The sequence below is a fragment of the Mercenaria mercenaria genome, unplaced genomic scaffold (genome assembly GCF_021730395.1).
Source record: "Mercenaria mercenaria strain notata unplaced genomic scaffold, MADL_Memer_1 contig_2249, whole genome shotgun sequence".
Lineage (NCBI taxonomy): Eukaryota > Metazoa > Mollusca > Bivalvia > Venerida > Veneridae > Mercenaria > Mercenaria mercenaria.
The window spans coordinates 1,046-73,134 of NW_026460296.1; the positions used below are offsets into that span (position 1 = coordinate 1,046).

General features: G+C 33.8%; 4 protein-coding genes across 6 annotated transcripts; 1 reads left to right on the forward strand and 3 right to left on the reverse strand.

Annotated features, from left to right (window-relative positions):
* Window positions 1–2,446: 2,446 nt before the first annotated feature.
* Window positions 2,447–14,061, reverse strand: LOC128552297 (interferon-induced protein 44-like). Its single transcript, XM_053533331.1, has 4 exons — window positions 13,962–14,061; window positions 11,004–11,047; window positions 3,035–3,226; window positions 2,447–2,643 (listed from the first exon to the last, which is right to left on the reverse strand). The coding sequence occupies exons 1-4, from the start codon at window positions 13,969–13,971 to the stop codon at window positions 2,494–2,496; spliced, it is 396 nt and encodes a 131-aa protein (XP_053389306.1). The 5' UTR covers window positions 13,972–14,061; the 3' UTR covers window positions 2,447–2,493.
* Window positions 14,062–14,102: 41 nt separating this feature from the next.
* Window positions 14,103–31,589, forward strand: LOC128552296 (uncharacterized). 2 transcript variants are annotated; one of them, XM_053533329.1, is made up of 5 exons: window positions 14,103–14,251; window positions 14,539–14,667; window positions 21,511–21,591; window positions 24,632–24,869; window positions 27,660–31,589. In XM_053533329.1, the coding sequence occupies exons 2-5, from the start codon at window positions 14,584–14,586 to the stop codon at window positions 27,902–27,904; spliced, it is 648 nt and encodes a 215-aa protein (XP_053389304.1). In that variant the 5' UTR covers window positions 14,103–14,251; window positions 14,539–14,583; the 3' UTR covers window positions 27,905–31,589. The 2 variants fall into 2 exon arrangements, with proteins under 2 accessions (XP_053389304.1, XP_053389305.1); XM_053533330.1 differs by having other exon boundaries at window positions 14,106–14,274.
* A 1,538-nt stretch (window positions 31,590–33,127) lies between these two features.
* On the reverse strand, window positions 33,128–33,679 carry LOC128552300 (serine/arginine-rich splicing factor 4-like). Its single transcript, XM_053533334.1, has one exon. It carries the CDS (start codon window positions 33,677–33,679, stop codon window positions 33,128–33,130), a length of 552 nt encoding a protein of 183 aa, XP_053389309.1.
* A 16,639-nt stretch (window positions 33,680–50,318) lies between these two features.
* LOC128552298 (uncharacterized) lies at window positions 50,319–58,173 on the reverse strand. 2 transcript variants are annotated; one of them, XM_053533332.1, is made up of 6 exons: window positions 58,098–58,173; window positions 54,238–54,435; window positions 52,867–53,028; window positions 52,302–52,544; window positions 51,100–51,202; window positions 50,337–50,739 (listed from the first exon to the last, which is right to left on the reverse strand). In XM_053533332.1, exons 1-6 carry the CDS (start codon window positions 58,153–58,155, stop codon window positions 50,652–50,654), a joined length of 852 nt encoding a protein of 283 aa, XP_053389307.1. In that variant the 5' UTR covers window positions 58,156–58,173; the 3' UTR covers window positions 50,337–50,651. The 2 variants fall into 2 exon arrangements, with proteins under 2 accessions (XP_053389308.1, XP_053389307.1); XM_053533333.1 differs by lacking the exon at window positions 52,867–53,028 and having other exon boundaries at window positions 50,319–50,739.
* Between the last annotated feature and the right edge of the window lie 13,916 nt (window positions 58,174–72,089).

A 72,089-nucleotide genomic window follows, 5' to 3' on the forward strand; every position in this document is an offset into this window, starting at 1 on the left:
AGTCGTCGACCTTAACCACTCGGCCACGGAGGCCCCCTCGTCAGATAATAAGCTCTAGCTATAGATTGTTAAGTAAACAATTTAAGAAATTGAAATAAAGAGTAATAAGTCTGTATTGGACACACGGCATCTGTTTTCATGCTTAGGTACCTTGAAATCCGGCGAACTTTTGATATATTGGGTAACGGTTTAAAAACCAGTGTATTTTCGAATACCGAAATACTGAATATACGGATGTGACTTTTTTTGCTTTTTAGTTAGAAGATCGACGTCGATAAATACTTATACTTTTGATACGTGTGTACCTATTTTTTTACAATTTCTTATGAATACTAAAGCTATCACTAAAGGTGATGAATGTACCCCCCGCATGCACTGACACAGTACATTGCAACCTGATGCACACAAGATTGCATAATTATGTTGACTGAATGTATATAGACTGTATGTATACAGTGAAGTAAAAACTAGAGCTATCACTAAAGGTGATGAATGTACCCCCCGCATGCACTGACACAGTACATTGCAATTTGACGCACACAAGATTGCATAAGTATGTGGACTGTATGTATATAGACTGTATGTATACAGTATAGTAACAAAAAACAAAGTCCCATAACTATGCAGAATATTTATCTAAAAGAATGTAACATGCACCATGCACAACTAGGGTTGGTACTGATAACTTGTGTGAAGTTTCATTAAATTGTGTGTAAGGGTTTGGTAGATTAGGCACGCACAAGATTGCATATGCAGACTGTATGTACTTAGTATGTTAACAAGAAACAATGTCCCGTAACTCTGCAATTTTTGTCGCTGAAAGAACCTAACATGCCCCATGCACAACTACTGTTGTTACTGATCACTTGTGTTAAGTTTCCTTAAATTGTGTCAAGGGGATGAGGAGAGATGATGCGCACAAGATTGTGTCTATGTATATAGTATAGTAACAAACAAACAAAGTCCCATAACTCTGCAATTTTTTTTTCTGAAAGAACCTAACATGCACCATGCACAACTATTGTTGTTACTGATCACTTGTGTGAAGTTTCATTAAATTGTGTCAAGGGGATGAGGAGAGATGGTGCGCACAAGATTGTGTCTATGTATATAGTATAGTAACAAAAAACAAAGTCCCATAACTCTGCAAATGTTTTTTCTAAAAGAACCTAACATGCCCCATGCACAACTACTGTTGGTTCTGATCACTTGTGTGAAGTTTCATTAAATTGTATTAAGGGGATGAGGAGAGATGGTGCGCACAAGATTGTGTCTATGTATATAGTATAGTAACAAAAACACAAAGTCCCATAGCTCTGCAATTTTTTTTCTAAAAGAACCTAACATGCCCCATGCACAACTACTGTTGGTACGGATCACTTGTGTGAAGTTTCATTAAATTCTGTCAAGGGGATAAGGAGAGATGGTGCGCACAAGATTGCGTCTACGGACAGACGGACAGACAGACAACCTGAAACCAGTATACGCCCACCCCACCCCCCTTACAACTTTGTTGTCGGGGGATACAATAATCAGAAGCTAATAGATAATTCCCCATTAAAAAGTTTTGTCTGATCTAACAAACAATTATACCAAATTTGATTAAATCGCCAAACGGTTGTGAGTAACTTACACAATAGGTGTTAAACACTGCATATTGTTATAAAGATCGGTTATGTCAATTAGTAGAACTGACGTAAAAAGAAGTACTTTCCACAGGAATTTCATTGCTTTTAAAGTTTTATTTGTCCAGGGTTTTAAAAATCACCACAACTTGCATTGTTTTTCGTGGTTCTTTGTTATTCCAAAGTATGATTTATTGCTAATACATCTGGAAATAAATCTGTTATTTACACGTTAGCAACTTTAACTGTCTTACATGGTGTCCTCACAAAGTGATTGGTACTGTTATAGATACAGAAATTTGAACGGCTTGTTTTTGAGCCGGCTAATTAATGAGCTCGTTTTGCCTGTAGTGAAATGGTGGCTTATTTTCGAGACCGGCTTATTTTTAAAACCGAATTATTTTCTGGATTTCAGGTTATACGTTTTCCATGTTGATATTGAAAACGTTCACAGATATTCCACTGCAACCGAACGGAGTTGAACAATGGCTAAATGATAATATGATTTCCATGAATTAGAGACATTCAAAATGGACTTACTGAATATGCGACTTCGATCTATATGTCTGCCAGTATTTGGCAGAGATAAAATAAACACAATATGAGTGGAGTTAGAAAAGTGGATATCTTTAAGAATTCGTTTTTTTAATCATAGAGAATGCTGTCTGATATATTGTGAGAAAAGAATGATCTGTTCTAACCTATATGAAAAGTCATCTGATATGATCATGTAAATATTTTTTGTATGGTAAAATAATTAAGCAATTATCAAGCCTGGCTTAGCTTATCCATTTTAACTTACTATACTTATTTTGATAGTAACCGCCGAAAGATAATTATAATGAAACGTTTAGTGTTATATTTTTAATTATGATACCGTATACTCAGGCTTGACCTGACCGTCGACAATGGCGAGAGCATTTTCGATCAAAAATTTATTGTCATCTTTTTGAACAATGCCTTGAATGTCGGCGAGTGTGACGTTGTTCAGTTTCCCTTCGATTTCATATTTACGATACTGAAATAAAAGAAAAGAAAGGTATTTGCAAACTGATATGATACTTCCTTGCATTTTTAGTCCATTACATGATGCTACATACACATTACCTAAACTTCTGCTATAGTAGTTAGAGAGGAGAAGGCTTAATGTTTTGTTATTCAAGTCTGTGTAAAACAAGTGATCCTTGGTACTCGACTACTTTTGGCTTAAAGGTTATTATCAATATAAGTTTGATACACTTTTATTACACGATGCTAATATTACATATCTGTGCTTCAGATATTCTGGTTTAAGACAAAAATATTTTAAAAGCCTTTATAAATAAGTCTCCATTTGGATGTTATAATTTTAGAGAGGACCATCCAGTAACCAGTCTAGTATTATATAAAAACAAATAAATTGTTGTTACCACTGTTGTAACACACTTTGAAGCTCTTGCTGCACCGGCAATATTAGACTTTCTTCCTTTACTTATAGTTGAAATGGAATTGATAAAAGATGATTTGCCATGTCCCGTAGGTCCAAACAGCAGAATTACAGGGTTGTACTCGACACCAGCAGGTTTAATTGTTGCCACTTTTTTCAGAAGATCGTCGCTAAACTAAAATGGTGACATTAAAATCCTCATAAAATTGTATAAACAATCTTGTAAAAAGTATGTTTTAGTGCGATTACTGATATTGTGTTTAAGAGTTTTACTGCTACCTACAGCTTTTTAATAGTAAAGTCCAAATTGCCGTGTATGAAGGTACTTTTTAGCTCGTCCGAGTTTTGAAAAAAAAATCTACAAGATATTGTTGTCACTTGATCGTCGGCGTCGGTGTTCGCGTCGGTTGAAATTATTGTTTAAGTCCATCTTTTCTCAAAAATCAATAAGGACTGAAGCTTTGAAACTTCGCACACTTGCTTTACGTGACTGTGTAGGCAGGGAACCTTACTCTGATATAATGCTTTTTGTCAAAATGATGGTCTTTTTTTGTACTTAGAACATTTGGGTGTCTTGGTTAGAATTTTTGTTTAGGTCCACCTTTTCTCAAAAACAATAAAAGACACAGCGTTGAAACTTCGTACACTTGTTTATCATTATTAGTTGACTGTGTAGGCAAATCGGATATGCATTTTGTTAGAATTATGGCCCTTTGTGTACTTAAGAAAATATGAGTTTCTTGCTTTAGACTTTTGTTTAGGTCTGTGTTTCATCAGAAGTTATAAGTGGTAAAGCTTTGATACACATGTTTATCCTATTGGTTGACCATATGGGCTAAGAACTATAAATCTGTTATGCATTATGCCAAATTATGGCCCTTCTTTACATAGAAAATTTGAAGATCTATTTTCTTACATATTGTCCAGCATTTGCAGATGAGTGATGGCATCCATAAGCGGTGGTCTTGTTAGAACATTTGTTACTAGTTTTATTAAATATAAAAGTCAATTAAGCAAACAACTTTGCCGACCATCCGGTATTTTCCTGAATCAACAAAAGATAAGTTTTCACTTTTTGTTTTTGTCGACCAGTAAATTTAACGTGTTTATTGACATTTTAATGACCTTTCGGTGAAGGTTGTTAACATATTTTTTGGAATTTAAACAATAGGTAGACCTTATGGTCCGAGAGCTCACGGACTTTTATTGAAACAATTGAGGCCAAAAGAAGTTTATACATTTTTAGAAACAATATTTCATATCTTCCATGAAAACCCATTTCTTAAGTGTCAAAGCCGTGCCTATCTATATCTTGTTAAATTATGTTTGTGAGAGAGGAGGTAAAAATCACTTGTAAAAATATTAAATGACAGCAGTAAGAACTCATCAAAATGGAATGAAGGGCAAAGTTGATATTCAAGGTCAAAGGTCAAATCTATGTGAAAATCACAAAATGGCATATTTAAAATTCATTTAATTCTTAGAAAAATGTTTGTTTTCATAAGTCACTCATCTTTATCTATGTAATGTGTATATATCTTTTCATTAAAAATCAGGAATACAAATATTATTGCAAAAGGTTAAGATCAGCCCTGATAATTAAAGGTCAAAGTTCATTTTCATGCGCATATGTTAAAACTGTTTAAATTAATTCGTTTTAATGTTTGTATCTCAGTCGAAGTCAGCAGTGCAGATATGACCCCTAAGCCGCCCTAGGGTAAAGCTAATAGAGGTCAAATGTAAAACTTGTGTGTAAAAATGCATAAATAGCTTCCTGCTTGAAAAAAGATACCTTTTTACATTATTAGCAATTGCTCGTGATGTAGATAGATGTATATATATCCCACAATTTCAGTAATAAAATATAGTCTTTAATGAGCCAAGTTCAAATGTGATATTAAGATATCAAAGGTCATTTGCAAGTACATGTAAAAGAAAGAAAAGATAGCTCTTTACCGTTTCTCTTTGTTGATGATATCTTGTCGATACAAGTCAATGATATCAGTTCATTTTAATGTATAAAAGTTGGACAATGTCTGGTATGCACATACAATTTCAAAATATTCAAGTTCAATCATAATATCAAAGGTCAAAGGTCAAAAAGTGAGTAAAATGTTGCAATAGTATCACCTGTTTGCAATACTTTTTGTTCAAAAGTATTTGTTTGTCATTTTAGTAACTGATCGCTGTTCATTTTACGGCATATATGTCAGGCGATGTCATCGAAGAGAAAATATGTCAAGGTCAAACGTGGTATTGAACGTCAGGGGTCATTCTTTATATAAAGCACAAATTGAAGCATACTTACTCATAAATTTGTTCAAAAATAGCTTGTTGTTATTATGCATTGTTACCAACTTACTTTTATGTATACATGTTAACCAAGGTAATCACAGTAGGTCTCATCCCAATAAGCTAGAAGCAAACCTATTAATTATAAGGTCAAAGGTTTGTGTAAAAGTTCGCAAAAAGCATCAGTTTTCGCAATAACTTTTATTTATTGTTTTAGGGTATTTTTGTCATTAGTAAAACTGCTCATATTCATTTTGAATAGACATACAACTTCACTGTTGAAATGAAAATGAAAATCGGTCAAGGTGAAATCTGACATAAAAGGTCAAAGGTCATTTTCATGTATACATGTAAATTTAAAATACAGCATATTTATTTTTTTTTCTTTGGTAAAATTTGAACTGTCATTTCCTTCATTAAAAATACTTTTTTTCTTATGTATAATTTTTACGCGATGTCAGCAATGCAGATCTAGTTTCAAAAGCAGTGATTGGTAAAGCTTATATCAAAGGTAAAAGGTGAAGGAAAGATAAAAAAAATAGCATTTCTGCAATATTTTTCATTGTCTATCTGTTAAAAGATATCTTGTCGTTATAAGTTGATGTTAATTCATTTTAGTGTGAACCTTTACTTACTTACTTAGAGCGTTTCATCTTCTTATGGCCGTTTTATATTTTAAGATTTGATGCGGCAATGAAATGTACCGTATTCTGCAGGTCGCTGGCATTTCCCCAAAGCTTGCTCTCAAATGGGCCAAACTTTCTTTCGTGCTTCTTTCAGATAGGAACAGCTTTGCAGGATGTGGAATGGTTTTTGTTCTTCTAATCCACACTCACATTTAGCATCTCTGCAACAGCATATCTTTTCTTAGGACACTGTGTCCAGTGCGCAGACGGAGGATTGTTGTTTGGATGTGCCTGATTAGCTTCTGTAGGCTGTCATGATTGGGCAGGTAAGTAGCCTCCATTTATATTCTTCCAGTCTGACGCAACGCTCTTTTTCAGCAGAGTCTAAGCTTTTGTGTATGAAGTTGGAGGTTGGGAATGTATTTGATTGGCTTCCTTTGCAAGTTTGTCTGCAGTTTCATGCCTGGCTCTGCCCACATGTGCAGGAATCCATTGAAATGCTACATTATTGCTCTCAGACAGGAGATTGATGTTTTTTAGCTGTCTCGTTAAGATGTCTGATGGACTTGCTGAAATAGCCTGAAGAGTTGACTTGGAGTGTGTTAGGAAAACAATATTCTGTCCCTTTTCTCCTCGCTCATAAGGTTGAAGCGTTTCCTGCCGACTGGATAAGAGAGAGTGATGGAGTTGTCTGGAAATTTGATGTAGGCATCACTCCCAGCATTCTGAATTGATTTTCCACTGATCCATTGGTTAAATCTTGGATCCAAAAGTGTGCTAGATATCAGTCATTGATCATTTTTAGCGTTAGAGATTGTTGGTGAGCCTGATGTTGTTTTCCCTTTTCTTTTACTTCTGGCACCTCCAATCTGATCTTCGAAGCACAATGTCTAGGAACGCATTGATCGGATACTAGAGGCTCTGCTTCTGCGTCTATTGCTGTTGCTTTCCCTTTTTGTAGTTCTTTGACGATATGATTGGGACTCTGTTGTTTAGTCCGTTCTTGGTTCTGCTCTCAATTTTTCAGTGGAGTAGATGTGATAGTAGTATTTTTGCCTTATCTACCTGCACAAGGGCTTTTGTACTCTCGTCTTGTCTCTAATGGCTGTTTTTACCATTTCTTTTATCAGAGTTGTTTTCATTGCTCAGAGAATTATCCTCAGGTCAGAAGTTTGAACCTTGTCCTGTTTATCTTTACTGTTTGGGAAGCGGTTACCCATGAGGTGGATGCGTACTCTGCAACTGGCCGGTCTGTGAAGGCTTGCCGTAGGATCTTTCCATCGGCTCCCCAACTTGTTCCAGCCATTTTTTTATACTGTGAGTTTCTTGAAGACCCTCACCTTTGACCTTTAATGTCAGATAAGACCTTGACTAATTTTCCATTAATAAGAAAGAATGATATCATCTGTTACATATACCTTAAAATGAATAAATATCAGTTACTAGTTTTGACCAAAAAAAAAACAAAAAAAAAAACAAAAAACAACCCAAAAACAATACAGAAAAATCAGTGCAAAAACGCTGTTTTGCTTATTTTAACACAAATTTGACCCTTGACCTTTGATAATAGGTTTTGCTTTGACTTAAGATCTTGCTTGACATGTATACATTACTAAGTTGTACAGTGAATTATAACAAGCTATTTTTGAACGTAGTAATGAGTAAGTATACTACATTTTGATCTTTTATGCAAAAATGACCTCTGACCTTTAAACTAGGGTTGACCTTGACTTATCTTCTCTTTTATGATATCGTCTGACAAATATACAATAAAATTAACAACGATCTGATGCTTACACGACAAAACAAATAATTTTAAACAATAATAATAATTACAAACAGGTGATATTATTGCAAGATTTTACTCATATTTTTAACCTTTGACCTTTGATGTTATGGTTGACCTTGAATGTTTCGAAATTGTGTGTGCAATCCAGACATTGCCTAACATTTGTACATTAGAATGAACTGATATCATTGACTATTATCGGCAAGGTATTATCAACAAGGAAAAATGTTGAAAATCACCTTTGACCCTTAATATCACGTTTGAGCTTGACTAATTCCAGACTATATTTTATTACTGATATGTTAGGACATATATATATTTAACTAAATAACGGGTAATTACTAATAATTGAAAAAGGATCTGCTATTTTTCAAACAGGAAGTTATTTATGCTTTTTTTTCAGACTAATTTGACATTTGACCTCTGATAATAAGTTTATCCTGTTTTGGGTTACATATGAATTACTGCCTTTGCCTGACATACAAACATGAAAAAGAATTAACTTCAGCGACTAATTATGGGAAGATATATTAAACAGATTAGAAAAAAAAAAGATAAAGGTTACAGTTTTCACATTTTCGAACGAATATGAACTTTGACCTTCAATTATTAGGGCTGACCTTGATGTTTGCAATAATATTTCTGATTTTTTGCTATTATATACACATTGTCTGTGAGCTCTCGGACCATTATATGATTACAGGTTTGGCGATGATATTAAATATTTTTAAGAGTACCGGAAAAAAGGTTTTTCAGTGGATTAATAATCTCATTACTGAACGTATGCAAAGGTCTGACTAACAGTCATCCGTATGATCACAGCCTATTCATAGATAGAGATTTCGATCGTCAATGGAATCCTTGTAATGTGCCATATGTTTCAGTCATTCCTTGTTAACGGTTCGGTATCTAACGTTTTTTTTAAAGTGCATTCATCTCATTTCAAACACAAATGAATGCATTTGTATTAGATATGTCCGATATTACATTGAAAATAAAAGATAAGGTTGTATTCAACGATTTAAGACGAGATTAGAAAACAGACTTAAGAACTGCAGATACACACTATCCTGTAAATAAGAGAAACATGTCCACACAATGACATTTTAGACTGATTGATTCATTCTTATGAAACTAGGCTAGTAGGTAGCTTATAGAAAGAATAACTGGATATAAGTATATGCGGAGTTTTAAGAGTTAAGTTTTATGTCGTCATTTTTTGCCTCAATCAACACGTTTGTCCAACCGTCGGGTTAAGGTATTGGACCCCTAATAGTAATGTTTAAAAAATGGCATTTGCTTGGTATATTCTTAAAGTTGACCATGTTTCACACTGTGTTGCAAATTTTAAACAACTTTTACCGTGCCGTCTTTTGTAAATTTTGTGTAATTTATGGTATTTCCTCACGCTCCAGAAGAGACAAAATTCAGTGTGATGGCCACTATCTAAAACGTCTGCAGAGAATTCATTACAGCATTAATAAAATAAATGAAACATCAAACTATTGTTAAACAATTATAAAACACAAAATAAAACTTTAAAAATCATTTTTTTCTAGGGTGCCTCAAGCAAACAGATTTAATTAGACAGAATTCTAACTCCAACATTGAAAAATTAAGGTCGAATCCTGTGGGTCTGTTTTGAATTTTGCTCACTTTATTCAAAAATAACCTTGGGGCAATAGTAAAACCTACCTGCATTTCTTCCACAATATGTAATCTAAAGAATGAAGGCAAAATAGAGAACTTTTACCGCACGTAACTCAGTATATATTTTTAAAGATGTCTAACTCTACCCCTCCTGATTCAGAGGTAAACTCACTTTGAACAGCAAAAAATCGCTTATAAAATGAAAATTTTCCACTTTTGTACAATACATCCATAATTAGTCTTGAAAGAAGTAAAAACTTACTAGAAGAAAAGGAAAACATGGAAAAAAAATTTGGTCCTAGTGGGGTTTGAACCTACGTCCCCCCTGAAAATTGCAGTCAAAGTAGGTTTATGGTAGGAATTGAATACTCTTCAAAAAGGAGATACTCTATTACGGGTCCAATACCTTAAAATCACTAAAAGCGGTTCGACTGATAACTATAACAAATTACTTTTTGTTGAATTTAAAACATAAATTGACGACAAATATGTACGTACGTTTGTTGTGTCAAAAACTTATGGTTACTGTAGCAAAAAAAAAAACTACAATTTAATAAATATATTTAATTTTGCTCAGATCATTTCGATTTTGGTCTTGTTTGTAAAAGATAATATTCATTAATCTAAATAGACCGTCGTTGAAAATAAAACGTTCAGATTAAATGAAAAAACAACAACAAAAACAGGTCACAACTTAGTACGTTTTGAGGCACTACATAAGAATTGCTAACCTTCAATATCTATATGTATAAATGTAATAGTTAGAAAATAACTGACTACCAGGACTTAACAGTGATAGTGTGAAACTGTCATGCCTAGAAAATAATCTCTTCCATAGAGAAATCCCTTATATCAAATCATAGCCCGATTTCCGAGTTGTAATCAAGTGTAAGATAAAAAATATCTACTTAACAAATAATCAAAACCTTCGATTGGTTTATCGTCTAGTTTACCACGGCTCAGAGTTCAGATTCGTAGGAATGGAACCGGGAGGGCGTTAGCCTGAGTGGTTAAATACTGAAGCATTGAACGATGAATCGTGGTAAATTAAACGATAAATAACAAGAAGGCCTTGATTTTTTCATTCTGACATGCTCATTGACATATTTAATAAATATTATGCTGGACATCATTTACCCGAGGAGTAATGTATCGGTCGTCGTGCGGCAATTTGACGTCATAAATGACGTCATAATGCTCTCTTACCGGTCCTTGCGTCAACAGTTGTTTATCGCAGAATATACAAAACTTGATTTCCTTCTTTGTTTAATCGGTAATCAAATCGATTCATGTAAGAATTGAGAATAAATCATGCACATTCATTTTAAATGGTTAATCTGATAGCCAATATTTGGGCAGACAAGTGGTATATTTTTTTCAATGGAAATGATTCTTTGATAAGACATTATAAATGGGAGCATTTCGAAATTTCAGAAAATTATTTCATTCTACCTGACCAAAATGTGTATATGACTTAAATTAGATAAATCATCAAAGCGAGCTGGTAATTTCTTATAAAGTGATCTGAGATCTGACTTTAAGTTATGTGCTTTTTTGTAAGATTTGTACGGTAAACGAGAATAAAACATTCTTACCTTATCAGTCCATTGGAATTCAGTACCATGATATCGCCAAGCAGCTGAAAGACAAAAAATAGGACACCAACATGTGTTTTGTATCAACATTTACATATGTTTGGCATGAATATAATAATTCCTCACTGTCTTGTATTGGTACTAATATAAAATAGAAAACGTGGTACACCTCAGATTGCCCTGCACGGTAAAATGAAAATGTTTCAGGCTGTTCATGTACGACAGTTGAAATGTAAGCAGTTGTCCACGATCTCTAGTCCTGAGCAGATCTCAACGCTTGTACATGTTACATGTACAGAACTACTGTAGGGACATCTGCAGATGTATTCATACATAAGACACTATCAACTGAGTTTTCACAGATATACGTTTGTCCATCCAATCATAATGCGACAAATCATTTGGTTCATCATCAGGATCTGTTCGAATAGCACAAATTCAGACATTTTATATGGTCACAACCACAGCGTTTCATACCGTTTGTTTTCTATTCGATGAGGCCAACACTAAATTTGCAAAGAACCAATCAAATTTTAGAACAAATATGTTCTTAGCTGTAGCTATATCTGAAGGTCTTATTTTCTTATTTATGCATGAACTTGCAAAATTATTTTACAACCAAATTTGTAAAGGTAAGCAATTTCGCTTGCATTGTCATCCGCCACTCCCATTTCAATGTGTTCGACTTTTCGACTGGTTCACGAATAGAAGGAGCTTACTAAGCAGTTTAACGCAGAAGTGAAGTTTCTCCTTTTTATTTCATATGAGTTGATAAAGTTTTAATTCTTGAATTTTTTTTAAATTTATTGCTTTCTAGTACATGTAGTAACAAAGACGGCTTTTCTCAGCAATTTCTAATTTTCAATGTATGTCTATATTGGCAACAGAAAAATACCTGATCATTATGCTAAAAATCTTAATTACTGGTCTAATGATAATTGGTTTATATCGGACGCTAGTATTAACTTTTAATGAGAGATACTCAATACTTGCCGCAACATTATACGAACCGCCAAATTCATATGCGGATAAGTAGACAATAGTTTGTATCTTCTCGGTCGATACAGGATTTTCTTGCCGTGGCCAATATCAGATTTATGTGATTGATTAAATCGCGGGGAAGCGATACGTCAAATTGTAATTGGCACAGGCATTTCGGTCAATATTAGGAACAATTATGGCAGACAATTATTCTCAATCTTGATTTTTAAAGCTATGTAAGCACCCTTCATAACAGTTAATGGTGCTGTTCAAATTGAAAGATGGTCATGTTCAATACAAAAAAAAACACGGTTAGGGTTAATATTGAAAATATGATAAATGCGTTATACAAGATCTTCGCAATACGTTGAATTAACGGAAAAATAAAAGCGTCGTTTGTAAAAATGGCTTCCAACATATGTTTTTGAATAACTAGATATAGGAAGGCCTCCTTGTTGGCAGATTTTGTAACGGACATCTATTTCCTGAACCTTGTTGGGTTCTCACACCCGTTAAATTGAACAATCTCTTTTACTTTGGAACTGCGGCTAGCTTTTTCTTTTATCTATTCCATCAGTCATCTGACTTTAAAATGGTCTTCCGCTTGCATATAAAAACCATTCTTGCGTTTGAATGTTCAAACATTAAAAAATAAAGTCTAAAAAGAGATACAATTCCATACGTTTTCAAGACAGATCTGTTCACTTCAGCTATGCCATAGCGTTGTTTCAAGTTTCAACTTCGGTGAATTGTTATGTATTGTCTTAAAGACATTTTCAACAATTATTTTCTATTAACAGATATTTTTTATTATAAATATCTGCTTCAAGATATACTATTTATTTGGATGAACATTAGGGTATGTCACCATGCCCCTTTTGGTATGAACTAATTTGATTGTATTCAAAAGTGAAAATCAAAAACCGAACCTTTAAATCAAATTAAAGGCAAATTGAATTAATTTTCTTAAATTTTCCCTTGACGATATTACACATGATATAACTCATGCAAATAATTATACAAATTCTTAAACACATGTGAAAAACAAATCTAATTTTTATTTCGGAAAAAAGAACTTATCTCAAATATACTAAAATATGTAATCAGTTTTTTTTACCTTTTGATCATATTTATTTTGTTTCAATGGGTACTATTTCTTTAAATGTACATGTAGCTTATTTCATATACAACAGAAGCAGGAGTATCCATATTTTCTGAGATATTTAGATTAATTTCTCATATTTTGGCAAAACAAAACGAAATAAAACAACAAAAGAAACAACAACAAAAAACAAAAACAAGCAAACAAACAAACAAACAAACAAACAAAAGCAAAAACAAAAACAAACAAACAAGCAAAGAAACAAAAAAAAAACCCAAATAACAACAACAACAACAAAATATTTGTAACTTAAATCATTGTGACATGCAAACATCTTAAATAACAAAAACAGTAAAACCATACTTTTCTTTATTTTCTTTTTTAAGACTTCTTATTTATAAACAGTCATTTCTGTTTCTATTGCTTTTGTCTTCCCTTCGGCTAGAAATGGACGATAATTTCACCTTTCATCAACTAAAACCTTTAAACCTTCAACCACTACTTTAAGAAACTGAATTAGCATTGAGATGTGTAATGATTATTATTTTATTTCTGTACAGATAGACAGAGGGACAGACCGATAGACGGGCGCGAAAATTGACTCCAAAATAACTATTTCAAACTCATTTTTGGGATATAAATTTTATAAAATAAATCGTACTGCAATATATGAAAAATCTCTACTGTTACAGTAACAGATTTGACTGAAAATGGCCCTTTCCTTCAGTTTTCATAAATAACTTCAAATTTCAGTTTTGTCAAAAATAAATAAATAAATAAATAAATAAATAAATAAATAAATAAATAAAATTGTGTATGACATTTTGTCAAATTCTGTCATTGCAAAAAAGGTAAAATATCTATTTAGTACATACCATTTCCCATGATCTGTCCGTGTATTTGAGAAAATTGTATTTATTACTTTAGATCTGGTACTGTAACAAATGACTGCCGAATAGGTACGGTATTTGATACTATCAATACAATACTCTATTAAATCAAGCAGACCAATGCACGAGTTCAACCTTACAAACGGTGTTAACTTTGTGAATTGAAGCGTAATTAACTAATTTCTTAATGTTAGGAATAAGCATTTAAGTTGCAGCAAATTTAGCGAACATGGGAATAAAATGCAAGTGATATCTTTGGATGATTTCTTAAAGATGTTAGTATAACAAAATAAATTCAGTACGCATCTACAATTATTTCAGTATTTGGTGATTTAACTTTAGAATATTTTAGCGGAGAGGTGGAAAGTATTTAAGTAGACACATTTAAAACAGCAACTTGGTTGAAGTAGGGATTTAGTGAATTTGTTTGCTATTCTTTTTAACATTTCTTTTTTACAAAGCATTATGTGAATAATAGAAAACTAAAGAATGTTCGAAACACTTATTGGATACTTCCTACATTTCCTTTCTCGTAACTTATCTTTTTCAACAATTTTTTTAGAATCGACGAAGAGGTATAATTAAGCGCTGTCAAGGTGGAATTGGAATGCAGTCAACAGAATTACAAAAGAAAGAAGTTGATATTCTGAGACCCGTGTGGATAATTGGTATTGGTATATTTTCCATCTTGGTATGTTTCTTAATTTTTGTTTGTTTGTTTGATACATGTCAAAATGACGCAAAGAATATGACTTTACTAAAGAATAAAAATCGCGACCTCATCATTTACAAACAGTGTTGTTAAGCAGGAACGTTTTTTGTGTATTTTGTTCTCCATCGCCGAGTTTAGAAAAGTAGTCCGTAAGTAAATCTGTCTGGTCGGTCGCCCGCATAGCGCCATTCCGCCAGACAATAGTCGCTAGAGTGCAAACCGATATCTGATTTAACCACTGTTTCCCTATAAAACACTGCAATGGAGGACAAACCTCTCTCCCAGAAGTACTTGTTGAGGTCAAATTAGGTAGTGAATGTGCAGTATTTTATTACATAATGCTGCATACCTACTTCTATTAGATTAAGAAAGTAGATTCTCTCTATTAAGGGCACCCAACGGTCTGACCAAAAGTGGCCTTAGTAGTGGTCTGGTCTTAATAGAGAATTTGAGATTTCACGTGTTACTGACCGGTCAACAACCATTGTACTATGAGGTCATAATGTTGTTTCTAGATATAACCATGTAGTGTCATACTTAAATCCCTCATTTATATGTTTGACTTGGATGTGGAGTTTGATCTTAATCCATGTTTTGGGTTAATTATGTACATGTAGTGTCATAGACTCATAATTTTCTATATTCAATAAAGTCAGTTAGGCCTACAAACCAAAATAAAGAACAAAAATCCCCTGCATAACTGACACAATTATCATATCATTCAATACAATTAATTTCTTCTTTAAGATCAAAAAGGTTAAAATGATACTTACATGAGGATAACTGCTGCTAATTGCTCAACATTTAAAGTTTTCACAACAAAATTGACAAAATAATTTCAGCATTTCATCATGGATCTGTAAACGCTTGAATTTGAATTTGCTCTTACATTTGTTAAACAAGCGTACAGGCAATACCGATTAAGTGTACCTGATTGAAATACACATGTATTGATCGATGAACCTTGTTGTAAATTGCCCGAGGCAGGGGATCATTTATCCCGTGTTAAATAAACAAGGTCAATGTGTTAAATAAATAAGGATGTCTGGGTCCATCTTTTTATCTGCCTGTAGTTATGGTCAGTTAGACATAGAGAAAAAGCAATTTGTTCCACAAAAAGTGGCCACAATTCCGCATTAGCGACGTGCCCGCTGTACTTGTTAATATCTATAATGAATAAAGAACAAATTTATTTTGTACTTTGAAAAAGTGGCCGCAATTTTCGGCGTGCCCGTTGTTTTGGCGTGCCCGTTAGGTGGAAATCTACCGTAATACCTATATTTGACGAATTTTTAGAATAGACAGTAAACAAATGACATATATTTTTGCCATCACACATAAAAAACTAGATTATAGATTTAGTCATGATATTTTTCCGATCATCAGTAATTATTATATGCACATCCATGGCTCAATGGGGAGCGTTAAGTGAGTTTTATTGCCCTGATGTAATCTGAATTATATGAGCGAAAATTACCAGACATTTTTAATAGATTTTGACTTGCTGTCGTTGTCAACAGGCCTTATTATTTGAAAATAAGTGTGAATAATATATGAGCTGTCATCCAACTGATACACGTATTTATTGAATAAAGTAGTCTGATTTGTTTGCCAGACATTAAAGGGTTTTCAGTCTTTAAAGAAGGAATGGCATAAATGTTTTTCTTTTTTTTTCATGTAATAGAATTATTTCTTTTATCTCAGAAGAAAAATCAATTTGTTGAATTTTTTAAATGATTTACAAAATGTAGCTCCTTAATTTGATAGATGTGAAGAAAATATTAGGTTGTTTAAGACAGACTTCATTCGAACCTATGAAGGATGCTGCTTTTGAAATTTGAAACCTTGAAAACCTGTTTTAAATTGATGTCTCTAATTTCCAAAGATGCAGTGATTTACAGTCCTTACAGCTTCGAGAACAAACCGTAAATGCACCTAAATCATTATCAGAGTTCTTAGAACTGGTTTATTAAAGACAGATATACCTAGTCATGTAAAAAGGTCATTTTTTATACCTGCATTCAAAAGAGATAAATTTGTGGACCCATAAAGGGCTCTGACATACGTATTAAAGAAAACTGAGAAGTTTCGTTGTGAATCAGACGTGTTCTTTTTTGAAAATATTTTGGCAGTCAACAAACCTCATAAGCCATTTTCATCCAATACAATATCTAGATGGATAACTAGTACTATACAATACTGTTATAAAAAGTCCAATCAGTCAATGGGTTGTGTAACTGGACATTCTAACCATTCGTGGGAAATGTTTAAAGAAGCATCCTTTCAGCAAATTATGGAGTCAGCGGACTGGTCAAGAGAGACCACATTTGTAAAACACTGTTTGAAACAAGTTAATGTTAATTATCTCTCCCGGTGGTTTGCTCGGATTTGGAGCAGTGCTTTATTTAAACCAGTAGACTTGGGGATTGCAGTCATGTGTATAGGGGATATTACAGTAATAGTTGTATATTAAAACAGTGGGAAGACCATGGTATTTTATTATTGGATGTTCATATAAACAATACAATATAATTGAAAATTAACTAAGGTAAAAACTTACATTTATTTGTCGTTTTATTAGTATTCATATATATGATTCGAATGTTTTTAGGGTTGGAAACAGATTTCCCTCCTCTCATGGCATGGCATTGCTTTGGAATCTAGAAAATCCTTACGATAATGTCAGATAGGTTATTAATGAATTTGTATCCAAATTAGAATTTTATGAGTAAATAATACCTACCTGACATGCGTTTACCCACCCATCCTCCCCATTAGTATCTCGTTTCCAGCAACTTGTTTACGCCTACAAGGACACTGAAGCGTTGTGCTTCTAAAGGAAGTTTTCGTGACCGTGAAGGTCACTTTGTTTTACTTCCGGTTATAGAACGGGTTAAATGCTGTGCCGAACAGAATATATTTCTTACAGTAATGTCAGGTAGGTATTATTTGCTCATACAATTCTAATTTGAATAAAGATGTTCATTTTTTTCACAATTCTTTTGTGAAAGGGGTTTCGACACAAAATGTGAACTACTTGTAAGAATAAGATGCAGTTTATAAAAAAATGTCTTGCTTTAAATGTTCAGAGTTTCAGTTACATAAAAAAGTAAAAGCTGTAACAAAAAAGCTTGGTTTGAAAAAGTAAATGAAACACAATTGAAAACTAGCCTTCATGTAAAATTTCACAGGGAACAAATTTTGTAAAACAGGCACGTTGCAGTGTTTTAGTGCGTGTAACAATTGCTTGTTACTTAAAACAATAGACTTTTAACGTTTCGGAAAAACAGACCAAAAACTAACAACAATAACAAAGTAACAAATCAGATACATTAAAATTGTTGCGGAACCGTAAAATCCAAATGTAATACGCAAGGATTATCCAAATCCTGTCCTGGAGATATTAAATCAAATTATGATAATTCCAAATCTCAGACGGATAGTTTATCCAAAGAATATAAATTCTCTCTTTAAAGATAAATGTTTAAATCCACAATATAAATGTATATCCATTAAATATTTAATGTCCAATCTCGGACTGGTAATATTTTGGCATTAAGATATACAGGAAAGTTTTCAATCAGATCTTACTTTAGGTCTAACCAGCCTGACTACTTATCTTCCTATTAGACATTTGCGATTTAAAACGAAGCGGACTGTGAACTCCGATTGATTTTTTACGGGGAAAATTTCAACATTTTATTAAGTGTAGTAGGAAAAATGCGTAATTGGTGATATGCCTGGCTTATTACGCCACCACTATCGTTAGGGGATGTATATTTGGCTTCGTCTGTTCGTCCGTCTGTCTGTCAAAAGAAAATTTGCAATATACATATCGGTAAAAGTATTGAACGACCGTCAAGAAATTGTGTGGGAATGATATTATTTAAAATTAAGGGTGCGCACACAAGATTTTAGCACATTTTAGCATAAAGAGAGCTATTGTTGTAGCGCCGTGATCGTTGTTCTTCTTAGTCAGTCGTCATTCGTCGCTCACATTTTCACTGATAACACTCTAGAAGTTCCAGTCCCACCGTAATGAGACTTAGAATGTTGAAAATTTAGACAATATGTGACTAGGTCATATCATAAAACACATCGTTAACGCTCTAGATTCCATTTTTTTCTACTGGATCTAAGACCTGCTCAGAATGTTTATCTTAAAAACATCTACATCGATTTTGAAACTAGATTATCTGCGATCAAAAATTAATGTCATAAGGTGAAGTTATAGAAAAACATCGTTAACACACTAGAAGCCATGATTTATTTTCGTTCTTCATAAAACCTGGTTAGAATATTTGACTTTATAAAATCTGGAAATAGTATGGAATTGGATTATCTATGATTCAAGGGGTAAAACTCTGCTTTGTAGTGGTCTATAAGTTTCATGAAGATCCATCAATGGAGGACTATGTGTGCATTTTAAAATAATTAAAGGGCAGTAACTCTGGTTAGTAAAGAGATCCTGACAAAATTGCATGTGCACTACTGCCGAAAAGGCTCATGAAGATCCATCAAAAGGTTACTTTGATACCGTCAAAAATCCCTATTTTTCCCCAATTCAAGGGGAAAATATCTGTTTTTACAGGGTAAAAGAGGGCAGTACTACATGTGAGTCAAGATCATATGCTAATAAATAATTATGTGAGATTTGTTTATTCTAGCATAAAAAACTTATAATTATATTAAGCATTTTCATTTTTTTACCAAATGTAGGGGAAAAAAAACTCTGCTTTTACCAGGTAAAAGTATAATACTATGTGTGAGCAAAGGTCATATGCTAGTTGAAGGTTGTATGAGGCTTGGTGATTCTAGCTGAAATACTTTTTGAACCATAAACATTTTCATTTTCCCCCAAAACAAATCAAGCGGAAGATATCTACATTTGCTGTTTCAAGGCGGGTAATATTACGCGTGAGCAAAGGTCATATGCTAATTAGTAATTATGTGAGGTTTGGTTATTCCAGCTGAGATACTTGTTTTCTTCTTTTTTTTTCAAACAAATCAATGGGAAATGTCTGTTTTTACAGGGTCAAGGGGATCCTATGAATGAGCAAAGCTTTAAGGTTGTGCGCTTATTCATAAATGTTTGAGGTTTATGTCCCTTCAGCTTCGGCAGAGTATGATAAGACAGACCTTATCATTATGGGCATGTATTAGCGTCTGCACATAATGTTATTCAAATGAGACACGCCCCCCAACCCCGTCTTAAAATATCGATCGTCCTAAGTGTCCACAGTCCACTTCGTCTTAATTCACAAATGTCTATTTAAAGCATGCAGTAATTTTTGAATGGAATATAGCACTTGCCAAATTTACGCATTATTGCAGTTTGCGATTAAAATTATTTGATATACAGTTGGAGTGCGTACAGCTCGTTTAAATGGGTCAGCCGTGTTGATGTACTTACGGATATGTATTGCATTTTGTCATTGGAATATTTCTATAAAATACTTCTTCCCCTTCCGTTTGGATCCGTCCATGCTTACAAACACGTTTGTTTATTTTATGGACTGTATCCATATATCTTAATTATTCGGCCATGACATTGAGCGCGCGACATTATGTACTAACGATAGCATAGTCATTAGATTCTGCATAATATTCTTCAGTTATATCTACCTAATTTCACCCAAAATAACACCACCTTTTTCCGTCCATTATTTGCTCAGATATGAACAAGGCATATTAATACGTCTACTTTTTGTGTTTTGATTTGTAAACGTACTAGATGTAACAATACGTTTTTGAGCGTTAGTCTTTGGGACACCTCTAATTCTATAAATATGAGTCGGCATTTAGGTAGTAACCAGTGTCCAAGGGGATTTCCGTGGCCCAGTGGTTGAGGTCGTTGAAACAGAACCACTTGCCCTTTACCGATGTTGGTTCGAGCCTCTCTAGGGCATTGCATGGATTCTTCATGTGAGGAAGTCAACCATGCAGCGGGCTTACGGAAGGTCGGTGGTTCTACCCCGTAGCCAGCCCGTGATGAAATAATGCATGGAAAGGCACCTGGGGTCTTTTCCTACCATCAAAAGCAGACCATTCGCCATAGGAGCTATTGTGTCGGTGTGGCGGCTGTCTACCGGGCATGTGTTGCATAATTGGAATAGTTTTGAGTTTGAGTGTGACTATTGTTGATTTGATTTAGGATAATGACCATGCTGTATGTAAAAGCTGGTTCTTTCGGATGTTACTAGCTTTGTCTACATTCTTAAATTCTGAAATCGATTCATTAAAGATTTACGGCAAGTGACATGTTCTACATGTTTGTTCTTCCGAATTTACGATGTAGAAATATTTAAAAATGAATTTTAAGTGCTTAATTGGATTAATTAAAGAGTTATTACAAAAAGAAACAAACTTTGACACGGCCAGTGAAACCCGACAGCAGCCGACTTAACTTGACAGTTATTACCTTGATAAGGCTACAAAAATGTTATTATGGAAGAAACACTACGCTAATACCAGATATTCATCTATCATGATCCGATCAGTAATACATACACGTCCCTGGCAAAGCATTTCAAAAACAAAATTTATGTATTAACAGCACGTGAATTGCCATGTTTGTACACGATTTTTCTCCCGTAAATACATGGGCGGATCAAGTGAAAAAAATGTTTTTAGGTAAGAATGTTGTGTAAAACACATATGCAATTTTACAACGTAAACAATAAAATGAAAATATGGAAGTAAAAACATTGCGTTTCAGAATATCCGTATGAATACAAGTATGAGTCATAAACTATATGATTAGGTTGCTTTAGACACACGCTTATATTTTTCGAATATTAGAATATTGTATATATGTTTCAGTTGTTCAAAAACAGAAGACTTATATTGAAGCACATTATGCATTTCTTGCAAAAACTTGGGATAGCGACTGACCAATCAGCGGTAAGTTTAAATGACACTTTATGATGAATTGTGTGGTTGTATAATGTACACATACATTTTAAAGCATTTTAAACAAAAGGTTATCAATGACATACATATGTTATTTTATATAAGAAATATGTACATTGTCTTTTTTACAATAACACAAGTGAGACATTCTTTTCTACATTTATACGCTTAAGTTTTCTGACGTCTTTTAAAAACATGAATTATATATTTTCAGTTTTAATAGTCATATTTTTATATTTCTCTGTCTTCGAATCATATGTTGTTGAAATTGTAACACCTGACGTATTCAGATGTTTCTTATCATGAAAACAACGTCATAGTAATTACTCTGTTCTTGTTCGTATCCAGTCATAACACAGACTAGATTGTGTTACCTATATACATATGCACATATAATGTGCAGATCTATCTTCAAGGTTTAGGGCAGTGATATGTAGGTGTAAAGATCTGACACAAGACGCTATTTTGTCGGGCGAACAGTATCCATCAACATATTACGAAAGTCAATGTCATGCGCAGTAAAAAGCCAAATTTCAATATCGTTAGCTGACCTGTGCACAAGGTACTCAAAATGAGCGGTTGAATCTGCACTGTCCTTCTCGTCCTTGCATCTTACAAAATGTTTTACTAAACCACATTCAACTAGAATCTAGACGCGTAGACAATTTCAACTGAAGTCTCAAGAATGTTTCTTTGGCAAATCCCTTTCAAAGTTGTTATAACAATTGCATTCAATGTAGATCTCTGGTAGCCATTGCAACTGAAAGGAACATCCTCATTAACCGTCCTGTCAGAAACCATTACAAATAGATTCCTGCATTACTGAATGTGCCTTAAACAATTGTGTGTATTAACTAAGAAGATGTCCCTTGGCTTTCAGTGACGTGGATAGTTTTCTTTATATCGCTATTGTAAAAATAAAGTTTGTAAGATATTCTTATCTGAGAATGATGGTCAGATTTCAAACAAAAAAGAAATAGAATATTCATTGTGTGACCATCTGCTAGCATTATTCAAGCCTTGATGATTGAAAACTGTGGATGTCGCGGTTTGGTTAGTTTTTCTTTTTCATGTTTGTGTTTCATATGTTTGCATTTAGAGTTTAGTGGAATAAGAAGACACTTAGCATAAATGTTTCGTGGATGGGTCTCATAAAAAATTAATCAAATCGTTTTGCTAGGCTGTAGCTAGGGACCAGTTAATCTGAAAATAAAACAATATCCAAACGATATCTGCTTTTACACCACTAGTAAGATTTTATTTATTTTTTTAGCTCGTCTATTCGAAGAATAAGTAGAGCTATCCTACTCACCACGGCGTCGGCGTCACACATTTGTAAAGTTATTCGTACCAGTTCACATTTTGACAAAGTCTTTTGAGATAAAGCTTTGAAACTTTCAACACTTGTTTACCATCACCATGTCCAGTTATAGGCAAGAGCACATAACTCCATCAAGGACTTTTGCTGAATTATGGCCCCTTTTGACTTAGAAATCATTGGTAAGTTTTTCGTACCAGTTCATATTTTTACAAAGTCGTTTGAGATAAAGCTTTGAAACTTTCATCACTTGTTTACCTTCACCATGTCCAGTTATAGGCAAGAGGACATAACTTAATCAAGGATTTTGGCTGAATTATGGCCCCTTTCGACTTAGAAATCTTGGTTAAATTTTTCATACCAGTCCACATTTTGACAAAGTCTTTTGAGATAAAGCTTTGAAACTTTTAACACTTGTTTTCCATCACCATGTCCAGGTAAAGGCAAGAGTACACAACTCCATCAAGAATTTTGTCTGAATTATGGCCTCTTTTGACTTAAAAATCTTGGTTAAGTTTTTCGTACCAGTTCATATTTTGTGTAAAATGTGTTTGACATATGGCTTTGGAACTTTTATCACTTGTTCAGTATTATAGTCTCTATGTCTAGGCAAGAGTACATAACTCTGTCATCTATTTTGGCTGAATTAGGTCCTTTTTGGTCTTGGAATTTGGTTTTGTTTTCGTACAAGTCCATGTTTTGTCAAAATTATTTGACATATGACTTTTAAACTTTGAACACTTGTTTATCATCATGATTTCCATCTGTAGCCAAGAGTATATAATTCTGACAACTATTTTGAATTATGGCCCTTTTTGGACTTGGAAATCAGTTAAATTTTTCATACCTTTTCATATTTTGTTTAAACTGTTTGACTTTGAAACTTTAAAACTTTGAACACTTCATAAAATTCATGGTCACACATTGCCATTAAGTGCAAGACTTATCGAAATCACCAAATAAAGGAACATGGTTTGTCTAATCTATTTTTGTGTGTTTGTTGGGTGCGGGAAGGGGGTAGGGGTTGACGCTTTACTACATTTGTTAACGTCTTGGTATTTTTGTCATTGCAATGACTCGACTGAATATTTAGTAATACTCAGGTTGTTCACAGTATTTTCAAATCTGGTCCAAAATGCTATCGGTGTTTCTTTAAAATTCTCTTCAGTGAAATAAAATATTTCAGAAGATCCTTTGGGAGCATAGATTGGAACTAAGCAGAATAATGCCAGACTAGGTTTGAATAATCTGTTCGTCAGAGGAAATCTGTTCAACAAATGTACACCTCTCACGGAGAAAACATATTTCTATCAATATAAAAACACAGATTTGTTTCCATTTAGGGTTACATCGTCCTGTGAAATAACCGTAAACGTCAGGTGGTCAGGAAGATTCAGATAATATTGTTCTAAATTTATTATCACATTTTAATTTTATTAAACTTTGAGGGAATCTAGAATTAAGGCTATGTGGTAAAGTAAATATCTATAGTCAAAACTGGTACACGCTGCGATGATTATGCTGTGCAAGCGGCATTTTAGCCATGATTCCATAACCGTTATGACAAAAGTTTGTATACTTGGTGTCTGAACAATCTTTAAGTTTTCTTTTAACCTAAAACCCAGTCTTTCCTTTCTCCTCACTATTCTATTAGATATTGTAGAAGATGACAATAGTTTCATATACTAATTAAAGTTACATAATGCCTTCTAGGTTCTGGACGTGTTCTGGTATGACACCGAAAACTTCGACATAAATGTCAATTTTCATAAAGAAGTCCAAAAAAAATTGAAAAGCCATATGTACAACTTTATCAAAGTGACTGGCACTGAAGAGAGAATAGAAGGGAAATGCATCAATGAATGTAGTAGTATTCCAATTATTGCAGTATGCCGAAGATCGACATACCGTTTGAAAAGCATTATTGATGCGTGCCTGCAGGGATTAGAAGGTATGGCAAATGATTAGATACACTTATTATTAAATGATAGTAGATATTAGAGATACTGAGTTGCAGTCTTCATTTATGGAATGCATGAAATATAGGTATATAAATCACCAGAGTTTTAAATAATTGATTTAACTACCTGAAAAAATATTACAAGTATTGCTTTAATAGAATAGCAATTCACCTTTTAGATTAAACTGAATAAGTCGAAAATTCATGAAGGTAGTATTAGATGAACAGTTTCAAATTGTTCGAAGATAGTGACCTAATTTGTCCATATTACAAATAATACGTCCACAGGTCCATCTTGTTGTTTCTTTGGTAAGACAAAAATATATTTGCGCTGTCTATAAACAAACAGCAAAAATGCATATATATATAACTAAATAATGGTAGCTGGGATAATAATTGCTTGAGTTACAGCTTAAGTTGAATCTATTCATAACCTCCTTTTTGTCTATTTAAGGGGAGTCGCGAGGTGTGTGTGTGGGGTGGGCGGGGGGTGTGGTGGGGGGAGTAGTGGTGATGCAATTGGAAGGGTTCGGGCCGTTAGGGGATCCGATTGAACATAGGTAGCCTCACAATTATCTAATCGTAAGTCGCTATCTCTGCAAGGGTCTGAGTTCGAATCCACGCAGTTTTATTTCAAATTTACAATTGTTGATCATTTACAACTGAAATTGTGTTCTACTGTACTGATTTTTCGGCACAAAAATGTCGCAATTCAAATCCAAAAATAGATTTATTTTCACTGATATAAAAAAGGTGATTTCTGGCTTATTACATTAGTTAGGATTGACATACTGTCACCAAAGTTGCTGTGTAGAAAGCTAATTTGAAGAACTGACTTTGGATTGTATTTGAGTTTCCTGTTACTGAAAATAGAAAACTGACTTCCACAAGGTACACATGTAGACAGTGAAAATGGTGTGAAAATATCTCTTGTCGAACAGTGTCTGTCTTCAGTGTATTTTGGGGTCATTCGGGTCAAGTGCAATGTCACCGTTTCTAGAAATAGAAAAAAATGGTTTCCACACAGAAACCTTATTTTGAGATAACTTTATTCATCTGCATACATATAACATTCTTATTTGTCGCAGTGGGCTAAAGATTTGGTCGTTTCACCTTTTGAAATTTTGGACACATGGACTGCGGTTCAAACAGCACATATTGGCATAATGCCAAAATTTGAAAACTAGACTTTCGTGGAATCTCCACGTTTTCTTGTTTTGCTTCGAAGGAGGTTCTATGTTAAGTTTTTCGCCATATACACAGGCAGATGTTCTTAAGAAATTATCAGCACTTTTTCTAAATCGTATTACTGTAATTCTGAATTTGTGATTAAATTCAAAAGTAATCGAAAGACTTCTGCATCAAGGTATTCACAATTCGACCTTTTATGAAGATGTGGTTTTCAAACTTCGTAATTCTCCTGCACAGTAATTTAAACGTTTTATTACAAAAAAACCATGACCGTATTGTTCTGAGGCACACTGCATGTTTAGTGTTCAGTCCTTTTACGGTTGATCGATACGCTTTCCTCTTTGATTGTGCGGTGACGGGACAGGCGGTGTACTACATGGTGGCCATTTCGTAAATTACCGTCACGGGCCGACTGGTTTGATATTTAGTTCAAATACAATGCACACCCTCACATAACTTATTTAACGACCAGGCATATTCTTCAACAGAATATGCCCTCGTGATATGTGTTTCTATCAATTTAGTCTTTATCTAGAACGGGTTAACTTATTTCAGCTATAGATTACAAGAACTGTTTATACACCTTTTAGCTTATTGCGACTCCAGAATTCTTGCTTGTTCAATATGTTCCAGTTTCATGGTTTTTATCGTTTAGATCACGGGCTTGGAACTGTCTTTCAAAGACTTGAGTGTATTCCATCCTTTTATTATTAAAATGTGTGCATTAATTAATACGAGTTAGTATTTATATTCTCTCTCCCTTTCAGTATTCGCAATAAATTTGATTGTTTTCTAATAAGGTATATTTGGTTGGTGTGAATCCAGAATCGTGATTTGTTGGCTGCAGCTCAATAACAGACCAGAAATAAAATCAGATCTGTAAAATGATCCTTTTCGACAGAAATTCGACACGGACAATTTAAGTTAACCCAGAACTTAGTTGTCTTGCATAGGTGGCTTTACCTAGTTACAAACTCGTGATCTTCTTTCCTCATATACGCTGAAAAATCTCATGTAATATTATCAACAGTTTCTGCAAACGCTTGCATTGAACTTTTTAAACTGAGAACATGAACAAGCGATTCGTGTGTTAAAGGCGTTGTCAATTGCAAAGCTTTTATGCATAATTTGCTAGTTGCTATGAACTTACCCATATGCATGTTGTCACTTGCAAACGCATAAGGTTTACGAATACTTAGGTCTATTGCACATTCAGACAATAGAATAACTTAAATAAGCAGACGATTAATTTGTTTTTGATATACAGGCTAACTGAAATATCACAATTAAATTGATTATTCGCTTCTGGTTTGTTTATTCAGTTTATTTTTTCAGAATTACTTGAACATTTTATTTTTATACTTTTTTGTTAGATTTAACGTCACAACGCCACAATTATAGGTCATATGGCGACGTTCCAGCTTTTGATAGTTGAGAAAGACACCCTAGCAATCGTGCATGTCATCACGGGCGAACACCTAGTTAGGATCAACATTGGTGCTGGGCTGGTGGATGATCCCTGATCGATTTATTAATTATTGATTTGCTTAGTTGTATATATTTTAAATTTAATTCCATTTATATTTACAGAGAAAGACTATGTTCGCACACTTTTGATTTTTTTGCACCCAAAAGGATCTGAAGATTTACTGATGGTTTCAACGAAACAGAAAGTAGAACTTTCCCATGAATACTCGGGATTAAAGATTGTTGACATCATTTTTGGAAAAGGAATATTCTATGGCTACAATATCAAATCATGCCATGGGCATGACTTTTGGAAGGAGATGAAAGAGTTTCTCGGACATTGGAGCGGGAAAAAAGAAAGTGCTTAAAATTACTTTTACAATCAATGTTTATACATACCGGTAACGTTACAGAGTGCGGCCAATTTTCATTTGTTATAAAGACGATTTTAGCAACAATTGAAAAACGGCTCACTGTAGTATATTTTTGTAACCTTTGTCGATAAACATATACCTAGCACCTTAAATTTTAAGGAAGCTGTGTTTGAAATCTGTAAATGTTTGAATATATTAAACATAAAGTAAAAGAAGATCACGTCTCTGTGAAGTTAGCAGAATAGCAGAATAACCTCAACAAAATAGCAGCATAACCTGTTTTTCATATTACCTCGCATCTGTATCTGTTGCGTAAGTTATAAGAATAGCTGAATAACACCAGCAGAATAGCAGAAAAGGTTCAGCAGAAAAGCAGACTAAATCCAGCAGAATAGCAGAATAACTCTAGCAGAAATGCAGAATAGCAGAACAACTCCAGCAGAATATCAGATTTACTCCTGCAGAATAGCAGAATAATTCCATCGGAATAGCAGAATAACAGAATAACTCCAGCAGAAAAGCGGAATAACTCCAGCAGAATAACAGAATAACTCCAGCAGAATAGCAGAACAAGTCCAGCAGAATAGCAAATAACAACCTAGCTCCAGCAGAATAGCAAAATTACTCCAGCAGAGAAGCAGAATACCTCCAGCAGAAAACCAGAATAACACCAGCAGAATAGCAGAATAGTAGAATAACTCCAATAACAGCATAGTGCAAAATAACTCCAGAAGAATATCAGAATTACTCTAGCAGGAAAGCAGAATAGCAAAAGCAGAATAACTAAAGCAGAAGAACTCCAGCAGAATAGCAAAATTACTCTAGCAGAATAGTAGTTAAACTCCAGCAAAATAGCAGAATGGCAGAATAACTACAGCAGACTAGCAGAATTGCTCCAGCAGAATAGCAGAATAACTCCAGTAGAATAGCAGAATAACTAGAGAAGAATAGCAGAATAACTTTAGCAGAATAGCAGAATTATTATTATATTCTTATCATACTAGATCTATACAGCTCTCTTTTCATTTTTGACACGGTCACAGGCGCAGGCACATGGGCGCGAAATTTATTCTCTACTTGTACACAGAGCGATCTGACCTGAGGGACAGAGTGAGAACCCCCAGAACAAGTAGACAGAAATATTTTTTCTTTTCTTTTCATAGCAGAATATCTCCGGCAGAATAGTAGAATAACACCAGCAGAATCGCAGAATAGCCGAACAACTTCAACAAAATAGCAGAATAGCAGAACAACTCCAGGAGAATAGTAGAAAATCATTAAAAAAGAAAAACATGCTATTATTTTTATTTTATCTGGCTTGTGTAAGACAATTGAAATTAGCCTAAGACTACTTTTGCGGTAAATATGTTACCATTATAAGTTGTTAGAACACATTTTAATCTGTTCAAATAACAACTTTATACATCATACATCTCGCATAATCTTGCTCATAGTTAATATCAGCCTAAGATTTTCTTTTGCAACACACAAGTTACCATTATTGCTTTATTGACTGTTACTAAACCATTTAAGTATGTTGAAGGAACGCCTTCAGTACAAAAGCAGAATAACTTCAGCAGAATATCAGAACAACTCAAATAAAATAGCATAACGTCTGTTTCATTGGTATACCTTTCACCCAAACAGAATGGATTATTTTCCACCTCGGCCGCTGATGGCAAAACTTGTTTTTACCTTACAGCGACGGGTGCCGGCCCGTAGAATGTACCGATATGGATGTTCAAAAGAGAAAAATGTTTAAAAACTTTTGAAAAGCATTTTGTTGTCAAAAAAGCATTTCAATAACTGGTATATAAAACTATGAGCATTTATATTTTGATATAGTTTCCGGGTAAAACATATAATAATCCTATAAAAAATTCTTAAAATGTTTATTTGAAAATGACCTGTAAGTTCCAATAATGGGGACAAAAAAATGGCCTTACCGAAAAAGCATCATGGACTATATATATCTAAAATTAGATAATTATATACTAAAATTTGAAAACTCTTAGAAAAGAAAATATCTTTGTGGCGGTGATATATATATATATGAAGGAGAACGTTGTATTCATCATACAGTATTGTCATAAAACGCCATTCAAATCACAAAACTTTTAAGGACTCTCTAAGTAGTGAACTTCTGTTGTTATTGTTTTTTTAAAAAATAAATTCCTGTTGCAAAAATAGTCTTAGGCGGTATTGTTAATTGTCATGCAGATGGCAGATGCGAGTTTAAATTAAAATCATTAAGCCTTTTTGTCTTTTTTTTATATTGTTCTGCTATTCTGCTGGATTTATTCTGCTATTCTGTTATTCTGCTATTCTGCTGGAGTTATTCTGTTTTTTTTTTGCTGTTCTATTCTGCTGGAGGTGTTCTGCTATTTTGCTATTCTATTCTGCTGGAGGTATTCTGCTATTCTTGCTAAAGTCAGTTATGCGAGGTAATATGCGAGACGTATAATGTATAAAATCGGTCTTAAGATTGTTCTTTTAACTGTCAAAAATAGTTTTCTAACAAGTTATTATGGTAACATCTTTACAGCAAAAATAGTCTTAGGCTAATTTTAATTAGCATACAAATGCGAAGTAACATGAAAAAAGTTATTTTGCTATTCTGCTGGAGTTATTTTGCTATGCGGCTGGACTTTTTCCGTTATTCTGTTTTTCTGCTGGAGTTATCCTTCTATTTTGCTATTTTGCTGGAGTTATTCCGCTATTCTGCTGGACATATACTACTATTTTGCAATTCTGCTGGAGTTATTCTGCTATTCTTGCTAATGTTAATTGTGCGAGGTAATATGCGAGACAAAAATAGTTTTCTAACAAATTATAATGGTAACATGTTTGCAGTAAAAATAGTCTAAGGCTAATTTTAATTGTCAGTCATACAGAATCGAGGTAAAATCAAAAAAAAAAAAAAAAAAAAAAAAAAAAAAAAAAAAAAAAAAGATTAGTCTGCCTGAGTTATTCTGCTATTCTGCTAGAGATATTCTGTTATTCTGCTGTTCTGCCGGACTTATTCTGCTATTCTGCTTGAGTTATTCTGCTGTTCTACTGGAGTTATTTTGCTATTCTGCTAGAGTTATTCTGCTATTCTGCTGGAGTTGTTCTGCTATTCTGCTTTTCTGTTGGAGTTATTCTGCTGTTTTGCTGAAGTTATTCTGCTGGAATTATTCTGCTATTCCGCTGGAGTTATTCTGCTATTCTGCTAACTTCACAGAGAAGATCAGTGTCTATTAATCTACTTTGGTCTTATTCGATGTCTGGTCTATAGCTACAACTAATTGAAATAAAATGTTATCTATCTATATAATTCAAACATGAATGATCGATTAACTGCTTAAACTATATTTGGGAAATGTAAGAATTTTAAGGAAATTTAGAAAATATGAAGATTTAGTAGGACTTGTAAGTTGCCGATAGCATTTTTCACAGTATTCGAATCCATAGTTACAGGTGGCGTATAACAATGTCTCCGTCCTTCCATACTATTCAACATATTTACATCTTGGCTCACCCGAGCATGGACAAAATCAGATTTGTAAAAAAAACATGACCGCATGGGTTTTTTGTCACTTTTGATATACATGTATGCATATAGTGAAACGTAAAAATGGTATTGTCAGAAACTACATGCCTATTTTGAAATACTCCAAATAAATGTTTCTTGAGTGAACCTTTACAAAGATTATTCAGATTATTCCGATTGGTCTAGAGTACGGCCGACAACCTGAAACTCAGTAATTTTTCCTAAACCGCTTGATCTAATTCGGTATAAATTCAAACAGATGTTGGATAAATTAAGTTTAAATTATTCTGTTTTTCAAAACAATATGTCCGATAGTGGACGTTGCTACTTTTCCCTATAATTATATAAACTGGTAAAATATATTAGTGTCAGTAAAATAAGTGACCCTATTTTTAAATAAGTTCATGCAAATGGTTTATAGGCGACCCTCTATCGCTATTGTTATATTTCGATTCGGTAAAAGCATGGCTAGCAGACTTCATAATATCTAAACTGCTAGTCCAAAATGTGTTAATCAAGTATCTTAAACCTCTAATTCAACAGCAGATAAAAACTTGAATCTTCACACAATGAGAGAGGACATTGAGATGATGTGCAATGTACAAGAAACATACATTTGTCTTGCTTAGTTTTAGAATTATTTACCCTTATAAAATGTCATGTCTGGAGCAGTACTCTCTAAATGTGCCAAAAGGAATTTAATCAAACTGCATACGAAAAAAGGAGACACAAAGATAAACTGTAATGTACATGTATTATCAATCTATCTTCCTAACTTGTTAAATTATCTACCTTTATTAAATTTACACATTGTACTTTTCTCTGCAGAATAATTCCAAAATTATCGAGAATTGTTTTTTGAATCTCTGTTAAATGGCAAAGAACACAAGTTAAAAGAAAATGCAGTGTACAAGAACCATTACGTTCTTTGTTTGCTATCAAAGATGTTTCTGAATTATCTCCATTTATAATTTTTGACCGAGACATAACTTAAAGAACTGAAAGGATACTTTTATTCAGACTGTATACAAAGAGAAAGTGTCATATCCATAAACCATAACCCTACCATGTCTCGTGTTTACAATTATACTTATTTATCCTTTTACTATGTTTAAAGATTGTTCAAGGGATTTGTTGAAACATCAAAAAAAAAAAAAAAAAAAAAAAAGATACAGGGGATAGAGTAAAATTGCATTATTCAAGAACTATAAATCTACCTTGCCCGATTTTGGATTGTTGATGTGCTAAAATGGGAAATAAAACAGGCGATCTTTAAAAATAGGTAGTCTCTGTTCAAAGGTGGATTTGTTAAAAAGTCTTAAAATCTATTTCCCAAGGTAATGTTAATTTAGCAAGCAGATTAATCAAAATGTCACCGGGTAACACTTTTATTTTTTACTGTAGATATTGGGTGTCATTGCTTGGTACATCTTTTTGTTATGCTGTTAATTTTCCCTAGATTCTCAGATAAAGTAAAGTTGTGTTAAATAATCTTAAGCATAATTCGACGCCTCATTGCTATACAGGCGTAAGTTTTTTGCAACTTCCTAGCAATAAGAAAAAACGAACTGAAGTCACATTTTGAAATGAATTGTGAATATCCTTCGCAAGTCTTGTAAAAATAATTTATTCTCTGGTTATATTTCCTCTATGTATGTTATTGGTTTCATTTTAAATTGCTATTTTTATGTTACGACGTTATAAAATTGGTAGCAGTAATGCGGGTTTACTAATTTAAAAAGTCTTATGTACCAGTCCTTGGTGATTTTGAAAACATCTTGCTTATAGAGGGCATAACTACCACTTGCGCCATTATCATGATTATATTTACTACAACTTCTACTACTACTACTACTACTACGCATGCTCCTGCTCCTGCTCCTACTATAATTGCTCTTGTTCCTACTACTACTTCTACCCATACTCCTATGACTGTTCTTACTCTGTCTCCTGCTCCTGCTCCTGCTACTACTACTGCTACTGCTCATATTCATACTCCTGCTCCTGCTACTGCTCCTTCTCTTCCTCCTTTTCCTGCTCCTGCTACTGCTCCTAATCCTACTCCTGTTACTGTTACTGCTACTCCTGCTTCTGCTACTGCTCATATTCCTACTCTTGCTACTGCTACTACTTCTTCTCCTGCTCCTGCTACTACTACTGCTCCTTCTCCTCCTCCTACTTCTGCTCCTGCTCATATTCCTACTCCTGCTCCAGCTACTGCTCTTTCTCTTCCCCATTCTACTGCTTGTGCTCTTACTCCTACTCCTACTACTGTTCCTTCTTCTGCTCCTGCTCCTATTTCTACTCCTGCTTCTGCTACTGCTACTACCCCATGCTCCCGCTACTTATCGTAGTCTTACTACTACTCCTGCTCCTGCTACTGCTCGTAATCTTACTTCTTCTCCTGAAACTGCTCCTTCTCATCCTCGTTCCTACTTCTGCTCCTGCTACTGCTCCTATTACTACTCCTTCTACTGCTCGTACTCTTACGCCTGCTCCTGCTACTGCTCTTCTCCTGCACCTGCTACTGCTCCTATTCCTACTCCTCTCTATTCTATTTTACTACTCCTGCTTCTGCTTCTGCTCGTAGTCTTACTACTACTTCTACTCCTGCCACTGCTCGTAGACTTACTACTACTCCTTCTCCTGCTACTGCTCGTAGTCTTACTACTAATCCGGCTCCTGCTACTGCTCTTAGTCGTACTACTTCTCCTGCTCCTGCTACTGCTCGTTATCTTACTACTACTCCTGCTCTGCTACTGCTCCTCCTGCTCTTGCTTCTGCTATTGCTTATGTACCTGGTCCTGCTACTGCTCCTCCTGCTCTTGCTTCTGCTACTGCTTATGTACCTGGTCCTGCTACTGCTCCTCCTGCTCTTGCTTCTGCTACTGCTTATGTACCTGGTCCTGCTACTGCTCCTCCTGCTCTTGCTTCTGCTACTGCTTATGTACCTGGTCCTGCTACTGCTCCTCCTGCTCTTGCTTCTGCTACTGCTTATGTACCTGGTCCTGTTACTGCTACTCCTGCAACTGCTTCTATTCCTTTTCTGCTCCTGCTTCTGCTACAGCTTCTGCTCATGTTACTGCTACTGCTACTGCTCCTGCTCCTAATCCTTACTTCTACTACTACTACTACTACTGCTGCTGCTGCTTCTGCTGCTACTGCTACTACTGCTTCTGTTCCCACTCCTGATCCAGCTACTGCTCCTTCTCCTGCTCTTGCTCCTGCTACTGCTACTGCACCTACTTCTGCACCTGGTCCTGTTACTGCTCCTTCCTTTTCTGCTCCTGCTTCTGCTACTGCTACTGCTACTGCTCTTACTTATGCTCATGCTACTGCTACTGCTCCTAATCCTTACTTCTACTACTACTACTACTACTACTACTACTACTACTGCTGCTGCTGCTGCTGCTGCTACTGCTACTACTACTACTGCTACTTCTACTATAATCTGAAATGGAAATATATTGTTTGTTTTTTATTGGATTTATCGTCACACCGGACACGATTATAATTTCTATGATTATTATAGGACATATGGCAACCTTCCATCTTTGATGTTGGAGGAAGACCCGGGTGTCCCTTCGTCCATAATTTCATCACGGGCGGGCACATAGGTAGAACCACTGTAAGCCAACTTGAAGGCTTCCTCACATAAAGAATTCAACACCCCGAGTGACGCTTGAACCCACATCGGTAAGGGGCAAGTGACTTGAAGTCAGCGACCTTAACCACTAGGCCACGGAGGCCCCTCAGACACAGAAATGACCAAACTGACAGATAATCTATTTACTTCTAAATAGCTCATAAAGGCAATCAAAGCAAAGGTTTAATTTGAAAGAGGCCACTCTATAGAAACGATAAGGCCAAAATAGAGGCTCTTCCTATAGCATTGAAAATTACAGCTCAGAATATTGATTCTTGATATAAAGGAAGGTAATGAATTATTATCAAGCAGTCTATAGAGAGAAATGAAATGGCTATTCACTTCTGAAGAACTCAATAAGCAAACAAAGCAAAAATTGAATTGGAAAGAGGTGACTCTATAGAAGTCATTTGGCCAAAATAGAGCCTCTTACTACAGCGCTGAAAATGAAAACATTAATATAACATTAATATAAAGGAAGTTAACCGTAATGAATTACAATCAAGATACAAATAAACATAAATGGTATTGGCCAAATTCACATATACAGCTATTCACTTCCAAATAGCTCCAAACAGCTAACAAAGCAAGGGCTTAATTTGAAAAAAAGTGACTCTATACAAGTGGTTAGGCCAAACTCCAGGCTCTTTCTACAGCAATGAAATTGACACCGCAGAATATTATTTCATGATATGAAAGAAGGCAATGAATTAGAATCATGCAATCTGTAAAGAGAAATGTAATTGACGAAATCTCCATATAAAGCTATTCACTTTTGAAGAACTCACATATGCAAACAAACAAGCAATGCGTGAATTTGAAAGAGGTGACTCTAGGGAAGTGATGAGGCCAAAATGGAGGCTCTTCCAACAGCACTGAAAATGATACTTCAGAAAATTAATTCTTGTTATAAAAGAAGGAAATGGATTACCATCCTGCAACCTTTAAACATAAATGAAAATGACCAAACTTCCGTATTTAGCTATTCACGTAAGAAGAGCTCATATAAGAAAACAAGAAAGAGGTGACTCTATAGAAAATCGAGGCTCTTCCTACGGCACTGAAAACGATACCTCAGAATATTAATTCTTGATATAAAAGGAAGGCAAAGAATAAGTATCACGCAATCCAAAAAGAGAAACTTCCATCTATAGCTATTCACTAAAGCGCTCCAAAGCAAAGGGTGAATCTTAAAGGGGTGAACCTCTGGAAGAGATTAGTCCAACCTAGAGGCTCTTCCTACAACACTGAAAATGAACTCAGAATATTAATTCTTGATATCAAAGAAGGATATGAATAACTATCATGAAACATATAAACAGAAATGAAAATGACCATAATTCTATATTCATTTCAAAAACGCTCACATAAGGGTGAATTTGAAAAAGGTGACTCTATAGAATTTATTAGGCAAAACTGAGGCTCTTCCTCAGACCCTTTAACCATTCGTTTGAATTAAAAGGTCGTAAGTGACACAGACGCCCTACATGTACACTTACTTGTCTTAAGACTGTCAAAATTTAAGAGGTTATATCTACCACTTACGCTTTTCTGTATATTTCTTGACATACAACTTTCAACATTTTTAAAACGGCGTAATTGTCACATAGGTCTTTCTTAAACTAGACGACATAGTAGATACGCAATTTTATGTTATAAAAAAACCCGTCACACTTACGCCCTTGAAACAAACTGGGGTGATGACGTCATTATTAATGCTAAGATACTAAAAAGATGGGCAGTAACATAATTTATCGGCATACAGTGTTTTGCAAAAAAGGCGTAAGTACCACTTTCGCCCTTGTAGCACTGGAGCATCGAATTGTATATACTGGCTAGCCAAAAATCAATTATAGGCAGGAAGGAATACTGCCGTTGTAAAAGTCTAAGTCTATAACAGTCAAGCTCCATTGGTAGAATAGACAGCAGGAAGTTATTTTATTATGTACATTTCAATATATACACCACGTCATTTTGGCTGAAAATAAGGTCAAAAAATTTATGTATAGTAGTTTTGATTCTTAAATATGGGCAGTTAAAATTGAAATCAAGCTTATTTTAAGTTATGTTCAAAACTTACCATATTTGATATATCAGTTATATATATAATCAAATCTGTATGAAGCAGACAGTGTTTTGAGCGACCACCCTGGCTACTGAAGGTTGATGGCTGACTTAGTAACGTTGAAATAAGAGCAAAAATTCAATTTGGGAATGTTGATGCCTTGCTGGTTAACGCAACTGGTTGCTTAATACTGGTACAATGTAATTGCAAAGGCAAAATCAACTGTACCTTAAACGATAACACTTAGTTACAAGAGTTAGGTTATTGCTAATTATTAAGTTGCTACTTTAAATATAAGCTAAAATTATAAAAGCATTTAATAGACTTTTTGCCACGAATTACTTGATGGATGTCCGCCAAACTTGGTCTGTAGTATTTTAGCACAATTCTCGCACTTCAGTGAACTTGATTTATGGCATCCTTTCATAAGCCTCTTTCAAGTTATGTCCGACGACCGACAGAGATTAAAGTAGAAAAGCCTTTAAGCAAATTCTCCTCTTGATATATCTTTACCATTATTGGTCTGTAGCACTCTTCTATTTGTTCGAAGTCAAAACTAAAATACAAAACGACTGACAGCTTTTTCTTGCACACTGGACTGATGTTTCCGGAGACTTTACCCATGCCTACAAAACCAATCTGGCGCCCCCATGTCAGATGAATCTCGTGCTGTTAATTACAACAAACGATTTTTGCATTTATTACATATTATTCATGTAAAAAGATCAGGTCCCTTCAAGTTGATAGTTTCTCTCCGTTCCTTAGTATATTTCTCAATTCAAAAAACGTTATTTTACGCTATAAACGATAAAACTAAATAGGAACTTTGTTATTGTGCGTCACTAAAACGTCATGTCGTCACTTCTGCTTACTGACGTTAATTCCCAGCGCTGTGTGTGCATACTCTGCTATAAGAAAAAGTACTACAAAGAAAGTATTTCTATTCGCTTTATTTATACTATTATTTTAAAATACGGTATGCAAGAAAAATAATCTGTCAGAATAATAAGCTGATATGTATACGATATGCAAGAAAATATATCAGTCGTGTGTTTATCAGGCAAGCCTCGTAACCGCCCAATGCGCAGGTGCCCTCGAGACGGATATTTCTATCCGATTCGTAAACACATGACAGATATAATTATTCCGATGGACCGTTTGATGTATCTTCACAAACTTAGTTCGAATGATACTTATATTGGTCCCACTCACGTTTATTCACATAATTGTCCTGGTCAGAAGATAAAAGGAAAATCCTTTAAGCGACTTCTTTTCATGAACAGTTGGAAAATTTATAATATAATAAAAGTAATAATCAAAGTAACATACACTCAAGGACTTTAAAAACGCCAGATCTATATATTTGTGAAGTTTCGTAATGTTTATATTATTGAAATTTACGTATAAACACAGCATTAAGGTGATAATTTTGCTGTGATTAACGAAGCGTGATTACTGTTTCAGAAACTTACATTCGGATATATTTTATTGAGATGTATAGAGATTTGATTGTGTAATCGTCGGAAAAGAATAATTATCAAATACGCGTTTCAGTCGTTACCATGTAAATCATAAATACTCGTAAATTAGCCTTTTTCAGATAATAAAAGGTACCGTTGATTGTTATGTTGCAAAACTCCAAAGTTTGTGACGTTGACGTAATTTCAAACGTTTACATTTTGGTTACAAAAGTGGAAACCTAGAGCCGCAGCCTGTCCAATATATTTCCATACCGAAACAACTACTTTCATTTTTGAAAAAACTAGTAGTTTGATAAAGCATCTTTATCAAATATTTTGCATAAGTTTCGGATCTACAACATTTCCCTGGTCCATCCTCATCTGGAATCCACACTACACAATTCTCTTAAATATAACAGATATGATCCAGCGCAGGGCAAATCGTTCCATCACCTCGGTACCTTGGTCAAAGTAGTGTGTCCAATGTGCTCAGCGAAAATAGAACGTCGTCGTTAAAAAGAAGTTAGAAGACAAAAGTGTCTGAACTTACCGTAAACCAGCAAAAACCATGCCATGGTCTTCACACAATACCATATTATTGCCGTACTCTACATCTACAGACATCTACATGCACAGCTTTTTCCGAAATATATCCAATACAAAACAACCTACCTACGTCTCTTGCTGAGGCTCACTGTTTTACATACTTAAAGAGTGAGCTTTGCAACCTGATGTTCTTACTCTATGTTCCATTTGTTGCAATAAAACTACTATTTTCACTGGATTCGCCCATGTATTAACGGGAGAAAAATCATGTACTCTGGTAATATCATATTTGTAATAACGAGAACTTTAATCAAGTGACCTAAAAATCAATAGGTGTCATCTAAATGGATCTTGGCATGAACATATATCTAATATTGTAAAGTCGGCATCAAAAATACTAGGATCTATAAGAGCGCTGAAATTTAAACTTAGAAGGCACACCTGAAATAAAATATATATAGCTTATTTGAGACCAGTTCTAGAATATGCCTCTGTTGTTTGGGATAACTGTGCGAATTATGAAAAAAGATCAATTAGAAAAGATCCAATTTGAAGCAGCGCGTATTGTTACTGGACTAACGCGTTCAGTAACAATAGAAAGACTTCTTAACGAAATTGGTTGGGTTTCTCTTTCTGACCGTAGAAAAATACAAAAATTAGTTTTAGTATACAAAGGAGAAAATGATGATCTTCCAACATATTTACTAGATTTATTTCCATCGACCGTGAATGACTTAAACCAGTACAATTTAAGAAACAACTGTCATGTTTTCATGGTCCAAACGACAATGGTTCTAGTATAATAGATATGTAATAGTGTTACGTAATAGTTTATGCTTTGGTCTCGGCACCAATGCAATAGCGGCTACAGGTTCTCAGCATAATCTCGGATTGACGGACACGTTATTATACTGACTTTAGAGTGGCAGTATCTAACCGACCGATACACTGTTGTGTCTTGCTATGTATGTGGTCAGAGGTAGAACATATTACAATTGATTGGTTTAATATTAAGACATAAACAGGTTCTCAAACGAATGAAATACACTAATCAATAAAATAGAGTATAGTAAAATTCTAACCAATGACAAAAGACGTATTATATTAACATTTGGTAGAGCTTCCAAAATGGTGACGTCCATACTGAAAATGACCGAAATTCAATTACACATGAAAGTGTTAAAACTTCTGTCCTATTACACATACACTTGTTTGTTTATTTCTTAGTATGTTACCCACGTGTAATTTAAATATAGATATTATGTTTTGTGTTTGACACTTATTTTGGTTTTGTCAGTTTTGAAAGTTTTTTTCACATACCCTTAATGATAATTTTATGTTAAAAGCAAATGCAAACAGCAGTCCAAATAGATGTAACGCATATTTTAAGCGCTATATTTGATACTGCAAATGAAATTTTACAGCTGGAGCCAGAAAGGCAGTCTATTCTACTGTATTCATCATATTCAAACCTTTGATTATCGATTATCGGAAAGTGAATTAAGCAAAAACATAACATATTTTAGATGCCTCCGCCACAGTTAAAACAAAAGCATTACAAGCCTTTAAATGACCATGGGGAAATAAAACCTTGAAATCTGTAAAACACTTGTACAGTGGTAAAACAAGAAGATAATAAAAACCGAAATTAGCATGCTAACTTTATTAACAAGGATGGTTTGAAAATACATTCCACAATCATGATCATAATAAAGTCAATTGACACAGTAATATAAGACAAGGAAGCAAGAAAAAGAATCAGGTGTCATGACTCTACAATTAAGAAAAATATAAGATTTTTACACGAAATATCTATGAATAAACAATTAATTGTGATACATTCATAGACATTTATTTTTTTATTTCCTTTCTTAGTTCACAGGTATGGATATATTACATGTAGCGTCTGCGTTCTCCATAGTATAACATTGTTTGTACATGTAGAAACATTGTACATTTTTTTTGTGTATTTATCAAAGAATACTAAAAAGTAATATATTACGCATTTGGTTACGCAATCCTTTTGATAAAATCCTCAAATATAACTCGTTTCGTAAGCTACCACCAGTGTCCACCAGTGTTTTGTGCTAGTGCCAATAGATAAGACACTGAGAAATTTAAATTCATCAATGGATAAATCTTTCACATATCATTTAAATTATGCCTGATCATACAGAAATAGGTTCAGTTAACACTGTATTTGCAAAAATATACAGTTTGCTTCAAATATCCACGTGCAGTTTTAAAAAGAGTCATGCAATAGAAACAATGTTTTGCCAAGTCGAAATGGTTCATGTAAGCGATGTTAAAAGAAAATATAATCCATGAAAATGTTATAGCATGAAATATGTTTTCTGTTTATCTGTATTCATCATTTAATAAATACTATCAGTTAATAGTTGGAAACACTTAAGGTGGTTCGCGGGGTTCCTACGAAAATTTCGAAGTATGAGATATAAGACTGATATTAGGTCTGTATGTACTAACATCTCCTGTCTTTCATTTGGAGAAAAAAGAAAATCGTTCAGAGTCCACATTTCCTTTGAAGAGCGCCACCTGGCGGCATATGTATTTTTCAAGGGAAATCGCCGTTTTACTGTAATAATCGCATGAAAATTAATGTTATTACATTTTTGCAAACTCAGGAATATAGCTAAATTCAATGTTATTGTTTACATGTTGCGTTTTGTAAATTATTTAATTTGGAAAATGCGTAGATAAAGAGATATCCGTAGTAGGGGTGGGGAAAATAGCGAAAATATTCAATGTATTTCATGGTCGTTTATCCGAAATAAAATAAAACGGAACGGTCAAAGTTTCTAAATATATTCTTCTTTAATCATTTCTGAACAAGAAAATAAAATAAAAATAGGGGGTCTTCACGGCAGATTTTTTGCAAATTTACTTTTTATTTGTTTTGGTAATGTAAATTTTGTGACGTTGATACACAACGACGGCGTTATCGTCGCGCAAACGCTGATTTCATTATGTCTTTCATTGATATAAACAGGACCTTCAGAGTTAAAAAAAATCTTTAGAATCTTTTTTATTTGTATATATTTACATGATGTACATTGTTGCGTATTTTGCAGTCAAAGTATATTATCTAGTAATATATATCAGAGGCAGTTAAAGCTACTTGTTCACCAAATTTGGCACAAAATGTGAATATGTCGCGCTAAAACATGAACTATAACTAGTGAATATGGTATAAGCGGTTGAACTTTTTATGAAAATGTTTAATCTTGCATAACTCGCGTATCTGGCTCCGTATTTAAGGGTAAGTAAAGTGGTGGGGGGACGGGGGTGGGGGTGTAGAAAAAATTTTATCAGTTTATCCGCTATGAATTAAAACAGAGCTGTCAAAATTCTTTATTTTCAAACATAGGTTTCTTTAATTATTCCCCGACAAGAAAATAGAAAAATAAGAGTGATTTGCAAATTTACATTTAGCCGCGCCATGTGAAAACCAACATAGTGGCTTTATGACCAGCATGGACCCAGACGAGCCTGCGCATCCGCGCAGTCTTGTCAAGACTCCATGCTGTTCGCTATCAAAGCCTATTGCAATTAGAGAAACTGTTAGCGAACAGCATGGATCCTGACCAGACTGAGCGGATGCAAAACCATTATGTTGGTTTTCTCATGGCGCGGCTAATTTTACCTTTTGTATGAAATGTTTAAGTGCGAAACTGAACGACATTCCTTATTGTTTTTCAATATCTCAAGTGACTAGCTAACAACGAAGATACAAGATACGAAATGTGGTGAAACTGCTTTCCAGACAAAAATGAAATACATTTTTAACGAAAAAGAACATTCTGAAGGGTGGCTAAAACATCAATATGTTTCTTTTTTGTTATGATATGTAACTTTACTTAGAGGTTCTGATTTTCATTATAATTTTAATTGTGTATTATATTTATTGCTTTTTAAACCTATATTGAATATTTTCAATAAATAAAATCATAGAGTCTTAAGCAGGTGATGGATAAATGAGATAATGCCTCTTACGGTAAAAATGTACTTCAGTCTGTGAACTTGAAACCGTTTCTTGTATAAAGCTCATTTTGGTGCCGCTTAGTGCATTAAATTTATAACGTCAACGTGAATGCACAATGCAAACCGTATTGAGGGAAAACTTGCTTCAAAATGACAAACCAAAAATAAAACTCTAACTCATTTCGCTTCAAAACATTCAGAAAATAATATAAAACAGATACAGTCGACGCAGACGATATTTTAGGATGAAAAGATGGAAGAAGGGTGGTTTAACTGAGGCTGCTCTTGCGAAAGGTTGAGAGGCATGCGTTCATTGTTCAGACCCGCTGTTTCTGTCAGATGTTTTCAAGGAAACGCACTTTCGACATGGTTCACTGTTGTACATACAAAAAGTTTCGATTATAGAATTTTAGCGGCAAATTGGAATCATTCTTATTTGGTGAAGGTTTTATTCCAAAATCGAAGTATGGTATTCCAGTGCTGAATGTAATATCAAAAAAGTAACCACTATGATTTCATCTCGTGCATTTCTTTTGGTGTTTCAAAAATTTTAAAAGACGAATAAAACTAAGAAATAAATAAAACCACCATTTACATGTACTTTGAAATGTTTTCGCCAGAATGCTGAAAACAAAGCATTTGACTGGTATTTAGTGTTAAAGTGCATTTTGACGCAGATGCGAATAAATTCGGATATTTCAGGACTGCAACTCACTGCAGACCTGGAACGCCTGTATAAATTACAGACCCCGGTATATACCGGATTCAAGCAATTTGAATGAAAGTTATCCTTAATGTTGTATTTTGTGACCACTGAGATACTAACCCTAACCTTTTGTCAGTATATTATACATATTATACACTAAATGCATGCTGTCGTACAATACTTTGCGTATTTTTACCGTGCGCTCCGATTGATAATCAGTTCAGGACATGCGCAGAAGACCGCTCCAGCTATGACAGACTGCAATGAGCAACATCGCATAAAGAATGTCCGTGACACTGAACGCAAAGTGAACAGAAGTTACGATATGCAAGCATCAAATGGGGATTTTACATTTATACGTTTTGAAGCGCCTTGTCAGATTTTTCTGTTAATTTTATTTTCACAGTTTTGCATATCATGGATCACAAATGTATCATAATTAAAATGATTATAGTGAAGTCTACAAGCAACCACCGACTGGATATATTCCTTAATGAATTACTGTGATCATTACGTTGGAGATCCAAGGCTTAAAAATGTACCATGAATTGATTACAGTGAAGTCTTCATGCATTAAGTTAGCTCTAAAACTGTTTCAAAAATGGATAAAACAATTTAGCAGATGCGCATTGGTTGCACGCAATGCTAATTCGACGCCAGTATTCAGAAATCCATGTGAATGTAGACTTTGTTCTTGCAGACAGCTAGTCTAATAGAATTTGAGACAGGCTTTTAATACCCTGACAGAAACGGCAAGGGTGTCCGTGGTCATCATTTTTAAATGACATTTTACATAATAATATAAACAAAATAATTAGCGTCTTTATGGAAATTTTTGAACTGGCATTGAAGTATATTTCTAGATGATATACTTAGATTGTAAATTACTTAACACTGTAAATAATGTGAATCAATTTAGTAAAAATATTTCATTTTTATGCTACTTTCATCATCCTGTATATACAAAAATGTATCTTTGAAGGACATAATGAACGAAACGTTTGTGTGACGTTAACACCATAAATGACGTATCAACGTCACAATATTTACATTACCAAAACAAATAAAAAGTAAATTTACAAAAAATCTGCCGTGAAGACCCCCTATTTTTATTTTATTTTCTTGTTCAGAAATGATTAAAGAAGAATATATTTGAAAATCAAGAACTTTGACCGTTCCGTTTTATTTCATTTCGACTAAACGGCCATGAAACACATTGAATATTTTCGCCATTTTCCCCACCCCTACTACGGATATCTCTTTATTGAAGCATTTTCTAAATGAAATAATTTACAAAATGCAACATGTTAACAATAACATTGAATTTAGCTATATTCCTGAGTTTGAAAAACTGTAATAACATTAATTTTAATGCGATTACTACGGAAAAAACGGCGTTTTCCCTTGAAAAATACATGAGCCGCTAGGTGGCGCTCTTCAAAGTAAATATGGACTCGGAACAATTTTCTTTTTTCTCCAAATGAAAGACAGGATATGTAAGTACATACAGACCTAATATCAGTCTTATATCTCATACTTCGAAATTTTCGTAGGAACCCCGCGAACCACCTTAAATCACCTTTTAATTGTTGATTCCGATCTCGAAAGAATGCATGACACCGATCTTTCGTTTAGCCAACACTCGTTTACTAAAGTGACATATATATGCACCAAAAGTATGATATTTTATTATATGAATTTATTTGAAAAAAAAAAAGAGAATGTTTAATAACATTGTTTTGCAAAAATGCAATACATCTTTAATAGCTGATGAAATGTAATAATTATTTTAGTCTATAATACGTTATTTTACCTAAACCTGTGATGTTTGCTTTATGTCATGAATTTATTCTTATTTAATACATTTGATGTTATCGTTCAACACCACTAAGTACTGATAAAATCTATAAGAAGGTCTTTGGAATCGAAGCATAGAAATCAACTAAGCAAAATCATAGCAGACTCGGCTTGACGGAATTGCAGCACGCATAGAACCGGCTTGTATCTTTTCTTCCTTGATTCTATTACATAAATACTGAATGAACATAAACAGTATACTTTACCATTGTCTTAATTTGCAACTGGTACGAAAACTAAAAATATTTAGAATTTGACAAGTTACAAAAGTGGCGAATTCCCAATGCTATATTTAAATCTATTTATAAGAATGTTTGTAAACATCACGCTTTCGTTGTGGCACAGTACCATTTCTATAAACATTGTTAACATATATGTGCAACAAAATATTACTTGTAAATTATTTTTGCATCTTAAATTATTCTTTGTGTTTTGAAATAAATAAAATTTAATGTGTAATCTGAAGCTTTGTTTGATGGAAAAACAGTATTGCTATAGCAACATTATCATGCGTGTTTGACAATTTATAAAGTAGGCATATTTATATATTCATGCAGTTTGCTTCCAAAAGATAATTGAAACAGATATTGCGTCTACCAGTCAAACTCGTGTAATATTGTCAAGTGCATTAGCGTAAACGTTTATAGTTGTCGTTTTTCCGATAGGTAAAGATATTCGTTTTCGACAGTATTATCTGATTTTGTATGGAATATTTGGCAGAGCAAAACGAAATAAGCAACAGTTTCTATTTCCGCTACAATGACTTATCGGTTATTGACTTGCGTAAAAAAACATTCTTCGGATATGTAAAACTTGCAGTAAAAGGTGGGTATGATTGGTTACCATTGGAACAAAAAAATAATATTGTTCGTAGGTGAACAATAACACTTTGGAGGCAAAGAATGCAACAAAGAAGAATAATAGCAGATTCGGTTTGACTGAGTCTGTCCATGAGAGGCAATGAACTGTGCATCACTTCTCACGACCACTAGCACCAACTTAAGCGGAAGTCTGTTACACATTATGTTGAATGGACTAATTGATTCCAAGGACCAGCAAATATAACAACACTGAATCCAAGTAGGGGGACACATTTTACAGCCGCCACATGGCAATTAAAATTTGCTGTTGTATAGTTAATAATATCTGTAAAAAGATCCTTTGGAAGCAAAGAATAATAGCAGACTCAATTTGACCGAGTCGTTTTAAGAGAGGTAAGCACCGGCAATAAGTCATATTTGCTAATTTATTTCTAGGGTTTAACGTTGTAACAATACATTTATAGGTCACTTAGCGACTTTCCAACATTTTTGGTGGAGGAGGACCCCAAGTGCACTTCAGTTCATTATTTCATCACGAGAGGACATCTTGGTAGAACCACAGACCATCCGTCAACAAGCTGGATGTATTCTTCACTTGAAGAATTTAACACCCTGAGTGAGACTCAAACCATTATCAGTGAAGGGGGAAATGATTCAAAGTCATCGACCTTTATCACTCAGCAACGGAGGCCACACCATATTAATTGAGGCTATTGTTGGCCGAGTGGTGGAGATGTTAGTTTCAGCCGCACGAGGGTGACGCCCGCATCTTCTCATATGACACCATGATGGGCAGATAAACATTTATCATACATGTCTCTTTAATCTAAAAGATTAACTTCTAAGACTAACAAAGTCGTTGCTTAGATAGTAAGTTTACATGAAAAAAATAGAAATTAAGGTTAATACGGAAAAAGGCCTTTTGTCTGTAGTTATACAAGGGTAAGCATTCCTGCCAAGAATCATAAAGCACTATTTATATAGCTGTTTCAGATCTTATGTTTGGTATATCGGTACTTTTTTGAAAGAATATCTACCTTAATTTCGAAATAGGATAACAGGTGATAACTATTCAGGTATTCAACTTGCTTTGTGCACTAGGCCAAAGCTTCCCATATGATTTCGCTACAGAAACTATCGATGTCTCTGAATGAGTAACTATCCTTTCATGTGTTTATCACTAAATACCGTGGGCTAAGCCCTCATGATATAATGTCTATGTATCTGAAATCCAAACAATAAGTTTACTCAAAGACAAAAGTACTGTATGGAATGTGTCATTGCTTATGATATTTTATTCCATCTTTGGTCAGAAAGCAAATGCTTGAACAAATAAGCTTGAATATGATGTTAAATTGTATATTGTAACGGTATTTACTATAGATGATTATCCTTGTAAAACATTGACGAAAATCTCAATATCGTCCTTGCTGTACACATTAATATTAAATGAAGGCTCATTGACATGTACTGATATTAAAAAAGTTTCAAACAAATCATATTGATTTCTTGCAGGACGTTCATCCCATGTTTTTTCCTTATTGCTTTCTCTTTTCACTGTAATGCCCTTACGATAACGTAATTCTAACAAACATAGCTATGAAACAGATTTAAATGAGGCGTAGGGGATTCAACATGTTTGTAACTTGTAAAAATCTAAATATATAAAATATTTCCTCAGATTTCAAATTAGCTCAATTGTATATCATACTATGTTATGTTCAACATATCGGTTTTCGTGTGGACTCGAAACGTCGAGATGGTTGTTATTTTCTTTTATCATTTTTATCAAAAATATTTTGATTCTTTTGAGTTTTTATCATTTTTTCTATGACATAATGAATTGCAATTTCCAAGGCCGATTTGGTAGATGAGATAAGTTTATATCATATCAAAGTTAGATGTATATAAATGTACATACACGTATAAATAAGAAGTGAAGAGTGAACGTATTTTATTTAAAGACATACATGTAAACCAAATATAATATCTATATAATGTCAAATGTTATGAAATGTTTCTTAAATTTGTAATTTCTGTCCTTCAACTTTTGAATTCAAATGACCATATATCCTTCCACGCCTGTAACGTAATAAAACGAATTTAGAGTCTGATGGCCCTTACACGCTTCCGTAGAATCAACATTTATCACACGAAATTCATTTTGAAATTATTTCTTAAATACCTAGTCTGCAGCTCGTAAATACGGGAATATCTGACATCCGAGGCATATATTGACACTTTTAGGCAACATGACAAAAGGACCTTTAGAACGATTTGACGAAGTTCCAGATATCTCCAAGTACCTTTGCTCCGTTACGGACCCCTGTGGTATTTGCGTTTATTCCGAGTTCAAATAATGTTTCGTAGATGGAAAGCTGACAAGTCGTGCTAAAGCCTAGGTATTTTCAAATCGTAAGAAAATGCTGAAAATTGACTCCCCATTAGCACCCCCTCGCCCGCCCCCACAAAAAATAGAAGTCCACGCGCATACATTTACCACTGTGCATGACCCCTGACTATAGACCATGCAAATGCGACTTTCTTTTTTTTTAAGTTTAGCCTGTTTACTTTCATTTTCTTTACTTTTACCGCGAATTAATGGCGGCTTTTTCTATAATACCGATAGTGTATGTCTTAACAATATTAGATTTTGGTACCTTACACCATATTTGCCCAGCCAATTCCATTCCTCACCTTTGCGACGACTTTACTATGGGGAAATCAGTTTGTTCATCAAACACTCAGAAAAGAGAAAAAAACATCAGTTAGACTTCTTATCAAATGGATTTATCGTGAAAAATAAAGCGTTTAGCTCTAACTTGTCATAACAATAAAAGAATGTGTAAAATTCGAAAAAAGTCTTGGTTTGCTTATATGCGCGGAATAAAAGGGATATTTAAGACAGCCAAGAATGAGTTGATAGATAACGCTTATGATGATACAAATGTAAAGGGGATGAGTAGTCTTTGGCACACTAGTAACACACTTGAGAAATCAATACTTGAAAGGATGTTCATTTTTTGTCATCAAATTTGCACTGATTTTTCATTTTATGTATATTTAATGACGAAATTGAAGACAATAGTAATTACATATTCTTACAAAACGGCGCCTGTTCAAATAACATGTACGTAGAATGTAAGAATTGAATGCACAATATATTCTTCTTTAGTCTTTGGCCATGTACGTTAAAAACGTTTGATATAAACAGGTAAAGCAAAAGGGGCACTAGGTGAGTCAGCTTTAATTCTCGGAAATAGTCCTCAAAGCATGTTGTTTATAGACTTATACGATGCTAAGCTGCTCAGATAACAAATCCACCTCATAGGTTTATAAAAAGTATGTATAACGCTTCCTTGTAAAAGTATATGACATATGCAACGTTAACTATTGTACTCAGTCATATTATCGAATTCTTTTCGGAACAGTTAATGACATCCTGCGAGGAATTTCATGTAAATATGTAAGAAACTGGCACGAAATATCCCTGAATAACCGTTTACGTACATACCATTGTATTTAGACTTTGTGTAACTGATATTGCCCATTATACAGACCTTTTGGTTTTTAAGCAAATATAAGAAAATACATGTCCAAATCCCTGATGCTAATGTGATTCCCTGGCAGACGCATGGAAGTGTCCATTTCTCGTTTTTGTTAACATTATTTGCCAAGAAGATATCAGTATGTATTTCTTTTTTATAAGCATACGGCTAAATAGCTTAGTTGAGAAAAGTGCAGACACCGATACAAGATCATAAAAACGTTATGTAGAAGTCCGAATCCTCATAGACTTTTCCGGTATTTTTTTGTCTTTTTCTTTGTTTCCACATTTTTCGTTTATTTCGTTGATGATATTTATTTACATAAATTTATATAACCTATCTTCATTGGTCATTTCATATTTATGCATATGTATTTAACTAATATAATATTTTATAAGATATGAAACTAAACTCTTTTTTATCCATTTTTGTATTTACTAAATATACATAATATAACAAGGTAACTGAACAGGATATTAAAACCAATAATTGTCACTAAACCATAAAAATGCTATATTGTTAACACATCTTTTTAACAAGTGCCCTTCTTTCAATTGCTTAATATGTGACTATTTCGTAGATCGTATCATCGTCCGGAGTAACAGTTGATTGTCTTTTCAAAACAGTGTAGCATTGGTTTTTATTTCTGAAATTAATAAAGTTTTATCACGGCAGTTGTCTACATAAAGCAATAAGACATATATTTATAAAGCAATTAGTTAACACATTACTGTATTCTTGTGTTTAAAATATTGATTGTAAAAAACGAATTGTTCCTTAGATTTCAACGATTTGAAGATTAAAATTATGTTAATGAAGGTCGTGCCAAACGTGTGAGGCTAATGCTTTAAGTGAAGTATATAGACAGTGTAGGCGGTGAACGCCAAGAAGAAGAAGAAGAAGAAGAGTGAAGTTTATTTTGATCAATAGCAATTGACGACTTAAATTTAACACCTGTGTAACTGTTGCAGTTTCAAATTTATAATGTTGTATTGGCTCATTATACCTGCGATAGTAAAGAAAAAACCCGACAATAACAAACAATAAGGCCACTGCGCTCACGTTAGCAATAATCCAATCTTCTGGCGGCGGAGTAGATACTAGGTGATCTGTAAAACATACCAAATTTTGAATATCAGACACATAAAACTGCATCCAACAAGATATTGCTGTTATATTTACCATTAGAATAGCATAACTGCGTACATGTTAGGCAGATGTTTATAATAAATCACGGTATAATATATAATGATTATAAATAAAACAGTCAAGAAAGTCATGCGTATGTCTATCGTTAAAAGATACCATTAATTCTAACATGACTATTTAAACGTGAATTTCTCAAATAAGTGTAGTTGTTGCCATGAAAAGGTTTATTACTCTGTATTATTAAATGATACTTTTTTTCAAATAGGTATGCATGTGCCTTGCTTGTTTGGCACAACGTTTTAACCGTCCATCAGTGCGTACGTCAAAATTTTGTGTGTCTTTCAAAGTGCTGTTTTTATATAAAACGGCGGTACAATTATTGATAATCTCCTATTATGTATTTTATTGAGGTTTGTTGAATTTGCATTATTTTATTTTTATATAATTTGTTGTTATATTTTCTTTTAATTACTATAATTACAAATAATTACAATATCTTCCCATTTAAAAAAAATGATCTACTGGTTTCCTGTAATATTCTCACATGTGAGTTTTTTCGGCGTTTGATGTGCGGATTACAAATATATTTCAACCACTTGTACGTCTAAAACTAAATACTGTTTATGCCACAAAGGATAATTTCGTTCATAATACATTCTTTTTTTTTATTCACGTCTTTCACTTCACTGTGTATGTTACATGCTAGAAATTACTTTAAACCCATTATGCTAGAAGACCAAATTGTTAGACTGGCTATAGCCAAATATGGTATTCTCGTTAAATAATGTCATTATCAATACTACTATTATTATTCATTAGAATTAGCTTCCATATCATCTGATGTACAATAGTGAAAAATACTTTGCTTTTTTTCATCAATAATCATCAGATAAAAAGAAAATTTGTTTAATACTCTGAATATGGAGTATATTTCACCTCGTAGTGAGAAATTTTTGCAAAGATAGATTGAAATTGTTTTAGTTCTCTGTGAGTTATGCACGAAAAACAAACACAATTCTTCTATATTGTACTTAAGCTTACCGTTCATATATCACAAACCTTTTTCACTCCTGGTTGCCATCTCTGTCGTTCCAGTTATGTTTGACATGCCCTTTGTCGTTCCTTCTATGATATCAGTTTTGTTTGACATGCCCACAGCCTCTGTCGTTCTATCTGTGATATCAGTTGTGTTTGATAGGCCCACAGGTCTTGTCGTCCCTTCTGTGATATTAGTTTTGTTTGACACACCCGCAGTCTCTGTCATTCCTTCTGTATTAGTTGTGCCTGACATTTCAACAGCCTCTGTCAATGTTACAAAAATAGACATTATTTATTTATATTATAACTTATGAGTTTACAAATGTTTTGCGCGACTATGTGGTAATATTGAGAATAGAGTTATAACCATTGTGGACTCGACGATATTCAATTGTATCTAAGGTCAGTGTCATGCTAATATGTTGATATTTTAAATCTTTTTAATTTAAACATTATTTTCTTCTAATATGTTCATTAGGTTCTATATTTTTTCACGAACACTATATACAGTCTCAATTAGACTACTAGTCGTTCATAAAACATTCATCAATTAGTCAAACAGAGCTACGAAGTTGAAGTAACACACCGATACAATATGCTTCAGGGCAGCCATCTGGCGCAAAAAGATCAAAAACATATCTCTTCTCTTCGCATCTTTTCACTTTGATTGTTTTGGAACAAATAGTGCCATTTACTCCTTTTAAACACACACTCATTTCTGATATTATATCATCTTTAGGAAGTGCTCCTACAGTTGAACAAAGATGCATAAGTGTACACATGTTATACGAGGATGTATAAAAATACGATGATTTGTGATGTATTTCGAATTCCTACAGAAAGCCTTTGGAAGTTTTCAAGAGTAGCTACTAAAAATGATACTTAAATGACGCTTGAGCGACACATGTAAAATCTAGTGGTAGAAATGTTTCCGAATTAATCAGTTTTGAATTCTTAAAATTCATAATACTCAAATACAGGTCTGAAATCATCATTTTTCTTTTGAAGCACTCAAAGCGTACGGTTTGTAACAACATTTGAAGAACAATCAATAAACAATGTACCTTTAGAAAAAGGTAACCCTTAACAATTGATCTTATAACAGACCGAAAGAATATGATATATCTGAAGACGTGTATATAAATAGTTTAAATAGTTTGTATGAGTCATCAATAAGATAAAATAGTACAGAAAATCATGTAAAATATTTTATTGTTAAATTTGGAAACTTTTAGATCTGTTAAGAATATTTGGAAAAATATCATGCATTCCCTTTCAATGGGTGTTATCACTAATGGAAAGAGACTACCATATATCATATATGGAAGAGGTAATATTATATAAAGGTAACATTTTCATTTAATGAATGAACCCTGAAGGCGGGAAAAATAAATGCGACATAGGTTAGAGAGATATTAAAGTAAACCTCAAATTCGAGTAATTTTCTCAGTCTAAAAAAAAGGAATACATTTGTCAAAATATTAGCAAGATATATTATTGACCTTGGTATGGGAACTTTTCCTATGACCATCAAAGTATGTTTCAAAGCTACAAAAGTTATCTGCATAGACTGCAGATATGTTAATGAAAACAAACATTAAATTTTGCATATTTTCTAAGTAAAAAAAGAAAATAGTAATTGTCAAAAAAAGTAAGAGTTGTGGTATGTAAACTTACTTTGCGACCCTTAAATACTAACAATACCCACACAAAAATAGTGATTTGTGTTAACAGTTGTGACAGTCATGGAACCATGTTGGGCGCAATCGCTGCTCAGACATGATAGTATGTTATCCAAAGTTTTATGAGATAAAATTTGTTATTTCTTTACATTCCACAATTGAGCTTCTGCAGGGAATGTCCACATACCCACATTTTTTATTTGTCCTGTCTAATCAAGTATATCTGAGTAGGCCTACACGCAACTTTATTACCTTTTGACTTGGTTTCACAATACCTGGCATGTACATATTGAACACCGTTCCACATGGCTTTTCTGAAGACGCAATTGCATAACTTCCCATGCTATACCATCCTTCCTTCATATAATAGTCGCAGAGAAACGTCTCATTCGCCGAAAGTGTATATCCAATCACTCTTTGTTTCAGGGAATACAAAATTGTCGCTGATGTACATGGGTCATCAATGTTTTGCCCTGCCAAAAGAGAAAAAAAAAGCGGAGTGTTTAGAAGAAATTACCCCGCATATTGATAAATATTGCTAAACAAGATTTGTTCTGTATTACATTCAAAAGATGTAATGTAAGTGTCGGAGGATGACTCTAACGTTTTCGTTCGGTATCACTTGACCGTTTAATTAGACGCTTTTACATGTAAATGAACATCAATAAATTACATATAGAACGCGCTGTTTCACATAAAAATTAGACAGATAATTCCGGAGAGTACGACATCTTCAGTACCTCACTCTGTTCGAAGAATTGTCACACGTCTTCTTTTTTACGCATTTGCAATAATGTCCAAGTGCTAAAATTGCAAGATACAAAGATTACCATAGTTTCAAATAAAATCTTGCGGTGATTTGTTCTTCGAAGAAACCATAAGCGAAGGGAAGGTAACTTGAGTGGAAATGTATATGTCATGTTTTTGAGGAAGAGAAGTTGAGGTAAAATCTGTTGTCGAAGAAATAATTAATCTTTTTGAAACATTTAGTCTCAGTCTCAAACGTTGATTGATGACCAAGATTTGAGCGTTTAGATTAAAACAGATTACCCAATCCACAATTTGTACAGCCAGCAACCAAATACATATTTCAGCGGCAAGAGTTACGGAAATAAAATAAAATTTATCTCTGGGTCTAGAGGTTTGATGAGCCTATCCTGTAAGCGTTTGTCTTGAGGTACGGAGATCAATATAAACATAATCAAATCATCTAAAGGCAGCGTATTGCACAGTATGTAATACCTGTGTCATCTTACTGCCATGGACTTTCTTTTTTGGGATAGGGACCTATAAATAGGTTATACTTTAAATAACACCATACATATATCAATACATTCAAAGAAGTGCTATTTGATGCATTTGTATATGGCGAAGTTTGTTATAGTTTCCACCCATTTTACCCAGTTACCATCATTTGTATTCTTTTATAAAGGAAAGGAACCTTCGCCACGCTATATACCACATGTGCGATTTCAACAGCATAGTTCGCATTCCGAGCTCTTTAACAATGAATGCCAATACAATAGAACACAAAGATCCGTCTTCACAATTGGCTAATACGTCTTAAAAAATTACTTCGTTTCATGTCGTGTTTATAAGTAATACGATAATAGAATATTGTATATAATCAATAAAATGTCATGCCAGTTACAATTTATAGCTTGTTGAATATATCCTTACGTATTTAAAGTTTCATAAGGCTTTAAAAATGTTAATACAGATAACGCAGCCGCTGTCAAAATAGATGTTGCGCATATTTGCATTTTCAGGTAAGCACTACTTTCAATATGGCTTCAATAATACTTTCTACCATGTTAATCAATATTCAAAAGATAATAGGTAAGGGTAGATTTCTCGGAAGCAAAGAGCACCCAAAACACAGCCTCAGAGCCACGCATTTGCAAAGTAGGCCCACAACAAAAAGAAGCTGTAATAGAAAAATATCACAGACGGGTCGCTTCAAACATCTAACAAGTACTTATTAATTTATGTGAAATATAGATAGAGGGGAAGGAAGTGGTAAAATGGTTGGGCGGGGGTGGGGGATGGGGTGGGTGGGGGGGGGGGGGGGGGCAGGAATTTGAAGGGGAAAGAAGAACAAGGATGAATATACAAAGGGAATTCTACGTGCCTAAATAACAGTCACACTATAACGTTCAAACCTTTAAATAATATATAAGAAAACAAGCGAAAAAAAAGGATTTAACAAGAAATAAGTATATCTTATGTTCACAACGAACAATGTGGCGGTCACATTATAAACAAAGGCATTATGACGTCATAAGATGCAGCAATCGTAATATTACTCAAAATTGAAAAATGATAACATTTACATTGCTTAAGACAAAATACATGCTATCTGTTAATTTGTTTTAGAAACTTTGTTAATGTAATAAAAGTAGTAAGAAGATCCAAACACATATTATAGCAGACTCGGTTCATGAGAGATAAAGTGTAGGTTCTTCCAAATAACTTCCAGTTCAAGATTGCAATATTGAATTTATTATATGGCTGGAATCAACTTGTCAAAACGTGTTTAATCATTTTCGAGGAATAGATATAGTGGAGAAAGATTTTCCGTGTCAATCGTATTATGTATTACTAAATGATGTGAAAATTTAATTGTATGTACAACACTAAAATGGTTGAAAAAATATACACGATAAACAAAGAGAGTTTAATCGATTATCCGTCGCATAAAACAAACGCTGGGTAAATAACGATGCACTGTTAAGTGTAAAAATGATGACATCAAGAAAAAGTGTTCCCGTTTTAAAAATGTATCTGTTTATACTAAAAGGTACGACTGTTTAAAGTTATGGCTTATTAAATGAAAGCTAGATTAAAGACTCATAATTAGTAAACGAAAGAAGTCAGAAGAAGAGAAAAATATTAAATTAAAAACTTAAAAGTTCATAATTTAAACTGAAATCAGTTAAGCACTGCATTTATAGTACGTGTCTAAAATATTTTTAAACATCTTGCAAAGCATTCGATTTGGCAAGTAATTGGTAAAAAGGAGGACAACAAATTTTCTTGATAAACTTGCACGGTTCTTTAACTCTTGATTTTGTGTATATATGTAAAGCACTGTTATAGTTAAACACAAATGTAGGTGGACCCTTTTTTAAACAAATACTTTAACAAAATCAACACCTCTCTATCTAAAGTTGCAGATACGAATTTCTTAAGTTTCGTGTGATGAATTTATTCCGACTTGTGAAAATGGCACGTACAAATGAACATAAATGAACATGTATTGTTATGATGAAAGGGTTAGTACTGCAGACATGCCTCCAGATCGTTTATTAACAGAAAAATATTTTTTTAGATATCTTGAAATGAATGCTATATTTCTTAAGAAGGTTTTAAAACTTATGTTACGGACACACATTAGAATTCGCTGTTTTACTGCTTTTTACGGCAAAAATCGAAAAGCGTTTGTCACGCTTTTACTCCAGGTAAACTGTCTCGATTATAAAAATCTATATTTTGAAGTCATTATTCACTTCTTCAGCTATAGCGCTATTAGTTACGGGGTTCGATTCCCGACGCGGTCATCTTTTTTTCTTGATTTGGAACTTTTAAAATATTCAAGAAACAAAAATTCATATTCTAATGTTTATAATATGACCAAACTTCAATTTGAAAGAAAGATTACTTTGTATCCAAATCTGGAGTCATGGTGCTTTAAATTTTGAAAATTATCCTTAAAAGGAGTTAAGCAGAATATAATGATCCATTTTGTCATTGTCACACCACCTCCCAAAAATGAAAAAAAAAGCAAAATAAATAAATGAATAAATAAATAACAACCAACAACAAACATCTCTCCCCCTCCCCCCCCCCCCCCCCCCCACCCCCGGATAAAAAAAAGAACAGTAAAGCAACTGTATTAATATCTTTATATAAACACTTTGAGTATTAATTGAAAACATGGTCGTAAGAGTCGAGAAAACAAATCTGCACATAAGATGACTGTCTTGCAGGTGCACGAGACGTAAGTTACTTTCCTTGCAAATAAATAATGAAAATAATATATTAAGGTCAAGATGAATCCGTCTTAACGATATGATAAATCTCAGCTAATATAAAGAACAGCGTTCAACATATAAACAACAATAATTACACGTACCTTCAGAAAAACAAAATGTGAGCAAGTAGAGAATCAATACAAATTTTAAAGGTGTCATAATCTGCTCGTTATGCTGTCAAACTGATGGTAGGCAAACTATTTAAGGAAATTTATGGCAATTTCATTTGAAGCACGTGATATGGCGTAGGATTCAATTCTAAAATTTATAGCCTGTACTTAATAATTCATACTTTGTTTACACTAGATTTCAATCGAAACTCTCACAAGCCATAACCTAAATGAGATAAGTCAAGAAGATAAAAGAGAGTCGTCTGAGGTTTCTAATTTTCCGCTTACTCTATTTAATTGTCACAGCACTGTCGATTGTGCCGTGTGGCGGTCATAAAAGTCTCCCCGTACCTTCAGTCAGGGCTGTTATATCTCGATCTCTTGAAATCGCACAGCACGACATTTTTGTTGTTTTAGTGTACTGTAATATTTCGGCTTGGGTGGTTCGAAAACTCCCGCTTTAATGGTTCTGGATATTGTTTAATCACCCCTTGGACATGGTGCCTGCTTTTTGGTTTAGTATTTTGGCAATTTCTCTGATATGCATTTTCTATAACCTAAGATCCCCTCTCTAAATTCTATTCATTTTAGTTCTGCTCATTTCTCGTTTAGGGTAAATCCTTTATTTGAGCGGGGGACATACCCCGCTTTCCATGGAATTGAACTTTCGAAGATTCCACTTATACGTCTGCTGGTGTCTATAAATCAAACTTCTGTACTGTTAACATGTGTCTAACAGTTGAGTTCTACCCAACCCGGTGCTAGAGGGTATGGACGGTAGCTTAAATTAATTAATTAATTTCCCACTATCGTCCATGAACTGGCTCAGTCAAACCGAGCCTGCAACATTTTTATTTATGTTACGTTGGGTCACCTGTGGTTTTTCACTTTTTCTATTTTAAAAGATCAATATGCAAATTAATAAAACCTTTGGGGCATTTACTCAATTTTGCTCTTGTTCCAATATAATACCTTTTATTGCTTATCAGTAAATTAAATTTTTTATTGAAATTAAACATGGATTCAAATAAAACTACATTGAAAAGTAATCAATAAAACTACAATTATATTTCGTTAAAATTCAATTGAATTACATTTGTATTATTACCATTTAATGGATTTTCAATGTAATTGATTTATATATATATATATATATATATATATGGGAAAGTCAACTTTTCTAAATTTAATTAAATCTCTTAATGAAAACTACCTCTATAAATTCAGTGTATACTTGAGATTCAGTTAAATTTCAATGAGAGAAAATTTAGCTTCTGCTTCCTGTTCTCAATCAGTGTTAGAAATACTAAAAAGTCGCTGCTGATTTGTGAGACATGATAACAGAGATTTGAGTATATATGTAAATGTTAAACCAGTGCGAGGTAGAGTACAATTTGGAGGTATTTATAAAGTAGCCTCGATGTCATATGCTGAGCAAACTTTCAACTTGGGCAGATGTAGCTTAAACAGACCTTCTATCTCTTAGCTTTTTCTACTAGGAGTGGAGGGCAGAGAGATGAAGAAGTTACCAGTTTATTTCTCTGTTTCATGATGGTTAACATGTATAAGATTCAGATTCAGATTCAGGATCTCTTTCAACCACTGACTGAATTTGACATAATTACACATGTATCCTTCAAGACAGAAACAAATAGGTTCACAGTTTCAGGTTCACACAATCTTACTTTAAACCTTGGATCCAATAAGGATGCAAGGATGAACGCTTCATCATTTTCAAAACTAAAATGTCTGGTATTAACAGAAACTCTGAGGGTAGAGATCATTTTAGAACTGTAGGCAATGATAGGTTCAGAAATTTTCTGCTTCAGTCTAAGTGTAACTGGTATTACCAAGATACCACTGACACTGTTTTCTGTTGTATGCTCATTCAAACGGGGGAAAGGATAGAACATAGCTCATTTAATAGTTTTCTTTCATAGGAGGTCAGCTTAATGTCACATGTAATCATGCTTAACTTGGCTTCTTGGATATACTAAACAGAAAGTATCATCAACAACTTCGAATTCTACCTAGTTGAATTTGCCGCTTGCAATTTCTTGTAATCCTCCAGTATTTCAGAGGCACGTAAAGATTTGCGTACAAAATTATAAAGCTTTGATACTTTTGCCAGTAAATTTTTCAGTTCAAATGACCATTAATTTCTTTAAGACTATTCTTCACAACAATTGGAAAACGGTCATTAACTGACAAATATCCATCTTCATCAGGGCCATGATCATCACCTTTACTGTCAGATATATCATCATCATCATACTGTGTTTTAATATTTACAGTTAACAATAAATTACCCTTTAATAAGCCATTATTCCAGTAATATTTATCAATTAATTGGCCATGACATCTCATACACAAACTCATTTGTGATGTTTTAAGAGAGTGCAATTATTACCAAAGGACAGTTTCAAGATATTCGATGGATACGCAACTGCAGTCAGCAAATAACATAATATTTCTGAAACAATGATCAGTGTCTATTCATAGAGTTATTTTAATTCGTGAAATAATTGTGCATTTCATATGGAAAGTATGAAACTTAGCATGAGTGTAGATGAATGTATTATGCTACATTTAGGCATGGGAAGAAGGTTGTGAATATTCAAATTGACCGCCAAAATTCATGGTGGCCACCATAATTGACATTTTTATCAGAAAATACTCCAGCATCCAATATAATATGGCAAGAAAGTAATGAAAGTAAGCATAGTAGTATCATATAATAAAGTAATATTAAGCAGCAAATAAGAAATCAAAGTACTGAAAGTACAGAAAGGCTGGCTACCACAAAACTCTGGATGAAAACTGTGCGGGAAAGATGTTTGCAAAATCTTAGATACTAGTATTATATTTTTTCCTTATCAAAGTAAGGCAAGCATATGGTAACGTTGTTATTAATCATCTTGATTACCTTAAGAAGGTAGTGTAAGGATATTACAGACTATAGATGGTGAAAAAATACTTTGTGTTTGCTACATTTGGGATAACAAATTAGTAAGAAAAACGGCACATCATTCTTAGTTGGGAATCTGAAAGACGAAAGATTAATTTCTAACAAAAATGTCAGGTTCCGAGAACGCAATCCAATCCAATCAAATCACAACCCCGTTGATTTGTACACGTAAACGTATGTTGAAAATATAAATGAAGTAAAAATTATAATCAAAGAAGCAAAAATGAACAATGAAAGGAACACAGTCGGACATCCTCTTGTAAATGTCAGTTGCAAACACGCCACAGGTTGATTTAAACCGATTTACGCTACGTTTGTAACCTTATCATTGGCCCAATCATGATTTCAAAGTTATCACTAAAAAGCAAAGTTGATTCATTGACTTTAATATAGCAAGGACTTGCATATAAATAAGTAAAATCTCATATCAATATACCGTGTTTAGGAGACAATCTTAGGGCAATGAAGTTGCTTACAATGTGTAAGTTTTAAGGGGTACAAACACGAGCAATACAAGACTTTCTTCTGGTTAGGAACATTGCAATCAAAATTGAGGTATTAGAAATGAAGTATGTTTGTTTGTTTGTTTTGGGTTTAACGCCGTTTTTCAACAGTATTTCAGTCATGCAACGGCGGGCAGTTAACCTAACCAGTGTTCCTGTATTCTATACCAGTACAAACCTATTCTCCGCAAGTAACTACCAACTTCCTCTGATAATTCATGTGTCGAATCGTCACGGAGAACATACGCCCCGCCTGGGGATCGAACTCGCGACCCTGCTGCGGATCTGTAGACCAACGCTCAGTCTCCCTATATTGAGCTAAGCGGGTGGGCTAGAAATGGAGTACCTAAAAAGGAAGAAGAAATGGAGTAACTAAAAAGGAAGATGAAGTAAAGAATGTGAAAAATACCCAACGTTGCGAAATTAAAACTATGAATAAACCATCGACTTTTACTCTTGAACTTATGGTAACGATTTCGCATATTTTGATATTCAACGTTAATATATGTTTAAACAAGAAGCGTTAATATAACGATATTTTACTTTTTGAAAAAACAACAACAACAACGACAAAAAACATTGAGGGACATAATATCAGATAACATAAAGGTAACAAAAACAGCATCCATACTTCGATATGCAATCCCCCAATTTATGTATGAACATTAATCAGGTTGATAAGACTTGCATTTTTTAATAACGTTCTAGTAAATTACGGTGAATAAATTCCTATAAATATATATACATATACTCAGCACAGTAAGATAGAGAAACGTACGTGCCGTATGGCTTTTATCACGGGTCGCAATTAGCCTAAAATAAAACATAAAAAACCTAAATAATCTTAGGAAATATAAAAATAGATGCCTAAAGAAAACCCCATTACTTGAAAAAAGGGAAATAATAAAATGACATCGTTTTAATGTCTGAGAGATTTAATGTACCTTCAAGAACCGGGCTGTTAATGATTATGGTCTAGTCATGTTCCTTCCCTAATACGATGGCTAGAAAAATTGACGGACCCGTCATAGTGTACCTCGTATTTTGAAGAGTATTCAATCACTACCATAAGAAATTTTGAGCTCGAACACCGCTTCGAACCGGACTGTTAATGATATGTATTAGAAAAACATCAATTTAGTCACGTCCAAAGCTACCCGAACACTTAACTTTATTAAGCGAAATATCCCATGCAAAAACCCAAAAGTTCGGGAAGTAGCTTATAAAGCCCTAGTCAGGCCACAGCTGGAATATGCTAGCTGCGTCTGGAACCCTTATACCCAACTTAACATCCACCAGATCGAAATGTTTCAGCGGAGGGCAGCGCGATGGGTTAGTCATGACTATTCTCCTTACAGCAGTGTCACAAACATGTTAAGTCAGCTGAGATGGCGTACCCTTGAAAAATAGGAGATCTGATTCACGTCTCCTTATGTTCTACAAAATAGTGAATGGTTTGGTTGCTGTACCACTTCCTCCCTATGTCAGACGCCCGCCTCCACCACCCATCCCGTCTAACAAGACATATGCATCCTCACTCCTATACCCAGATCCTCACTCCCTGTAATTACTATAAGTACTCTTTTTTTCCAGCCACCATAGTGCTTTGGAATTCCCTTCCAGTACAACTTGTGCAAGCCCCCACCCTGAACCAGTTTAAGCAGGATGTGCACACATACAATGCTTAACATGATAGACCTGTTTTTAAACTGCTTTTATCTGTAAATCCTTGTTTTTAACACTATCAACTGTATTCATGCTTGCATTACACATCGTGTATTACTTTATTCTCCTGTCTATTCTACTTTTAAATTTCTTGTACAGGCGCGCAGCTGCACGTAATACTCGTAAAGAGGAGTGATGCAGTATAAAAAGATAGATAGATAGATTATGGTCTAGTCATGTTCCTTCCCTAATACGATGACTAGGAAAATTGACGGACCCGTAATAGTGTACCTCATTTTATGAAGAGTATTCAATTTCTACCATAAAACTACTTGAACTATTTTTTTCAGGAGGGCGTAGGTTCAAGGCCCACTAGGACCAAACATTTTTTCATTATATTTCTTTTATTTAGCAAGGCCATAATTTTTCAGTGTTGGAGCTTAATTTCTGTCCAATTAAATCCTTTTACCTGAGGCTCCCCAGAAAAATTTGTTATCGACAATTTTATTTTGTGTTTTATCATTGTTACGCAATACTTTGAGGTTTCTTTTAGCAAAATATTTGGTATAATGAATTATCTGCGATCGTTTGCGCAGTGGTTATCATTTTGAAATTTGTCTTGAGGAAATAACATAAATTATACAAAATTAAAATAAAAGAAAAAAAACTCTAAAGAAAAACCGACATGGTAAAAGTTGTTTACAAATGCAATGTAACACAGTGCGAAACAATGTTAACTTCAAAACTATATAATGTTACTGCAATTGTTAAACATTACCATTACGAGTCCACTATCTTAATATAACCTGAAATACTGTTGAAAACGTGTGATTAAAAATACGCTTACATCTACGTCCCCACTCCTTTAAGCAAATTAGAGACAAAGCACTTTTTACAGTTTTACTTTCAGCATTCGTCAGAATGTTTCTAAAGCGAATTTGTTTAGTACAGAAATAGCAAAAAAAAAAATTATATATATAAAAAAAATAAATAAACCGCCGTTAAATCAAAGAATATTTTTCTTCTAACGTTACCGTGGCAATTCCACGCAGCGATTGCGTCCCGTAGAACCTATAGCAACTGACCTGGAAGAATTGAGTTTTAAAATTATGCTTCACTTTTACATTATACATATTATGTGCTCATTATATATTGTACTATATAGAAATTCATAACAAGTAAAAAGCAATACTTTTGTTTAACATTTTGATTAATATTGCGCAGTATAATTCGTATCAACATCTGTTATGAATGACCAGTTGTTTAATCAGTTAATTATAGACCTAGGTCATAATCTATAACGAAGTGGTCGCTGGAATTCCGTTTCCATTTAAACAACATAAACATTATTTAAGTGTTTCGATACAATTTCAATTCGATGTGTTGTATTTTAATATTTTTTTGTTAAATACGTTTAACATTTCGCATGATTTATCAGATTTATCTCTGCATATTACACAGTGTGTGTATTATGTCATTGAGTTTTACATTACCAAAGACGAAAAAATTCCATTCATACGGACATTTCAATCATAGAGGGCGAATTGATTTACCTTCATTATGTAACATTTTCTAAAGTTATCTAAAAGGATTACAGAGAGATGCATGACAAAATCATTTACAGAATCAAACAAAATGGTTGAAAAAAGTATTGAACAGATGAGTTTAACAATCTTTAAACAAATCCATGGTAAAACTGATATACATGACGGAACTATTTGAATTGCGCATGAAATGAAAAATATGTTGTCAGTCTCAGCACTTGGTTTGTCTTTGTGACTTTCGATTTGCGGTAATAATAGTCTGGCGAATAAATTTGCCAGCCTAAAAAACAATATGGCGGCGTTAATCTAAGATAGCCACCATAATTTTTTTTCCATGAAAATCGTGTGTCAGTTAGTCATATTTTGTGCAAATTGTGAAGCGTTGCACGGTATTATATATATGTGTTTGTGAAATAAGCTCCTAAAAGAATTTTGATACTTAGATTTCATTAATAAATCTAAAATGACCAACAAAATTCAAAATGGCCGCCATAGAATATGAAGGTAAGGATTTATGTATTTCGTATTTCTACAACAAGTCGTGGTAAATTCCATTTAGCCCTAGTTGATGATGTTGGTTTATCTTATTCTGGCCCTAGATTTAACACGTCCTTTTATTTTAAACATGTTTTATTTCAGGAACTAAAATAATTGTTTTTGGTTAGTGGCTTGAAATATTACACAATTTTTCCATATGAAGATGAGAAGAGATACTACGTATTCTTTCCGTTAGTTTATACTAATTTGTTTCAGCTCGATTGTGATGAAAGCTTCAAACTTATTGGAACCACTCAGTTTTTCCGTTGTAGATTACACAATCTACATACAGTAAAATCATGGACATGCCTTGTCCTGGATATACAATTAGATTTCTTGAGGCCTTTCTTATCGTAGCAATATTTGAGTGTGCCAAACAACTATTGTCTAGCAAGTCACAAATAGGCTTGCATGCGGTAATCTTTATATGCAATCCACTCAGTGTGAACAAAACCTTATTCTCGCCATACGGCAGTAGTCTATTCCACAGTATCTGTTTGGCAATTCATATAGAGGCTGGTCGCATGCCGTAACTGGAGTCTTATTGAGATTATGGTGGTAGAAAGCAGTCTTGACAATACGTATGAGAGATGTAACCCCTTTTTAAAGTCCGCATTCCCGGGATTCAGTCCAGAATGTTGAATGTTTACGATATTACAAAAAACGTTTAGACTTCTTTTTAAACTACAATCGTAACATGGACAATTTGCAAAAATTCAAAAATGCCAATATCATTATTTAAGATCATTTGTACAAAATCCACACCTCAACAAACTTTAAAAGGACTTGACTTTGTATTAAAAGATACAAAATGTCCGCTACAACGAAGTATCAGTCATAAACTATTTGAAAAATTAAATTTATTTCCTACGTGTCCGTGTCTGTGACCGCATCCGCCTTAGTAAAACACTAATCAAATAAGGAAAACTATAAGCCGTATTTAGCATGTGATTTGTTACCATCCATTTTCATGACCACTTTAGTGAGATATCGGTCATGCAGAAAATATCTGGAAAATTTATTTTTTCCGTGTCCGTGTCTGTTCCCGCATCCGTTTTAGTAAAACACTGATCAAATAAGGAATATTTGTGAACTATAAGAGCTGTATTTGGAACGTGATCCTTTTCCATTTTCAGGACCTCTTCATCGAGATTTATCGGTCATGCAGAAAATATTTGGGAAATTTAATTTATTTCTTCCGTGTTTGTATCTATGTCCATTTCGGAATCTACTACAACTAACAAATGCATGTCGAGAATTTAACATTTGTTAGATTTTAATTAATTAAAAGTTTTCAGATGGATTGGGAAAACAGTTATGAGGCAATTGTAATATAATAATCCTTTCAGGTGTAGAAAATGGATAGTTGTCCACTTGTAGAATTGTGATTTACGCTGAGACATGATTAATTTTTCACATTTGAATACTGACAAGTATTCTTATAAATTCGTAGCTGCCATCCTAGTTGTAGTGATATGAAAGTGACAATATAAAATACTAACCTTCACAGAGAGGGGGGTGGGGGTGGGGGGGGGGGGGGGGAGAGAGAGAGAGAGAGAGAGAGGTATACTCACTTACATGTACGGGTAATTAGTAAATGTTTTCAGTGATAACACCAGTAGCCATTACCATTCAGCTTAAAGCTACTTATCCACACATCGTGGTGTGAGATCTTGAAATATCCAGCTTTTCCTGTATTTACCTTTATGTCACATATTTGATGTTATAACAATGTATTCATTACCGATTTTTGTTGAAAACCGTTGTTTTTCTTATAAATCTAAAATAAAAGCATTCGTCTACGTTTCTTTATAAGGGTTTTACAGTTTACAAATAAACGAGGCTCCGTTCATTATGTATCAGTGAGAAAAGTCAAGTGTGTAGAGTAATGCGGCAAAATGACGAGTATTGTACCAAAATTGGGCGTAATGTATAAATAGAGTTAATATATGGTAAAACACATTATCTAGGTAGCAGCAAGTTGTTGTTGAAAGTGTTGTTACAGTTATAGATTTACTGATTCCTTGGAATCGTTGAGCATTTATGTGCGCGGAAAGTACCCAAGTTTTTTTTCCGACTGGTTCAACATTTTGATCCTATATTTGACCTTCCACGCCTACTAGAAATCAAAGGTAATTATATATAGGCGCTTTGCTTCTCTTATCTACCAATTTTATCCTAGCCATTTTGAAGATTATGCACTGATCGGATATTGGATTTCTTTATTCAGAGAGTCCCGCCTCTTATGTCATCTTGTATCTGTAGGGGTTGAGATTTTGGCTGTACTTTTCTGAACCGTCCGCGGGTTTATAGTGTTTCCAGTTGGATTCATTTCACAATTACTTTTGGTTGAAACAAAATCCAGGATTAGCATTTTATATAAGGGGTTATTATTAAATTATGTTGACTAAATTAATTTATAAGTGTCTCCTGTGACATATTTTTCAATAACCTTACAAGGCTGTGTCACAGAGTATATGCATACCTTAATTTCTGTATCGGACTAGATAGATAATGACGTCATCTACGAGTCAGCTTAGTAGCGTCGTCAAATTATGGTACAGCTCTTCAGTTTTTCTCGGTTCGCGGAATGGGACACACACTGAAATTACCAATGTTTTTGTAAATGATATCTATAAACATTTTCGGCCCTTTTTAAGTATTATTTTTATTTTATTCTGGTTCTTTCAGCGTCTTATGCTCAGCTTTATCTACGGTACACACGAATTTTGTTTTAACTCCTGCAAACAAAACTTCAAATAAAATTACTATTATGTGACGTATTTACTACACAGAAATATTACAAAATGAACTGAAACATACAAAAACTTAATAATAATCATACGCATCTCCAGGGATTGTTTTATGAATTCTTTTCATTTTAAGATATCTTTAATAACGCAGTGTTTACTCTCGTTTGAAATGCCATGTAATTTTTCAAATAAAATCTAAAAATGTGCGACAACTTTCCATAGTTATCAAATTATCTTGAAAGCAGATGCGTAATGATGCAAAATGAGAAGAATCTTCGAGGGATTTTTCTTTCAAACTTGTTAGATTCAACAATTATTTGATTTAATTTCTCATGAAATCCTTTGATTCTAACAAATATTTTGTTACAATTTACTGCTAGAGCCTTATTAAAGATCAGTTATTAAGCAGACTGCAAGATTTGTTAAAAGTACATTTTATGCAATGGATTTCAGAAATCGAAGCGTTTTCATGTATTTTCATGATTCCATGTACATATTGTTTTGTTTGGGAATGTCACCAAGTGCATATTATCTACATAAAGTGACAACTGTCTGACATAGTTTATGATTTGAAACTAACATTGTAAGTTGTGTAAGGATCCAAACATTTAATATTTTTTAAACATTAATTAGCTCACACGCTAGGCATTCGACGTAGCATTCTTTTCTGCACGATTCGCATGGAACTTACACTTGTTTTTCCTCAACCCATAATCACAGAAGACAATATTCTATATTGTTCAAATATGAATAGTTTATATATTCCAATAAAACAAATAATCACAATGCATGATTTTTAGCAAATGCAAAGCTACGTGTATTTATTTAGAAGAAAGAATATATGACTAAATAAATCGTAAAAAGGCATTTATACTGATGATGTTAACTTAGACGCATGCAATTAAACACTTTTTAAAATCTGAGTATTTTTTGACCAGTGACATCGTTGGATTAAAGATACCTTACCTGTTGATCAGCGCCATGCGATCCTTATAGAAATTTAAAGTGAAATTGGTCCCTTTATAATTTCAGTGTTGTTGTAAGCAGACACACATTTTACGATTAAAAACAACACGGTAGTTGTCTAATTTTAAAGAAGACACGTGTGATATACACGGTAGTAGCTGATTACTGTTTCCTCTCTTGATTAAAAGGCGATCATGGATTGCAATATCATTTTGATCAAATGCAATAACGATTTTGTTGATAAATGTTGGAACTGATGTATCATTTGAAAATATAATGTCAGTAAATAACATTTGACGCAATACTTACATGAAATTGATATCGATTTTTTAATCGATCTCGGATGTCCTTGTATTCTTTCATAGATATAATTAGTTTATACTAATTTATTTTAGGTTGATTGTGAAAGAAGTTCTTCAACTTATATTAATCACTCCCGACACCTCATTCCTGATGGCATCCATCGCCACGAGGGTACGAGTTGGCAATTACTTGCGGAGAACAGGTTTGTACTGTTACAGAATCCAGGAACACTGATTAGGCTAACTGCCCGCCATTACATGACTAAAATACTGTTGAAAAACGGCGTTAAACACAAAACAAACAAACAAAACATTGTGACCAATTCCCCCATACATTATACAGCATTACGCCTCATTACGCCACATTTTGCCATGGGCAATTTTGGTTCGCTACCCACATGATGATAGTGACTAAGATACTGTCGCTTCTCGTTCTATATTTATCATTGTTTTATCAATGTTACATTTATAAAGAGTTGTAATGGTTTAAAGTGAAGAAGAAAAACTTCGAAAACACTAATGTTCCCGTAATTCTGGAAATAAGAAACTTATCAACCATTAAGTTTCATGTAAATATATAAAACCGTGGCGGCATTTGCCTTTCGGTGATATTTATTTAAAAATATCACAAACCACAATGTGTGGGTTAATCGCTTTAAAGGTACACTGACAAAAAATAGCAAGTTTTAAGCTTTTAATGATTGAAAAGCAGCAATCCTAATGCTGATGGTATGTGTGCATATCATTTATTTCTATGTACTTGTTTCCCTATAGTTTAGTAAATAACAAATGAGGATATAGTAACTGGTACCAAATTTCGTTTTTCATGTCACTAATATTTAGTGGAAGAAATACGAACGAAGAATATATTACGTTTTCAATTAACTAAAACTAAAACTTGCTGTTGGTATATACTTTTCTTATGTTGGGGCACTGTATGACTTCAATGATAATTTTTCTAACCAAAAAACATGTTTGCAAAAAATAATCAAGGTCCAATATGAATAACCATTTCCCAAGAGTGCTGCCCCCCGAAACGGAACGCTGCAGCGGTTTATATATGGATATGTAAATGATTGAGTCAACTGACATTTACACAAAATACATGTACAAAGTAAAATAATTTGACAGCAAGGAAAAGAAACACAAAAAAAGCAACGCATTCAAACGGTCAGTGACAAAACACGTGTGGGAAGTTTAAACCGGTTTATGGTACAACCAAACCTCATTTTGAACCCTTAACATAATTATCCAAACATTAAAGTGTTTTCCACCAGCTAATTCCATTTAACTCATAACACACATAATAACAAAATTTTAAAATGTCAGTTTGTTGTCTCTAGAAGTGTTTACAAACTATGTAATTTAAATCTGTCTGTTAGTCTGCCTATATATTTTCAGGAGGGAGGGGGGGGGGGGGGGGGGGGGGGGGGAGAGGCTGTCGCCTTCTGATGGTCATAGTAAGGTCACAGCGCAAGGTCAAATGTCAATAAGTGCGTTTTTTTGTTATAAACTATTTTTGCTACATTCTAATATAAACTTGTAGTTTTTCGGTAATAATTATGAATCTGAGAAGTAAAATAAATTACTTCAAATAGATTTACTGCATTTGAGACTGGCAAAATTCGAAACGACGGAAGTTATTTCTATAGAATAAGCTTAACTTTTCGTACGCTCTGATATTTTGTTCATTTATGGAAGTTATCTTTCTCATGTTTCTAAAATTTCCGTTTTCAGGCTAACAATTTCCATAAAACTGGTTGGTTACCTGTATGATTGTCTGTGTGAACAGTACAGGTAGAAAAAATCTATGGCGCGTATTTTATAAAGACTAGTACAGTCAAACTTCGTTTGCTCGAATTCGGATTACCCAATTACTCCTTTTGGCTCGAACTCGAAGACAGGTCTGTATAATTTATTTTCACGTTGGCTTGTACTACTGATATCTCAGACACATTCTGCTTGTCCCGTCGAGCTCTAGCGAACATAGTTTGACTGAACTAACTGTTTACAGATCTAAAGATTCATTCGGAAGCATAGACCTCAAGGACGTAAAAATAGCAAATTCGGTTTGAATAAGTCTGTTTGTGTGATAGTATGAAATGTGCAAATTCTCTCGAGCATTATCTAAAATGGTCTATGCTGTCAGTCAAAACTCTATTCCAGTGGTATATGCATGTGCTGTAGCAATTTTATGAATGTGCGGGCGTTTAGAAATACTACCTATTTATAAAAATAAAGCGACATCAAAGTGTAAAGATAAATACTAGATAACCGCAAATATTACATTTTGTGTGTTTTTTTTTTTCTTCTTTTCATTCCATTAGCAAGGAAATGGTAATTTTCATATTTTTGAATCAGCTAAAATATATTTCTTTGCACATTAATATTAGGCTATTTTAAGAACTGGTAACCACTCTTCAAGTGTTTTCAATATCTACAATTTTGTAACTATTTGTTTATGCTGGTTCTATATTAACTTCAAAAAAGCTTGATAATGTCAGTGAATTTTATAGTATATCGAATGCTATTAGTATGATCTTTATGACTGTGAATATAGGGGCAAAGTTTGTTGTCCTGTTACAACACCTTTAGATTTCCAAGTGATTGGTTCGTGATAGAACCGAGTAGAGCAAACTTACCAATGTATTACGAAGGAATCTACTGATGTTATAAAACAAACAAATGTGAGCTTACGCTATCGTAGCCTTAAACGTGTAAAAATGAATATACTGCAATTAAATT

Bases quoted from the DNA above. Each gene is read 5' to 3' on its own strand.
- LOC128552297 (XM_053533331.1), bottom strand. The intron at 3,227-11,003 runs GTAAGAATGTTT...TCACCATTTTAG, and splicing joins AATTCCAATGGACTGATAAG to TTTAGCGACGATCTTCTGAA. The intron at 2,644-3,034 runs GTAACAACAATT...CTTTTATTTCAG, and splicing joins CAAAGTGTGTTACAACAGTG to TATCGTAAATATGAAATCGA.
- LOC128552296 (XM_053533329.1), top strand. From the start codon at position 14,584: ATGCAGTCAACAGAATTACAAAAGAAAGAAGTTGATATTCTGAGACCC. The intron at 21,592-24,631 runs GTAAGTTTAAAT...AATGCCTTCTAG, and splicing joins TAGCGACTGACCAATCAGCG to GTTCTGGACGTGTTCTGGTA. The intron at 24,870-27,659 runs GTATGGCAAATG...TTATATTTACAG, and splicing joins GTGCCTGCAGGGATTAGAAG to AGAAAGACTATGTTCGCACA.
- LOC128552300 (XM_053533334.1), bottom strand. From the start codon at position 33,679: ATGGGGAAGAGAAAGAGCAGTAGCTGGAGCAGGAGTAGGAATATGAGC.
- LOC128552298 (XM_053533332.1), bottom strand. From the start codon at position 58,155: ATGACACCTTTAAAATTTGTATTGATTCTCTACTTGCTCACATTTTGT. The intron at 54,436-58,097 runs GTACGTGTAATT...CTCTTTTGGCAG, and splicing joins CACATTTTGTTTTTCTGAAG to GGCAAAACATTGATGACCCA. The intron at 52,545-52,866 runs GTGTGTTACTTC...TAACATTGACAG, and splicing joins CCCTGAAGCATATTGTATCG to AGGCTGTTGAAATGTCAGGC.